General features: G+C 40.0%; 2 protein-coding genes across 3 annotated transcripts; both read right to left on the bottom strand.

Moving 5' to 3' along the window:
* Positions 1 to 20,098: 20,098 nt before the first annotated feature.
* On the bottom strand, positions 20,099 to 40,634 carry C3H6orf163 (chromosome 3 C6orf163 homolog). Its single transcript, XM_003258314.2, has 5 exons — positions 40,044 to 40,634; positions 36,337 to 36,431; positions 34,739 to 34,846; positions 28,562 to 28,764; positions 20,099 to 20,601 (listed from the first exon to the last, which is right to left on the bottom strand). The coding sequence occupies exons 1-5, from the start codon at positions 40,189 to 40,191 to the stop codon at positions 20,166 to 20,168; spliced, it is 990 nt and encodes a 329-aa protein (XP_003258362.1). The 5' UTR covers positions 40,192 to 40,634; the 3' UTR covers positions 20,099 to 20,165.
* A 2,510-nt stretch (positions 40,635 to 43,144) lies between these two features.
* Positions 43,145 to 57,122, bottom strand: SMIM8 (small integral membrane protein 8). 2 transcript variants are annotated; one of them, XM_003258313.3, is made up of 4 exons: positions 57,065 to 57,122; positions 54,976 to 54,996; positions 48,505 to 48,662; positions 43,145 to 45,364 (listed from the first exon to the last, which is right to left on the bottom strand). In XM_003258313.3, exons 3-4 carry the CDS (start codon positions 48,637 to 48,639, stop codon positions 45,206 to 45,208), a joined length of 294 nt encoding a protein of 97 aa, XP_003258361.2. In that variant the 5' UTR covers positions 48,640 to 48,662; positions 54,976 to 54,996; positions 57,065 to 57,122; the 3' UTR covers positions 43,145 to 45,205. The 2 variants fall into 2 exon arrangements, with proteins under 2 accessions (XP_003258361.2, XP_003258360.2); XM_003258312.3 differs by lacking the exon at positions 54,976 to 54,996 and having other exon boundaries at positions 57,065 to 57,115.
* Positions 57,123 to 72,089: the final 14,967 nt, after the last annotated feature.

The raw sequence follows: 72,089 nt of genomic DNA, 5'->3' as shown, positions 1-72,089 counted from the left end.
CCAGTGATCCGCCCTTGTTGGCCTCCCAAAGTGCTGGGATTACCACTGTGAGCCACCGTGCCCAGCCTCGTATAGATTTCTTATTCCTATTACAGAAATTCTTAAACTTTCTTGGTTCCCAGCATCTTTAGTGTTTCAGTAGTTTTTTTCATGGAAACTCTAGGTCAAAAGAAGTATCTAATTGTTCTGGACCCAGGCCAAAGCAAGTGCCTAGTGGGTCTAAACAACTTAATAACGGCAGTTTGCATGGTAGCTGGCAAATGTCACTGTGTTTCCCTTGAAATTTAAAAATGTCCAGCTGCCTCCCTGTGAGTTCACTACAGTGCCCTGGGGCAACTGGTGTAGAGTTCGGGAGCACCATCTTTACGTTTTAGGGCAGTTAGCAAACATTCCTATTCTAATTCATATATGATGTCCTTATGAAAAATAAAAATTGCTATGATTTCATGTCTCTCTAGAAAATAAAACGGTGACATATGTCAACATGGATAGATCAAAATGCAATGTTAGGTAAAAAAAAGGGAAGTTGCAGAACAACGTGTAGAAAAGAATAGCTTTTATTTAAAATTTATATCTTATTTATGCTGGAAGGTTGCACACTCTCTCTAGGAGAGTGGTTATCTCTGTGGAGGAGAAAGAATGGGACTGGAAGGAGAATAAAGAAGACCTACATTTTATCTGCACCATTTTAGATGTGTTATTAAAATATGCAAGGCAAACATGAACAAATGTTGATATTTGTTAATTCTGGGTGGTGAGCCATAGGTGCTTCTCATACTAGTCTTTGGACTTTCCTATATTAAAAAAATTTTTTAATCCAGAAAGTATTGAGCAAGAACTAAAAGGGTAGATCAAGTATTAGTTTTCTTTTCTACATGTGGTCAACCCTTATAGATATTTAATTTAGTTTGGGGTCATAAAATAATTCTGAATTTTTTTCTGGGGTCAGAAATAGCCAGATGATGAACTACATACTATGTATTCAAAAACTCCAGCTGCTGTGTTTTACAAAACCAGCTGCTTGCTAATCCTAATAAGGTGTAACTTTTGCAACTAATTAGTTCCAAAAGGCCGATTTAGATTTACATTCAGATTCAACACATTATCATGTTGAAGAAGAGACCACATCGTGCAGGTTTTTTACAAATTTCAGTACAGGCAGGTGCAGTGGCTCACGCCTGTAATACCAACACATTGGGAGGCTGAGATAGGCAGATCACCTGAGGTCAGGAGTTCGAGACCACCCTGGCCAACATGGTGAAACCCCGTCTCTACTAAAAATACAAAAATTAGCTGGGTGTGGTGGCACGCACCTGTAATCCCAGCTACTTGGGAGTCTGAGGCAGGAGAATTGCTTGAACCCAGGGGGTTGAGGTTGCAGTGAGCTGAGATCGTGCCATTGTACTCCAGCCTGGGTGATAGAGCGAGACTCCATTAAAAAAAAAAAAATTCAGTATCTTATATATGGTAGGTATTCAATGAATGCCTTTGGAATTAGTAAAATTAATTTATCTTTACTTAGCATTTTTAAAAAAATTAACAATAAAAAACCATTAAGCCACAGCTTTGTGGCAGCTTTATAATGTGGCTTGTAATTTTTATTATTTTTTAAATGTTATTTTAATTTTAAACTATAATATGTTCATATGGTTCAAAATTAAAAGGTTTAAATTGATATGCCATGAAAAATAAGACTCCATTTAACCCTCAATCGCCAGCCACTCGGTTCTCTGAGAGGTAACCAAAGTGACCAGTTTTTGTGCCTATGTTTAGAAAAGAGGCATTATATATATACTTATATATGTATTTTATATATATTATATATATGCACATTAATATATATACATAAACAAATATAAAAATTTGTTTTTAAGATAGTAAATACATGTCATATTCACGGCTCTAAATACCATCTACAGATGACGTTGATTAGACAATCATTTGGATGTCTAATAAATATTTCAAATAAGCTCCACCTGTAGCTTGCGCATTCAGTTGATAGCAACCCCGGCCTTCGGGTTGTTCAGGTGCACTTGACTCCTGTCTTTCTTTCACGCTAACATCTAGTCTGTCAGGAAAGTCTGTTGATGACTTTGAAACATTTCCAGAATCTGACCACTGCTCACCACCTCCTCTCCTGTCACCTAGTCCTGGCCACCAGCATCCCTCACAGGGACCACTGCCTCACCACACTCTCTACTTCCACCTTGTCTCTCACAGTCCGTTCTCCACCAAGCAGAGAGAGAGATCCTTTTAAATTGTAAGTCATAAATGCCACTCCTCTCAAAACCCTACAATAGGCCCAGTACAGTGGCTCACACCTGTAATCCTAGCACTTTGGGAGGCCGAGGCAGGTGGAATGCTTGAGCCCAGGAGTTAGAGACCAGCCTGGGCAACATGGCGAAACCGTCTCTACAAAAAATACAAAAATTAGCCGGTCATGATGGCGCCTGCCTATAGTCCTGCTGAGGTGGGAGGATGCCTTGAGCCTGGGAGGTGGAAGTTGCAGTGAGCCGAGATCGCACCACTGCACACCAGCCTGGGCGACAGGGCAAGACCCTGTTTCAAAAACAAAAAGTAGGCCGGGCACAGTGGCTCACGCCTGTAATCCCAGCACTTTGGGAGGCCGAGGTTGGTGGATCGCTTGAGCCTGCGAGTTTAAGACAAGCCCAGCCAACATGGCAAAACCCTGTCTCTACTAAAAATACAAAAAATTAGCCGGGTGTGGTGGTGTGTGCCTGTAGTCCCAGCTACTCGGGAGGCTGAGGCACGAGAATCGCTTGAGCCCGAGAGGCAGAGGCTGCAGTAAGCCAAGATTACACCACTGCACTCTAGCCTGGTGAGGTGACAGAGCGAAACTCTGTCTCAAAAACAAACAAACAAATAAGAACAAAAACAAAAAAAAAAGCAAAACCCTGTAATTGTTTGCTTTTACTCAGAATACACTTCAAAGTCCTGCACTGATGAAGTCCTGCATGTAGGCCCTGCATTGATCTGCCTGCTTTATCTTCCTTACCTTCATGCTCTCTTTCTGGCTCACTCTGCTCAGCTTTGCTGGCCTCTTCTGTTCCCTGCATTCACCAGACACACTCTTGCCTTAGGACCTTTTCTAGCTCTCTCTGCCTGCAACTCTCTTCTCCCAGATCCTCTTTTGGCTAACTCTCTCATCTCCTTCAAGTCTTTGTTCAAATCTTGCCTTCTGAGGCCCAAACTGACCACATTTTTTTTTTTTTTTTAAACGGAGTCTTGCCCTGTCACCAGGTTGGAGTGCAGTGGGGCAATCTCAGCTCATTGCAACATCTGCCTCCCGGGTTCAAGTGATTCACCTGCCTCAGCCTCCCGAGTAGCTGGGACTACAGGCGCATGCCACCATGCCCAGCTAATTTCTGTATTTTTAGTAGAGACAGGGTTTCACCATGTTGGCCAGGATAATCTCGATCTCTTGACCTCATGATCTGCCTGCCTCGGCCTCCCAAAGTGCTGGAATTACAGGAGTGAGCCACTGCACCCGGCTAACCACAATATTTAATGGTGTCTCTTCCCCACAGGCAGCCCCTGGATCTCCCATGGCCTGCTCTACTTCTTCTTTTAATCATAGAACTTACCAGTTTCCAATATACTATATATTGTTCATGTTTGTTATTTATTGACTGTCTCCCTTAACAAAGTGTAAGCTCCACTATAGTCGAGACCTTTGACTACTTTACTTATAGATTTATCCCAAGTGTCTAGTGTGATGCTTGACACACAGCAGATGCTCAAAGGTATTTGTTGGATATGTGAATGAATACATAAATTATACTCTGCATATTGTTTTGTGCCTTGTTTTCACTTAATGATATATTTATTCACACGAGGTATCTTGAAAATCTTGGAAATTTCTTATTAGCACATTGTCTTCGTCTATTTAATGCTGCTATAACAGAATACCTGAGGCTGGGTAATTTATTTTAAAAAAGAGATTCCTTTGGCTTGCAATTATGGTAGTTGGAAAGTTCAAGATTGGGCAGCTGCGTCTGGTGAGGGCCTCGTCTGCTTCAACTTGTGGCAGAAAGTGGAAGAAGAGTGGGCATGGGCAAAGAGATCACATGGTGAGAGAGGAAGCAGAAGACAGAAACCAAACTGAGGAAGCCAGACTTTTAACAACCTGCTCTCTCTGGTGCTAATCAATTCCCGGGAGAGGAAGAGCTCACTCATTCCCATGGGAGGGTGTTAATCTATTTTTGGGAGTCCTTCCCCATGACCCAAATACCTCCTACTAGTCCCCGCTCCTCAACACCCTCACATTGGGGATCAAATTCTGTCTCTTTCTCTCTCTTTCTTTCTTCTTTCTTGCTTTCTTTCTTTCTCTCTCTCTCTTTCTTTCTTTCTTTCTTTCTCTCTCTCTCTCTTTCTTCTTTCTTTCTTTCCTTCCTTCCTTCCTTCCTTCCTTCCTTCCTTCCTTCCTTCCTTCCTTCCTTCTTTCTCTCTTTCTTTCTTTCTTTCTTTCTCTCTCTTTCTCTCTCTCTCTTTCTCTATCTCTCTCTCTTTTCAAGGTCTGGCTCTGCTGGAAGTGCACTGGCATGATCTTGGCTCACTGCAACCTCCGTCTTCCAGGCTTAAGCCATCCTCCCACATCAGCCTCCCAAGTAGATGGGACTACAGGCACGTGCCACCACCCCAGCTAATTTTTGTATTTTTTTGTAGAGATGGGGTTTCACCATGTTGCCCAGGCTGTTCTCAAACACCTGAGCTCAAGTGATCTGCCTGCCTCAGCCTCCCAAAATGTTAGGACTATGGGTCTGAGCCACCGTGCCCGGCCTGGGGATCAAATTTCAATATGAATGTTGAAGGGGACAAACCACATCCAAACCATAGTACATACTTTTTTTCTCCTTTTTTTTTTTTTGTAGAGACAGGATATCCCTATGTTAGTCAGGCTAGTCTTCTCAAACTCCTGGGCTCAAGCAATCCTCCCACTTCAGCCTTCCAAAGTGCTGGGATCATAGGCATGAGCCATTGTACCCAGCCCATTCTCTTTTTTTAATAGAAGCTTATTATTCCACTGGAAAGCTGTATCATAATTTATGTAACCAGTTATATTTAGATTGTTTAGTCCTTTTTTTAAACAAATAATACCATAATGACAATCTAGTCCATATGTTATTCCACATGTGTAAGAATATCTGTAGGATAAATTCCTGGAAGTGGAATTTCTGGGGCAAAAGATATATATGCCAAAGATATTGCCAAATTGAATTCCATACTTTCACCAACACAGTTTTATAATTTTATTATTTTTGCCAATCTCATAGATTTTAAAAAGTCTTCTCAGTGCAGTTTTAATTTGCATTTATTTTGAGTGATTGAAAAATCTTTCCTATATTTCAATGATGTTTAATTATTTTTATATTTTCTATGTAAAATTTTAATCTACTTTCCTATAGGGTTGTTAATCTATTTCTTATTGATGCTTAAGAGTTCCTTATATAGTCAAGAAATAAGCCCTTTGTCTGTGATAGGAGATGCAAATATTTTTCTCAGGTTTGTGGTTGATCTTTTGACCTTGCCGGTAGTTTTTCTTTCTTTTTTCTGTTTTTTTAAAAATGTCTTTTACAGCAACATTCCACTGAAGCCTATGATTTTTGACCTAGAAGCTTTAAACAAATTTTTATGAAGTTGAAGTCATCAATTTTTTATTAATACTGTTTCACCCCTGGGTTTTGTGTTAAAAATAGAAGGTCTTCCTCAATCTGATTTATGTAAAAATTCTTACATGGCTTCTTTTCATACTTTTGCAGTTTTATTTTTACTTGTAAACTTTGATCTACTTGGAATATATTTTCATGTGAGAGAGGATTCAATAATATTTCACCTCAATAACTCTCCAGTTGCCTTCAAACCATTAACTGAATGTCATGTTTTTTTCCACTACTTTGAAATGCCATTGTATTAGTTTGTTTTCTGTTGCTTATAACAGAATACCTGAAACTGGGTAATTTATAAAGGAAAGGAATTTATGTCTTACAGTTTGGGAGGCTGAGAAGTCCAAGGTTGAGGGGCCACAGCAGGTGAGAGCCTTCTTGCTGGTGGGGAGGGGGGGTTCTCTACACATCCCGGGTGGTACAGGGCTTCACAATAGCAAGTGGGTTGAATGTGCTGAGTATGCTAGCTCAGATCGTTCTTCCTGTCCTTTTTTTTTTTTTTTTTTTTGAGATGGAGTGTCATTCTGTCACCCAGACTGGAGTGCAGTGAGGCGATCTCAGCTCACTGCAACCTCCACCTCCTCAGTTCAAGCGATTCTCCTGCCTCAGCCTCGCCAGTAGATGGGATTACAGGTATGGATCACCATGCCTAGCTAATTTTTCTATTTTTAGTAGAGACGGGGTTTCTCTATGTTGGCCAGGCTGATATCAAACTCCTGACCTCAAGTGATCCACCCGCCTCAGCCTCTCAAAGTTCTGGTATTACAAATGTGAGCCACCGTGCCCAGCCCCAATCTCCTCTTAAAGGCCTCACCCTTCAATGCTATCACATTGGGGATTAAGTTGCCAACACGTGAAATCTGAGGGACACATACAAACCACAGCAGCGATCTTTGTCATACACTAAATTAATAAATGCATAAGTGCATTGGTATCTGTTTCTGGAAATTCTATTCTGTGCCATTGATTCTTGTGTCTGTGTATTCATGCCCCACAACTACTGCTTCCGTTTCTATTGGTCTATAGTGAAAAGGCTAGTGCTCTATCATTGCATTTATTGTCAGAATGTCTCCAGATATTCTTGCTGCTTATTTTTTAACCTGAAATTTATAATCAGCTAGTTTAGTACCTTGCAAACAATAATATCTATACCAAAAACAAGATAGAGACAAAGACTAAGACCAACAACAGCAACAACCACAGTGCTGTGGTATTTTGTGGGCTCCTATTATATTCACACTCTTCAGCTGCAATCTTAGCTATTGCTTTTAGCATATTTTAATCACGAGAAACAAAGTCTATTTCTGTTTTGTCTCTGAATCCCTTCTTTCCTTCCTTCCTTCCTTCCTTCCTTCCTTCCTTCCTTCCTTCCCTCCTTCCTTCTTCCTTCCTGCCTCCCTCCCTTTCTTTCTTTTTTTCTTTCTCCCGGGCTGGAGTGCAGTGACGGTCTCGGCTCACTGCAACCTCCACATCCTGGGTTCAAGTGATTCTCCTGTCCCAGCCTCCCAAGTAGCTGGGATTACAGGCCTGGGTCACCATGCCCAGATAATTTTTGTATTTTTAGTAGAGATGGGGTTTCGCCATGTTGGCCAGGCTGGTCTTGAACTCCTGACCTCAGGCAATCCACCTGCATTGGCCTCCCAAAGTGCTGGGATTACAGGCGTGAGCCACCATGCCCAGCCAATTCTTTCTTTCTTTCTTTTTTTGAGACAGTGTCTCGCTCTGTCCCCCAAACTGGAGTTCAGTGGCAGGATTTCGGCTCACTGCAACCTCCCCTGCCTGAACTCAAGCCATCCTCCCACCTCAGCCTCCCCAGTAGCTGGGATTACAGGCGCTTGCCACCACAGGCTAGCTTTTTTTTATTTTTTCTAGAATCAGGGTTTTGTCATGTTGCTCAGGCTGGTCTCAAACTCCTAGGCTCAGGCAATCCAGCTGCCTTAGTCTCCCAAAGTGCTGGGATTACAGGTATAAATGACCGCCCCCAGCCCGAATTAATTCTTTCCGAATCAACTTCTGGTTGTGGCTGCTATCTTAGTTTCACCTCCATCATTGGTTTGGACTGTTGTTCTGGGTTCTGTGCTTCAGCAATCCTGATATCCTTCTATTCACTTTTTTCCTTCTCAGTTCATGCTATAGCATAATTTAAAGCAGTTCGTTCAAAATCATAATTATAAAGGACTTACCAGAATATACCTTTCATTCACTTCTTTTAGATAGAATTCTTATATTCTTGAAACAATCTTTCAGTCATTTCAATTCAAACTGTAGTTTGTGATTCTAACCTTTACATTTTTAAGTATGCTTTCCACTTGAGTTCTTTAAGATTTAGACAAACGACTGGTTTCTACGCAACCACGCAGGTGAAGGGCATGTTCTATCTTGCAGCTTTCCATTCCTTAGCAATGTGCTTCCATCTGTAGTCAATAAATATACTCCAGAGGGAAAAAGAGAAAAAACATGAATTGAGTAAAAGAATTCTTACATTAAATGTCAGCAGGCATTTTATAAGATTAATTTTTTAAGCTAAAATAAAATTTCTACCCACCATTGACTAAATATATTTTAAAGCCTACAAGCATAGATAGACTATAATTCACAGACATCTACATGAATACATAAAAGACTGAAGAAACCAAATATGATAAAATTGTCACATTAAAAAAATTAGAATAAAAGCCTGTAGAATCTGCATGAGAAATGCAGAACTATATCTGTCTTGTGGGGATGAAAAATAATAACCAACAGTTGGTGTACAGACGCTCCTTGACTTATGGTGGGATCAAGTTCTGATAAATTCATTACAAGTTGAAATTATTGTAAGTTAAAAATGCATTTAATACCTAATCCACTGAACATCACGGCTCAGCCTAGCCTACCTTGAATGTGTTCAGAACACTTCCGTTAGTCTGCAGTTGGGCAAAATCCTCTAATACAAAGCCTATTTTGTAACAAAGTGTTGAATATCTCAGGTAATTTATTGAATATTTTACTGGAAGTGAAGAACAAAATGGTTGTGTGAGTTCTACGGAATGCATATTGCCTTTTCACCATTGTAAAGTTTAAAAATTTTAGTGTGAACCATTGTAAGTCAGGTACACTGCTGAGCTTTCTGTTGAATCCATGTTATGACCCTGTGGACCAGGTGCAATTATTATCCTCACTTCGTAAGTGAAGAAACCTGGGCTTAATAAGCAATTTATGAAAGCCAGCCACTTACCAACTGGTAGACCAAGATTCACACTTAAGCAGCCCACTCCCAGGCCACTATACTGCTACTATGCAGAAATGAAGAGCTAAAATGGGAGTGTATGAAGGATTTCTTCCTGTACGGTGCAATTATGAATGATTTTTTTTTCTTTTGAGATGGAGTTTCACTCTTGTCACCCAGGTTGGAGTGCAATGGCATGATCTGGGCTCACTGTAACCTCCACCTCCCAGGTTCAAGCTATTCTCCCACCCCAGCCTCCCGAGTAGCTGATATTGCAAGCATGCACCACCACGCCCGGCTAACTTTTGTATTTTTAGTAAAGACAAGGTTTCATCTCGTTGGCCAGGCTGGTCTTGAACTTCTGACCTCAGGTGATCCACCCACCTCAGCCTCCCAAAGTGCTGGGATTACAGGTGTGAGCCAGCACTCCCAGCCTATGAATGATTTTTTGAAATCAGCTTTATTAGGTTTAATAGACATAAAATTCACCAATATTGAGCACACAATTAGATGCATCTCAAAAGTATACAGTAGTGTAATCATCGCTGAAGTCATAATATAGAACATTTCCGTCATCCCAGAAATTCCCATGCCCCTTCACAGTCGGCTTCTCTCCCATACTCTCTGACTCTTGGCAACCACTCATTGGTCTCTTTTCTGTCATGAGAGTTTTGCATCTTCTAAAATTTTATATAAATTGAGTTATATGGTAGTAGCTTTTTGAGGATGAATTTTTTTTTTTTTTTTTATTATACTTTACGGTTTTAGGGTACATGTGCACAATGTGCAGGTTTGTTACATATGTATCCATGTGCCATGTTGATTTCCTGCACCCATTAACTCGTCATTTAGCATTAGGTGTATCTCATAATGCTGTTCCTCCCCCCTCCCCCCACCCCACAACAGTCCCCGGAGTGTGATGTTCACCTTCCTGTGTCCATGAGTTCTCATTGTTCAATTCCCACCTATGAGTGAGAACATGCGGTGTTTGGTTTTTTGTCCTTGCGATAGTTTACTGAGAATGATGTTTTCCAGTTTCATCCATGTCCCTACAAAGGACACGAACTCATCATTTTTTATGGCTGCATAGTATTCCATGGTGTGTATGTGCCACATTTTCTTAATCCAGTCTATCGTTGTTGGACATTTGGGTTGGTTCCAACTCTTTGCTATTGTGAATAGTGCCGCAATAAACATACGTGTGCATGTGTCTTTATAGCAGCATGATTTATAGTCCTTTGGGTATATACCCAGTAATGGGATGGCTGGGTCAAATGGTATTTCTAGTTCGAGATCCCTGAGGAATCGCCACACTGACTTCCACAATGGTTGAACTAGTTTACAGTCCCACCAACAGTGTAAAAGTGTTCCTATTTCTCCACATCCTCTCCAGCACCTGTTGTTTCCTGATTTTTTAATGATAGCCATTCTAACTGGTGTGAGATGGTATCTCACTGTGGTTTTGATTTGCATTTCTCTGATGGCCAGTGATGATGAGCATTTCTTCATGTGTTTTCTGGCTGCATAAATGTCTTCTTTTGAGAAGTGTCTGTTCATGTCCTCTGCCCACTTTTTGATGGGGTTGTTTGTTTTTTTCTTGTAAATTTGTTTGAGTTCATTATAGATTCTGGATATTAGCCCTTTGTCAGATGAGTAGGTTGCAAAAATTTTCTCCCATTCTGTAGGTTGCCTGTTAATTCTGATGATAGTTTCTTTTGCTGTGCAGAAGCTCTTTAGTTTAATGAGATCCCATTTGTCCATTTTGGCTTTTGTTGCCATTGCTTTTGGTGTTTTAGACAGGAAGTCCTTGCCCACGCCTATGTCCTGAATGGTATTGCCTAGGTTTTCTTGTAGGATTTTAATGGTTTTAGGTCTAACATATAAGTCTTTAATCCATCTTGAATTAATTTTTGTATAAGGTGTAAGGAAGGGATCCAGTTGCAGCTTTCTACATATGGCTAGCCAGTTTTCCCAGCACCATTTATTAAATAGGGAATCCTTTCCCCATTTCTTGTTTTTGTCAGGTTTGTCAAAGATCAGATAGTTGTAGCTATGCGGCATCATTTCTGAGGGCTCTGTTCTGTTCCATTGATCTATGTCTCTGTTGTGGTACCAGTACCATGCTGTTTTGGTTACTGTAGCCTTGTAGTATAGTTTAAAGTCAGGTAGCGTGATGCCTCCAGCTTTGTTCTTTTGGCTTAGGATTGACTTGGCGATGCGGGCTCTTTTTTGGTTCCATATGAACTTTAAAGTAGTTTTTTCCAATTCTGTGAAGAAAGTCATTGGTAGCTTGATGGGGATGGCATTGAATCTATAAATTACCTTGGGCAGTATGGCCATTTTCACGATATTGATTCTTCCAACCCATGAGCATGGAATGTTCTTCCATTTGTTTGTATCCTCTTTGATTTCATTGAGCAGTGGTTTGTAGTTCTCCTTGAAGAGGTCCTTCACATCCCTTGTAAGTTGGATTCCTAGGTATTTTATTCTCTTTGAAGCAATTGTGAATGGGAGTTCACTCATGATTTGGCTCTCTGTTTGTCTGTTATTGGTGTACAAGAATGCTTGTGATTTTTGTACATTAATTTTGTATCCTGAGACTTCGCTGAAGTTGCTAATCAGCTTAAGGAGATTTTGGGCTGAGACAGTGGGGTTTTCTAGATATACAATCATGTCATCTGCAAACAGGGACAATTTGACTTTTGAGGATGAATTTTTTAATTGACATAATGCTTTTGAGGTTTATGATGTTGTCACATGTATGTTATTGACTTTTAAAAAAGATACAGGGTCTTGCTCTGTTGCCCAGGTTGCAGTGCAGTGGCACAATCATAGCTCTTACTGCAGCCTCAAACTCCTGGGCTCAAGCAATTCTCCTGCCTCAGCCTCCCAAGTAGCTAGGACTACAGGCATGCACCATCACATCTGGCTAATTTGTATAAATTATTTTTTTTTTTTAGTAGAGATAGGGTCTCACTCTATTGCCAAGGCTGGTCATAACTCCTGGCCACAAGCAATCCTCCAGACTTGGCCTGTTATTCTTTTTTATTGTTGAGTAATATTCCATTGCATGGGCATGCCACAATTTATTTATTCACCAATTGATGAGCATTTGGGCTGTTTCCAATTTGGGACAATTATAAATAAGGCTGCTACGAGCATTTGTATACAAGTCCTTGTGGACATATGTTTTAACTTCTCTTGAGTAAAATCATACTAGAAATATGACTTCTAGATTATATGACAAGCAATACAAAATGACTTCGTAGGTGAAAATGAGGATAGTATGCAAATAATTGCCTTTTGTTAACTAATCCCATGAGCCTACAAAACCATATTAATATAAAAGGACATCTTTTATTTCAGTTAATTATTTAATGATCACCTCTTTTCTTTCATTTATTTGTAATTAAAGGATACTAAATTACTTTTTAATTATCCAGAAATCAAGGGATAAAATGCAAAACAAAATGTCAAATTTCTTTTTTTTTGAGACGGAGACCCACTGTCACCCAGGCTGGAGTGCAGTGGCACGATCTTGGCTCACTGCAAGCTCCGCCTCCTGGGTTCACACCATTCTCCTGCCTCAGCCTCCCGAGTAGCTGGGACTATAGGCGCCCGCCACCATGCCTGGCTAATTTTTTGTGTTTTTAGTAGAGATGGGTTTTTACTGTGTTAGCCAGGATGGTCTCAATCTCCTGGCCTTGTGATCTGCCCACCTTGGCCTCCCAAAGTGCTGGGATTACAGGCATGAGCCACCGCGCCTGGCCAAAATGTCAAATTTCTGGGTAGACCTTGACCCTCTTGAGATCCCTGGAACTGGTGACCACAACTTTAGGATTTTTTTTCTTTATATCTCCCAAGGCCCTTCCCAAAGAGTCTGGAATTGTCTTTGCACTCCAAAGAACCCAGAGACAGTATTTTGTCAGGTACAAACCTATTGTCCTGAACCAATAGAGGAAACAACCATTATCCTGACCATCCGAAATCTTGAGAAGAACAAACATGTGAGAACTAGGAAAATTTGTCTTTGACACTGTAGAATCCACTTTGTACGCTGAAATCAAATTTTCAATCAAGCCATTCCTTCACTAATGTGGAGAGTACTTAGCACTAAGCAAGAATATCAGTTAGGCTAGAAGGCTACTGATTCTAAGTGTTGGCACCCAGCAGTATAGTATAATATCAACTATTAAGTGGTGCTACATGCCCATTATTGTTTTTTCTCCAGCCCTCAAACATAATGATATGGTTTGGCTCTGTGTTCCCACCCAAATATCACCTTGAATTGTAAAAATCCCCACATGGTCGTAGGAGGGACCCAGTGGGAGGTAATTGAATCATGGGGGCAGATTTTTCCCATGCTGTTCTTATGATAGTGAATAAGTCTCATAAGATCTGATAGTTTTATGAAGGGGAGTTCCCCTGCACATGCCCTTTTTTCTGCCATCATGTAAAGACGTGCCTTTGCTTCTCCTTTGCCTTCCACCATGATTGTGAGGCCTCCTCAGCCATGTAGAACTGTGAGTCCAGTAAACCTCTTTCCTTTGTAAATTACCCAGTCTCAGGTATGTCTTTATTAGCAGTGTGAGAACAGACTAATACTCATAACAAGTGTGTTCACTGTCTTTCTATCCACTTCACTGAGTTCTCTAATTGTAAGGGCTACTCCTTATTTTATGTACCATGAACACAAGCATCTTCACCTGACATATGGTAGTTTGCTTCTTGATGCATGTTGAATAAACAAAATCAATAATTAATATCTCATACATCTAATTAAAAGCTGCAACATAAAAATAAAAACTGTAATTTAATTAAGAATGACATCTATAGAATTACCTAATTCTATTATTTAACTAAATAATAGTCTTTAAAATAGACAAATGATACAAATAGCACCACTTGGGGACACTGAGTTGGGGTGAGGGGATGAGGTATACCTGTGCAGCATACAGTGGTATATCAAGAATAATGCCTGGCCTTGGGGGTCAGTTTGGGTCCTCAGCAGAGGAAGTCCTTTATGGTCTTAAAGCCGTAAAGTAGGTAAGATGGAAAGTTCCTAAGGTAAATAAAAAATATCACGTATGGTTAAGAGTAAGGCAGACAGATGGGCTTGAATTCTGACTTTGCTACTTCCCAGCTTACTGAGCTTAGGGAAAAACATTTAGCCTCTTTGTTCCTTAGTTTCTTTATCTGTAGAACGGGAGTTACAATTGTTCTCATGTCATACAGTTGTTGCAAGGATTAAATGAGTTAATATAGTATATGATAAATACCTAGAGTGCTTTGTCCATGTAAGTACAGAATACATGTTAGCTTTTACAATATATACAGAATAATATAGAGCTAGAAGTACAGTAGGATATTTGGGGATGGTATCCATCATTTTCCAGCTGTGTGACCCGAGGTAAGTTAATCTTGATAAACTTTAATTTCCTCCTGTATAAAGTGAGAATAATTAATTCTTACCTCTGAGGATTGTTGACAGAGTTGCAGACAATGTGTATAAAGCCAGTGCCTGATGTGAAGATTCAACAAATAGGAGCTATACTGTCCCCTTTTTTATCCCTAAGAATGTAAAATTTAAGACCCAACATGCAGTTGCTCTATATTAAGGGATACTTTTAACTTTATTCAACTCAATATAAAAGTGTTTCTATTTAGAACTAACTAGAGAAACAAGAATAATTTTCAATCCCACAATTTAAACTCAGTTGGAAATAGTTGGTTCTGCAATTTTCAAACAGAGTGGCAGAAAATGGAACCAGGCAGAATACTACCCTCAAGTGCCTGAATGCCTTTATCTGGTGGCTGTGATGCAGCGGTTGAATAATGCAGGTGGAGCATTCACATGCTGTCTGGCTTACTATTAGCAGATAACAAATGGCAGTGCTTTTTTTCCTTCCTTTTCTAAGTGATCCCAGCCAAGCACAAATAAAACTTTATTAGAAGTAGCAGAGTGTCTAAATCCTCAATCTGTAAATGAATCTAATTTTTGACAAATAGTGTCTACATGATGTCAGTGGAAATAAGGCCCCTAAAGCTAAAATATGCATGCTTTATTTTTATTTTTTTGAGACAGGGTCTCATTCTGTTGCTGGTGTAGTTTGGCTGTGTCCCCACCCAAATCTCATCTTGAATTGTAGTTCCCATAATTCCCACGTGTTGTGGGAGGGACCTGGTGGGGGATAATTTAATCATGGGGGCCGTTTCCCACATACTGTTCTCATGGTAGTGAATAAGTCTCACAAGATCTGAGGGTTTTATAAGGGAAATCCCTTTTACTTGGTTCTCAATTCTCTCTTGTCTGCTGCCACGTAAGATGTGCTTTTTGCCTTTCACCTTCCACCATGATTGTGAGGTCTCCCAGCTAGGTGGAACTGTGAGTCAATTAAACCTCTTTTTCTTTATAAATTATCATCTCAGGTAAGCCTTTATCAACAGTATGAAAATGGACTAATACAGTATATTGGTACTAGGTAGTGGGGTACTGCTCTAAAGATACCCAAAAATATGGAAGCAACTTTGGAACTGGGGAACAGGCAGAGATTGGAACAGTTTGGAGGGCTCAGAAGAAGATAGGAAAATGTGGGAATGTTTGGAACTTCCTAGACACTTGTTGAATGGCTTTAATCAAAATGCTGATAATGATATGGACAATGAAATCCAGGGTGAGATGGTCTCAAATAAAGAAAAGGAACTTGTTGGGAACTGGAGTAAAACTATGTTTTAGCAGAGACTGGTGGCATTGTGCCCCTGCCCTGGAGATCTGTGGAACTTTGAACTTGAGGGAGATGATTTAGGGTATCTGGTGGAATTTCTAAGCAGCAAAGCATTCAAGAGGTGACTTGGGTGCTGTTAAAAGCATTCAGTTTTAAAAGGGAAACAGAGCATAAAAGTTTGGAAAATGTGCAGCCTGACAATGAGATAGAAAAGAAAACCCATTTTCTGAGAAGAAATTCAAGCCTGCTGCAGAAACTTTGCATAAATAACAAGGAACCAAATGTTAATCTCCAAGACAATGGGGAAAATGTCTGCAGGGCATGTCTCTGGAGATCTTTGTGGAGCCCCTCCCATCACAGGCTTGGAGTTCTAGGAGGAATAAATGGTTTTGTGGTCTGGGCCCAGGGATCCCCCTGCTCTGTGCAGCCTAGGGCCTTGGTGCCCTGCTTCCCAGCCACTCCAGCCATGGCTAAAAGGGGCCAAGGTATACCTCAGGGCATGGCTTCAGAGGATGCAAGCCCCAAGCCCTGGCAGCTTTCACATGGTGTTGAGTCTGCGGGTGCACAGAAATCAAGAATTGAGGTTTGGGAACCTTCACCTAGATTTCAGAGGATGTATGGAAATGCCTGGATGTCCAGGCAGAAGTTTGCTGCAGGGGCAGGGCCCTCATGGAAAACCTCTGCTCGGGCAGTGCAGAAGGGAAATGTGGAGTTGAAGCCCCCACACAGAGAGTCCTCACTGGGGCACTGCCCGGTGGAGCTGTGAGAAGAGGGCCACCATCCTCCAGACCCCAGAATTGTAAATCCACCCACAGCTTGCATTGTGTACCTGGAAAAGCTGCAGATGCTCAACATCAGCCTGTGAAAGCAGCCAGGAGGGGGGCTATACCCTGCAAAGACACAGGGGCTGAACTGCCAAAGGCCATGGGAGCCCACCTCTTATATCAGCGTGACCTGGATGTGAGACATGCAGTCAAAGATGATTTTGGAGCTTTAAGATTTGACTGCCCCACTGGATTTTGGAATTGCATGGAGCCTATAGCCCCTTTGTTTTGGCCAATTTCTCCCATTTGGAATGGCTGTATTTACCCAATGGCTGTACCCCCATTGTATCTAGGAATTAACTAACTTGCTTCTGATTTTATGGGCTCATAGGCGGAATGGACTTGCCTTGTCTCAGATGAGACTTTGGACTGTGGACTTTTGAGTTAATGCTGAAATAAGACTTTGGGAGACTGTTGGGAAGGCATGATTGGTTTTGAAATGTGAGGACACAAGATTTGGGAGGGGCCAGGGGCAGAACGATATGGTTTGGCTGTGTTCCCACCCAAGTCTCATCTTGAATTGTAGCTCCCATAATTCCCACATATTGTGGGAGGAACCTGGTGGGAGATAATTGAACCACGGGGGCGGTTTCCTCTATACTGTTCTCATGGTAGTGAGTAAGTCTCATGAGATCTGACAGTTTTATAAGGGAAACCCCTTTTACTTGGTTCCCAATTCTCTCTCATCTGCTGCCATATAAGATGTGCCTTTTGCCTTCCGCTATGATTGTAAGGCCTCCCCAGCCACGTGGAACTGTGAGTACATGAAACCTCTTTTTCTTTATAAATTACCCACTCTTGGGTATGTCTTTATCAGCAGTGTGAAAACAGACAAATACAGTTGTCCAAGCTGGAGTGCAGTGGCAGGATCATGGCTCACTGCAGCCTCAACCTCCCAGGCTCAATCAATCCTCCCACCTCAGCCTCTTGAGTAGCTGGGACTACAGGTGCACACCACCACACTCAGTTAGTTTTTTGTACTTTTTGTAAAGACGGGGTTTCACCATGTTGCCTAGGCTAGCCTTGAACTCCTGGGCTCAAGCAATCTGCCCACCTCAGCCTCCTAAAGCACTAGGATTACAGGCGTGAGCCACCATGCCTGGCCTAAAACACACAAGCTTTAAATAAGTCAGATGAAATCAGAGTTGGAGAAAAAAACCATCAGAGTGACTTCTTGGTAACATAAAAGTCCAGTGATTACTAAACTGCCCAACTCCTTGTGCTTTGTGACTAGGATGGAGGCTTCTCCATCTGTCCGAGTGATGCTATGTATCTGTTTCGTAGTGCACAAGTTCCTTTACTCCAAAAAGAAAGTTCATGTCTTAATAGCATAAATTCCAGAAAATTAAACTGCAGTAATTTCTTAGAATCCTCAGTCTTAGAGGCCTTCCCAGATGGCCTCCAGGAGTTAACACAGCTTCCTAATTACCAGAAACCATGTGAACTGCATGCACCCTTACTGTACAGGTAGCATCTAAGACAACTAAGAAAAATGGACTTCTTTTAAGTTCTCTTTAAAGTAACTCTCCAAAATGTTTACAACTTTAATAATTTATATGGGGCATAGTATCTAAGATCTATAAAGGCCTCTCTAGGTATTGTACTCAAAGGAAACAGTATCCAGAGAGTTATTGTTCTCTTGTCAAATTATGCTAAAAATTGGTTCACTCAGGGAATCTTTTAAAAAATAGTCTGACTTAATCTCTATCTCAGTCAAGTTTCACTAGAAAACCAGGCGTGAGGGTCCCAATGAGATTTCAAAAACATAACTCACTTCCAATTTTCACTTGACTTTGCTATTCTCATCTTGCTACAGGCAATTAGTCTCTCTCCAGAACCCTGAGGGCAAATCTGTCTTTCCTGACATTAGGATGGTGGGAGGGAGCTACAGAGTGTACCCCTCCACACATTCACCCGTGGGGCTTGGCATCAGGAGAGTACATCCAGTATGTTCAGAGAAGGGCGTCCAGTTCTGCTCCCCATCATTCTTGGCTCCCTGCCATGTTTGCTGGAAGGGTTAAGGTTCTGAAACCACTCTTGCAAAACTTATGACAGTGAGAGAAATCTAGCATAGCAGACTCCATCTTGCTTCTAACCTCAAAAGCTTATTGCCCTTGCTCATTCCTGAGTGTAGGCCAAGCTAACCATGGGAGGAATTTATTGTTTAACATTAAAGCAAAGAAGATAATAGCCCCTTCCCAAAACTACCCTCCTCCTAGTTCAGAGACTAAAACCACCTTTGTAAAATGAATGAAAGGCCAAAAGGTTAGAATTATGGGAGGAGCCTGAATTCTGCTAAGACCTATGCATAGTTCAGTGGTAACCAGCCATGTTCCCTAGCTTGCATACTACTCAGGAGTCATGTAGCCAGAGGTCACAAGAGTTGTAACTTTCCCAATTGTTCCTACAGATAACATCACTATTGTAAAACCTAAGATTGTTCTTTGAGGTATTTTTCAGATGTTTGCATCCTGATGAACTGACACCACTTGGACCCATGACTCATACCAAGGAAATAAATCAACTGGTCCTGTAACTCCCACCCAGAAGCTGACTGGGTGTGCAAAGATAGTTCCAACACTCCTGTGATTTCATCTCCAACCAATCAGTAGCACCCATTCCCCAGCCCCCTGCCTACCAAATTATCCTTTAAAAACCCTAGCCTCTGAGTTCTCAGAGAGGTGGATTTGAGAAGTATCTCCCATCTTTTTTTCTTTTACAACTGGCAAATATAGGTGAGTCTGTAGCCATACCAGACCAAGCTGGCCCAACTTTTACGTAACAAAGTAGTACATTGTTTTTCAGTTGCCATGGACCCTCAGGTCATGTAATCTGAGCATGCCCAGATGGACCAAGTGTTCAACCACAGAGGGAACCTGATTGCTCTGACTCAGGAGTGGGAACTGAATTAAAGAAGTGGACACTGCATGGCAGGATCCAGAATCCAACTGGATTGAGCTTTGGCATCACCCCATGGCAGGCTCCAGTTAGATCATGCCTCCTGACATCCCCTCATTGCAAGATCCAATCAGATCATGCCTCATTACCCTATGCTTATAAAACCTGACCCAGCCCCCAGCTCAGGCAGACACTGCTTTGGGGACTATCCCTGGTGTTCTCTTTACTCCTTATAAGTAATAAAATCCCCTTGCTAAATCTTCTTTGGTTGTGGTCATTGAGTTGACACCCACTAAGTGACTGAACCTGCCTGTTGTGTGGGTAGCAGGTCTTTCCTGAATTACTTTATATGGGAGTCCCAGAATTTAAATTTTATCCTACTGAATTTGAGAGAAATTGCTTTTTTAAATTCATAATGCTACTGCATTCACCAAATGATAATCTCTCTACTGGAACTTAGCACACCTGCTCAAAACAGGAACAACCTAAGAACACTTTCCTTTACTTGTTTTCTATGGCAATAAATGCTGAAATAATTAATTATATGTCTGATGTAGAAACGAATAAAGACAGATACCGAAGTGTGTTTAGGCTTCATCCAAGAAATCTTTCCCCCCTTAATCAGTTTGCTCCCTCTCACTGTTTTTTCTTCTCAGACTTGGCTCACTATAATCTGGAATGTGCTTTTTAATATTTTGGTTTTCCATGAAAATTCTTATAACCCAATAGTACTCTGCACAAGGCTGGGGAATCAATACATGGTTTTTGAGTAAATTTATTTAGTCTGGAATGATGTCTTTTGTAGTGAAATTTCAACTGAAGACTTCTAATCAAGAGTTGTTTTGTTCTCCTTAATAACAAGATTAGAAGGTGTTTTCTTTCTTTCTGGCAGAATAAAATCTGCATGTCCTGGTGAAAGCTTAGGAAAGGTATAATTGATGTATTTTTGAAATGCCATCCTGGTTTCCTGTAATTCCTCCTCTAGGAAATCTTTCCAATTTGTCATGATTCCCAGTTGTTTTGCTATAGACAGCAGCTCCCCCTGGGTGTTAGCCAGTTTATCCATCATATTGCCAAGAGTGGCCTGATGTGTTTTCTCTGCTTCTTGAAGCACTTCCTGTACCTCTTCTTGCCTCTGCCTCTGAGCTATGCCATAGAGGATGTTCATTTCATGTTCTTTTTCCCTCATCAGTCGGGCCACACTGGTCTTCTCATCCTTAATAACTGTGACACCAGTATTCACAATTTCCTCCACGGCTTTGCTACAAAAGATAATATGGATTTATAATTTAGATGGATTGGCCACTAAAAACAAAATAATTTCATCTTTAAACACAGATGAATGAAAATTGTTGAGATGAGCCACCAGCCTGAGACAGGCTGATATGGATGAGCTTTTGGATTGCATTAGCTGTTACCAAACAAAACACATTTTCAGAGCAGGGAGGCTTCCTATGTACTTCCCTGCTGTGGGCTAGGGTGAGGCCACTAGTCTAACATCTAATGGCAGCTTTAGGAACCTGAGACCACCTTTTTCAGGAAAATATACGTGCATTCTGCTTAAAAATGAGGAGATAGGGTCAGAGTTCCAAACTCTGTAGAGAAAATATTTCTTTATATTAATCCAGCTGCTGACCTTCAGCCGGAGATGAAAAAACTTTATACTCACAGGATAGATTTAGCTTTAATCTTGATTTTATCTGAGCAATACTCTATGACAGTCACCTCAAGCTTTTTGGTCTCGGGAGCTCTTTACAGTCTCAAAATTATTAAGGAAGCCAAAGAGCTTTTGTTTATATGAGTTATAGGCATTGACATTAACAGTTATATAAACTAAAACGGAGACATTTTAAAAATATTAAAAATCTCTTATGAAAAACGTTTTCCAAAACAATGAAATATTTCATGAGAAGAATGGTATAATTTAACTTTTTTTTTGAGACAGTGTCTTGCCGTCACCCAGGCTAGAGTGCAATGGCCTGACCCTGGCTTACTGCAACCTCCAGCTCCCAGGTTCAAGTGGTTCACATGCCTCAGCCTCCAGAGTAGCTGGGATTACAGGTGTGCACCACTACACCCAGCTAATTTTTGTATTTTTTAGTAGAGATGGGATTTTACCATGTTGGCCAGGCTGATCTCAAACTCCTGACCTCAAGTGATCCACCCGCCTTGGCCTCCCAAAGTGCTGGGATTACAGGTATAAGCCACTGCACCCAGCCTAACTTTTTTTTGCACAACTCTTTAATCTCTGGCTTAGTAGTAAAAAGCTGAATTTTCATACTGTTTCAATTTATTGTGATGTCACACATCACAAAACCCCTGGAGAACACCATTTTATATTCATAGGAGACTAAGAGTGAAAAAGGCAAATAAAGTCTTAGTGTTATTAAGAACATAGTTTTAATCTCATGGACTGCCTCTGCCTCTTTAAAGAGTCTCAGGGACCTTGAAGGGTCTCTGGACCACATATTCAGAAGCACTGCTAAATGATTAATATACTTCTGGCTATAATGTAGGGAATTATATAAAATTCATAGCAGCCAACCATGTTGACCTCTTATCATGTCCAAGCAAGTTAATGAGCATTCTATGCATACATTAATTCAATGAATCCTCAAAACAATTCTGTAGTGTGGTTCCATTACTATGCCCTTTTTATGAAGAAGACATTGAGCTCAGGGAGGTTAAGTAATTGGACTAAGTTTGCTTAATAAGTAAAAGAGGCAAAATCTGCAACACAACTCAGGCAGTCTGAGACCAGGGCAAAAGCTCTTAGCCACTGTGATACATTGCCAGTGGATTTCTGCAGTTAACATAGTTTGAGCAGAACCTCAAAGATTTGAGGTTTTAAGATCTCAAATGTATGGTTGTTAATAAAAATCCTCTTCCTCTGCCTCCCAGTCTAATACAGCCTTTCCAAGATTTACCACTGGCCCTATCTCCTAAATTCCATCTTCCAAGATGCAATTCTCTCATCTTCTCTAAGTCTTTCCACTTGACTTTCAAACCTGACAGACTTCCCTAGTCTTGAAGTAAATCACATCTTTCTTTAGCCTCCGTAGCCACTATACTATTTCTCTTCTTCCTTTTCCCACCAACTAAGCTATTTCCAATATTAATAACAGGGGTAATGATTATTGAGTACTTACTGTATTGCAGGAACTGTGGTAAGCATTTTACATGCACGATATCTCATTTAATTTTCACAATAACCCATTGAAGCTGACACTTTATTTACTTATTTACAGATGAATCTTGCTCTGTTGTCCAGGCTGGAGTGCAGTGGCACCATCTTGGCTCACTGCAAGCTCCACCTCCCAGGTTCAAGTGATCCTTCTACCTCAGCCTTCCAAGTATCTGGGATCACAAGTGTGCACTACCACACATGGCTAATTTTTGTATTTTTAGTAGAGGCAGGGTTTCACTATGTTGGCCAGGCTGGTCTTGAACTTCTAACCTTAAGTGATACACCTGCCTCGATCTCCCAAAGTGCTGGGATTACAGGTGTGAGCCACTGTGCCTAACCTATTTTTATTTATAACCTGTGACTATTCCCTTGTAACAGGTGAGAAATGGAGGCTTAGAGAAGAGTGAGTTGTTGTTCAATGTCACACAACTGAGCACGCTGGGGAGTTCCTGCCCTTAATCATTACCTGTTTCAAGCTCATGAGTGGGTGCTATAAATTTTTTGTCAGGAGGGTAGCACAGTGAAAATAACATTTTAGACTTGTTATTCAGGTAACAGTGAGTGAACTGAATCTTAGTGGGGTGAGCTAGAGAGACCAATTGTATCATTTCATAACATTCTCGAGGTGCAATGATGAGGGTCTGAACTAATGACAAAAGAGAGGGTTGGGAAGAGGAGAGAATGGGTTAAGCCTAGGAAATATTAAAAAGTCATAGCTGCCAGAATCTGTGACTGCAAGGATATAGGGGACGTGGGAAAAAGAGGAATCAAAACCAACTTGCTGATTTTCAACCTATGGAGCTTCCATTAATAGAAGTGATGCTGTGTATAGAGTGGGCAGTGTGCATCGACACACATTCTTAGGATTTAGTCTGATGTCTGACAACATCCCCAGACTGTTGATGAGATTGTCAGGGTGATGACCAGGGACCAATCTCCAAGGAGGAAGCTGTGCTCCCTGTGTCCTCTGACACAAGCAGGCATGAGTTTCCTGCCAGGTGGGGCTGACTTTCCTCTCACCCAAATGGGAGGTTTCATTTATGGGCTAACTGGAAGGCTCTACCAGAATTGAGCTCAGGTAAAAGTGATCCAATAATGTATATCTTGGATGACTCCAGCTCCCACCCTCAATGACAGTCCCTTTCAGACTCCCTGATATCAAAATCTCTTACTGCTGACGGAATCTGGTACTTTAAAAAATCTTTCCAACTTTTCTTTCTTCTTTCCTCTTTTTTTTTTTTTTTTTTTTTTTTGGTTTTAAACAGGGTCCCACCCTGTTGCCCAGGCTGGAGTGCAGTGGCACCATCTTGGCTCATGCAAACTCTGCCTCCTGGGCTCAAGTAATCCTCCCACCTCAGCCTCCGGAATAGCTGAGACTACAGGCATGTGCGACCATGCCCAGCTAATTTTTGTATTTTTTATAGAGACAGGGTTTTGCCATGTTGGCCAGGCTGGACTCAAGTGATCCTCCTACCTCGGCCTCCCAAAGTGCTGGGATTACAAGCATGAGCTACCGCGCCTAGGCCCACTTTTCCCAGCCTGCCTTAGTGCTTGAATATTTGATCCTTTCCTTCTGATGAGTTCCCTGAAGTTGTGGTAATTGAAGCCAGGAGTGGGGTGGGGTGCAGTGCGTCAAGGGTGTGACCTGGAATGCCCATTTATCTTTGTATCTCCCCTGCCTAGTGTGGTGTGTGTTGTGGATACAACAGGCAATCAATAAATGTATGAATGAATAAGTGGGTAATACAGACGAAGTTCTCTCTAATACATGTTGTGCTGAATAACACTAAATTTTAAAGCAGCTATATTGGAACATTACAAAAGCTTAAAAGAAATAATGAGGCCAGGCGCAGTGGCTCACGCCTGTAATCCCAGCACTTTGGGAGGCAGAAGCAAGTGGATCACTTGAAGTCAGGAGTTCAAGACCAGCTTGGCCAACATGGAGAAGCCCCATCTCTACTAAAAATACAAAAATTAGCTGGGCATGGGGGTGAGTACCTGCAATCCCAGCTACTTGGGAGGCTGAGGCAGGGAAATTGCTTGAACCTGGAAGGCGGAGGTTGCAGTGACCAGAAATCGCATCACTGCACTCCAGCCTAGGCAACAAAGCAAGACTCTCTCAAAAAAAAAAATAAAAAAAAATTCATGCTTAAAAAGGATTCTTAACAAAAGTGAAATATTTGCCATAGGAAAATAGCCAATTCTTGGGATATGTGTAAAATGTTTTTCAATGTACATAAATTAGTCTACCTGTATTTTTTTTTTACCGAAAGAGGGCCTAGAAAGCTTATCATATGAGAAAGAACTGTGAAAGAACTAGGTATTAGTACTTTTTGGTTTTTCCTTCCCTTCTTCAAATTAAATCTTGGACATAATCTCTCTCCTCAAACATTTGAAGGATCGCCACGCATAGAGGAGGAGCAGGGCCAGAAGCCAAAGGTAAAGGTGAGGCCCAGAGTTTTTGGATCCATATTAGGAAGAACATGACAAGTAGAGGTGTTCAGCATTTGGACCAAACACCTCAACCAGCGACATCAAGGAGGCTCACCAATGACTGGCTGGCATCTAGCAGAAGGAATGGCACGTCCAGCTCCATAACCCCTAATGCCCATTCTGATGTGAAGTGAATGTCTATGCTTTCTGTTAGCAGTGAGGTTCTTCTGGCATCTCTATCTTTATGAGGCTGTACACTTGTAATTTTGAAATACACACCGTATTTCAGGGTGGCACTGGCCAGAAAAGTAACTATTTTCAAAATAGTTGTAGTGTGTGTCCAAATTTATAGGATTCAGTCTGATATTTTATAAAACAGACTCCTGGAGAATGAAAACAAGTTACTAAAAAAAAGCATAATCTGATATCTAACAACTCAATCTTAACTGATAGGGAAAAAATAAACCACGGAAAATCCATACTAGCAATTGATCCTTTGCCTGGTTAGTCTGTAAATAAGCTATTAATCTACTTTTCATTAGAACTATAGGACTGTTAGCACTATTTCAATCAGGTACAACCACTGTGTTTACCAGTAACCTATGTTCTGATTTTCCACCTGGGATATGGGGAACCCCTGGCTCTCTGGTCTGGCAGGAGACTGCAGGCATTTCAGAAGTTAGGCAGGTGAGGAACATCTCCAGATGCCAGCATTCAGCAGTGCATTTCTATCCCCGGGTTATTAACACTCTTGAACTTCCCCTTGGCTCTGCCTCATTATACATCACACTTTCTCCTTCTATGGCTTTGCTCATTCGGTTCTCATTCTTTTGCCTCTCTAACAAGTGGGACCTCCTACTTTCTCTCTAAGGCCCAACCCACGACTAACTTCCTCCAAAAAACCTACCTCACTACATACTCCACCCATACTGCTTGATCTTTCCAGGACTTTGAACTCTTCCAGCACCTATGTGCTATTTGTACCAGTCCATCCAGCCTTGCTTGTTGGGCGCAGCCATGCTCTAGTGATTTTACACAATGTTGAGGAAGGGCCCTTAATTTGTGCCACATCCACAGAAGGTACTTGATGAGCTCTGGTGAAGTGAACAAACCCTCTAGAAAACTCACATAGCTTCTCTACCTGTAAAGCAGGTAGCATAATGGAAGGTCATAAGCTTTGGCATCATAAAGGCCAGGGTTCAAATCAGGCCCTGTTACCTCTTTCCTCTGTGACATCTGGCAGTTTGCTTAGTTTCCCTTTAAGGCCTTAACCTTCCAGGGTCTTTGCCTGAAGATATGTAGGATGATACAATCTCCTAGGAAGGGATATGCAGATGCAAGAAGGAGTATACAAAAAGCCTTGCATGTGTTGAGAATTGAATAAGGGAAGCTGTCAGTAGGAATTACAGCCATGACCACAAAAAATCCTGAGTGGTCACTTCATTCATGCCTCGCCTTGGGCTAGAAAACAACTAGAACTTTTACAAACAGAGATTTTTTTTTTTTTTTTTGAGACGAAGTCTCGCTCTGTCGCCCAGGCTGGAGTGCAGTGGCGCAATCTCGGCTCACTGCAAGCTCCGCCTCCCGGGTTCACGCCATTCTTCTGCCTCAGTCTCCCGAGTAGCTGGGACTGCAGGCGCCCGCCACCACGCCCGGCTAATTTTTTGTATTTTTAGTAGAGACGGGGTTTCACCTTGTTAGCCAGGATGGTCTAGATCTCCTGACCTCGTGATCTGCCTGCCTTGGCCTCCCAAAATGCTGGAATTACAGGCGTGAGCCACTGCCCCCAGCCTTTTTTTTTTTTTTTAACTTTAAGAGAGAGTACAGTGTCTCCTGGGCAATCTGTTTAGAATCTAATCACCTCAATCCACAAAAAGGTTTTCTGCACAGTTAACAAATTTCTCATGATATATAAGTGTTCTGAATCCTTAAGTCTTGATGAAGGTTTATAGTAAAAGATCTGCATAGAATTCTCAACAGTGGTCTCTCTCCATATATTAGTTTCTGCAAATTCTCTAAAGAACAGAGGAATCTAGTATTTTCTAGAAATAAGATCTGGTGTGCTGAAGAGTGGCTTTGACTAATTGGAAGAAATTTAAACCATTTGTTCAACAAATATTTCAAGAATGTCTACCATGTGCCAGACTTTCTTCCAGGCACTTGGGAAACATCAATAAACAAAATGGGCATTCTAGCGGGATATATTTTAACAGTACACATGGCAGTTCCTTAATCCTAGTCTACAGATTCAATAAAAGGCAGACATTGAAAACCTTCCATCAAACCTCACAGAGGAAAGAGCTGGAGGGGGCTCAAAAACAATCTAGCAAGAGAGGGAGGAGTCTGCAAGTGTGTGTGAGGAGGGGACCCAGAGGCTCCCACAGGTGAGACAGAGCTCCTGCAGATGGCTGGCAGGAGAGAAAAGAAAAGAGGATCCACCTTCCAGTGCATTGGGCCACGACTCATTCCCTAACCCCCTCCTGATATCCCCTCTCATCTTCCTCTTCTACCTCCACAATGACCTGCAGTCTATGCAGGAAGAGAGGTACCAGTTAAACTGTCACAGCTGCAGCTCTCATTCTCATTTATCTGTACCTCCTCCAGGATCTTACCTGTGTGCCTGTTCTAAAGAGTTCTAATAAAAAAGATTTTACCCATTAATTATATAGAAATGGATCTGTTAACTCAAGCAGCAAAGCAAAAGGGACCAGTCACAGACTAGGAGGCCAAATAGGGAGGTCTCAGTCTCAGCTCTGCTGCTATAAATCAGTGATTGTGGTCAGGTAAATGACCTGGTAAAAAAATCTGGAAATTATGGTTTTTCTCTTGCACCTGACAATCCCTGAGCTCCTAACTGCTGTCCTGTTCCAGCAAAGAATCATTACGTATATAGAAATATACCTTGGTTTTCTTAAAATATATATATGTATGATCTGATCTGTGATTATGCACATACATATGGCTGTAAACACATCAAAAGGGCATGGAAGGATATAGACTCTATTGTTTAAAATAACTGTCTCTGGGAGGCAGGGAGAGTGTAGGGGAAGCAATGCATCAGGACTTGCAATTTTTGCTCTATATATTTCCATAATGTCAACTTCTTTTGCAGCATATATTACTTGCATAATAAGAAAAAGACCAAAAAGTAACACAAACACAATAATGTATGATCTAGGCCAGAGAATGTGAAGATTGATTTCAATGATGTGTTTATGGGAAACTGTTTCTTGATTCCTGTCCTTGGCTTCTTAAAACTGGTGACACAGAATGAAAAATACCATATTTACAGAGTAGCTATCTTTCAAGCAGGGACAGGAAGAAGATATGATTGAGGAAGAACACACGAGAGCTTTAAAAAACAGCAATTTTCAATCCCTTAAGCTGGGTGGTAGGTTTTTGAGTATTTATGTTATTATGTTTCTTTAAGCCACATACATACTCTACAATATAAATTGTTCCCTATGTTTGGTATTTTCCATAATAAAAATGTAAAAACACAAAAACTGGGCAATATCTACCTATGTACTATAACCTTATCTGTTTCTCCAGGTTGATTTTGATAAAGGAAGATACTAATTTGCAAATGAGTTCTGGAATACCTTTTCTGGGCCTGGATTGCTTCCTGGGCGATGCGTCTTTCTTCAGCCCTGGCTTTCTCCACAGCTTCGACCTTCTCTCTGTGGCATTCCATCATAATCCTTTGGATTCTGTGGACCATGCGCTGTTCTGCAGCCAAGTGCTCTCTCTCCATTTCGTCATCCATGTTTTGATGCATCTCTGTCTTAGTTTTAGCTGTCACTTCCTGAAGCAATGGCAAAACTAGGTTTAGCTATTACAGATTTGGTGTTTAAAACTGCACATTAAGAGACTATTTAAACCATAGTTTTATCTATCTGCTGGCAACTGTGCCTGTTAACACTGATGATTTAAAAGAAGAGTGTGTATGATACGGAAAACTTTTATTTATATGATGTTAGGTGAACCAAAAATGTACAAACAACGTAGCATAAATATCTATGTAGATAATATTGAAAGGGAATATGGAAAAAAGAAAATAGTTGGGTTAGAGGGGTAGGGTTGAAGGTCTTTTTTCTTGATTAAATATTCTAGTATCATATTATCATTATATATAATTACATAATGCAACTCTGCTTTAGTAAGCCAGTCCTGGAAAATGGCAGAAATAATTATTATGCCTCCTGAGTGTCTCCTGGGTAGGAGGGAACCTGAGGTTCAGGCAGAAAACAATGGCATGATACGACAGTCACAGGAATCTGCCCACCTGTCCCCACCATTTTTCAATATTCCAGCTTATTAGTGTTGTGGGGCCCTTTCTCCTTCAGGGAAGGGACAGGAATAAGTGCTCCATTGTTCCAAGAAGGAGGACCTGAGGAGGGCCTTCAACCAAATAAGGAGAAGAAGCACTAGTCAAACCAAGACCTGTGGAAAACAGAGCCACAAATTTGCTCAAGGAAAACCCTGTCACCATTTTGGAAATGCCTACTAACTCCACAGTGTGCCTGGCACTCTGAGGCCCAGAAGCTACATACACAAGAAGTTGGGGATCTTGGTCCTCAGGGGGGATTCACTGTCTAGTGAAGAAGGCCAACAACCTAATTGTGCAATACATGTTACAGAAATATAACAATATGTAGAAATATAACATTATAAAGAGGAGGAGCAATTCATTCTGTCCAGGTATTTTAAAACTTTCATTTAAAGGTAATTTTTTTTTTTTTGAGACAGGTTCTCATTCTGTTGCCCAGGCTTGGGTGCAATGGCACACTCATGGCTCACTTCAGCCTCGACCTCCCAGGCTCAGGCAATTCTCCCACCTCAGCCTCCCATGTAGCTGAGATGATAGACACTTGCCACCATGCCTGGCTAATTTTTGTATTTTTTGTCGAAATAGGGTTTCACCATGTTGCCCAGGCTTGTCTTGAATTTCTGGGCTCAAGTGATCTGCCCACCTTGACCTCCCAAAGTGCTGGAATTACAGGCATGAGCCACTGTGCCTGGCCAAAAGGTAAATGTTTATCTCTATTTGGGAAGACATCAAAAGAACATAGAGAAGTTACTTCACATAACACATCAATGGAAGAACTAGGGATAGAAGCCAGGATTGCTGACTGCCAGTTTCTCACTTCATTCCTGGCTGTGATGCTGGAGTCTTTCAAGAGATTCATCAATTGTACAGTCTTTTAAGATATAGTACAGTGGGTTTTCTTTCTTTTTCAATAGCTGCAGAATCCCTTCTTTAAATGAAATCTTACCCAGAATAGAAAGGAATAAAACCAGTAAGAGTTCTCCTGGCTGAAGATTGCTCAACTCCCTTTAGCACCATTTCTATGGGAGCCCCTGAGAGAGCCAGCTCTGTTTACAGTATCCAGAGAGAATCCTCAGCTGAAGCTGAAAGTCAAGAGAACTCCAAATTATAAGGGAAACTGAAATTGCTTCAGCTTCTTAGAAGATTATTTCAACAATTAAAATATTTGTTAAGACAAACCTTTCAGCTTTTTCAAGAGAAAAAGTTCTCAACTTCTCACTTTGGCTACTTCAAGGGTGAAAAGTTAAAAAATGAAACAGACACCAGAAATCAACTTTAAGAATCTCTCCAAAGTGGCCTCAGTTCATGTATTTAGAAAATCTTTTTAGGAAAACATTGGCCATTTAGAAATGCTAGCTGGGTTTCCTACACTGCAGAAGGCTTTGTCTCTTAAATCACTAAAATTTTTTTGACAAAAAATATTTTGAATGGAAATGTTTCTAAATGTCTTTAACACCATAAAAAGAACATTATGAAACAATCTAACACTTTCTTAATGATCCAGGCTTGGTAGACAAAAGATGAATGATTGTACTGGGCCAAAAACTTCATGTGTCATTTAGTAATTGTTGAAGTTCATAGAGCCACTTGTATCTGTCATAAATGACCCCAGATTACATTGCTTTTTGAAATTTAATCTTTGCTCTTTGTAGGTATCAAATCAAATTTTTTCTTTTCTTCAAAGAACAAGAAAATTACTTGCCATCAGGCTGAGGATGCTGCTGTAGCTGCTATCAGTGAGCCTCTTTTTGTTATTTTTACTTTCCAGTATTTAATCTATTTCCAATTTGAAAAATCAAGCAACCTGCTGGGTATGGTGGCTCATGCCTATAATCCCAGCACTTTGGGAGGTTGAGGAGGGCAGATCATTTGAGGCCAGGAGTTCAAGACCAGCCTGGCTGCCAGGCCAACATGGCAAAACCCTGTCTCTATTAAAAATACAAAATTAGCTGGGTGTGGTGGTTCACACTTGTAATCCCAGCTACTCGGGAGGCTGAGGCAGGAGAATCACTTGAACTCAGGAGGCAGAGGTTGCAATGAGCCAAGATCACACCACTGCACTCCTGCCTGGGCTACAGAGAGACTCCATTTCAAAAGAAAAGAAAAAAAAAAAAATCAAGCATCTAAGTCTGTTGGGTTTAGGTTGCCAAATAAGCATAATGACATCTGAGTGGGGGTGAAGAGGTTCTGCTGTGTGTAATAAGCCTGAGTTACTCTCTTGTAGTCAGAGGCCTTTATTTAACTCCTTAGGGGGATATTTTAACTTACTTCTGGGTTTTCAAATACATTCTCAGTAATTCAGACTGCTGGGTGGTGGTTGAGTTTAAGACAGGTGAAGTACTACCATAATATATTCCTATATGAATCAATATTTTTTTTCAGAATGAAATGTATTTAATGGAACTCTTGCAAACATCTGTTGAAGAAGGAAAAAAGCCAGTGTCAATAGGGTGGTGTAAGACTGTTGTATGCCTGATTTCTTTTGGTGCAAAGTGATTGTGGTTTTTTTTAAAAAATTTTCCATTTTTGTGGTGCATAAGGTATTTTGATATAGGCATACAATGTGTAATAATCACACAAGGGTAAATGCAATATCCCTCACCTCAAGCATTTATCCTTTCTTTGCGTTACAAACAATCCAATTATACTCTTTCAGTCATTTTTAAACATACAATAAATTATTGAATCATAGAATTTAAAAATGACATTCCAGCCTTTTATTTTGGCTGGGTTCTGAAGTAGGTATTCAGATAATTAGAAATTATCTGATTCCTAATTACTAACTAGGAATTCAGATAATTGGACTCAGTCCCTCTTTTATGTAATGATTTAATAAAACAAAAATTCATTTACTGCCTCACATAGCATGTGGAATACATATTTAAAGCAACAAAAATAATTAAGTAACCTGCTGTTTGTCAGTGTTCTTATTCAATGTAAGGAGACCTCACATGGAATTAAATTGCTTTTACTGAAATGCATCTTGAGTGAGTCACCCCACATTTTGAGATATTGTAAGAAACAGATTCATGGACTCCATCATGTTAACTGTACAGATGTTTGACAGGCATTTTTACATAATGTCCCCCTCAGGAGACATTGCTCTGAGGTTTCATAACTAGGAATATTTGAGCCTCTCAAGTGCCTAATTTGTCTGTACCTTATGGGCATGGTGAGTCACAACATTTCCCTCTTTGCATTGGCTGCCAGAAAGCTCAAGGCCCAATCAGTGATAATTGCACAAGACATCATGGCATATATACATTTTTAAGTTTTAAATTTACCTATGACTTTATTATATTTTCTACTCTAGTTTCTCATTTATTTATCCTTTAGCTTTCATCTTCTCATTTACTTTTTGATATTATTGTCTTTCAATAATATAAACACCTTTTCAAAAGATTGCCTATCCATCAAATAAGATCTAGAAATTTTATCTAACAGCACACATTTGAGACACACCAAACTCTTAACATCATGTAAGAGCAATACCTGGTGGTCTCGACACATCAGAATTTAATATTTGGTTCTAGAGGAACTTGGTTTTCTGCTATATATTGGTAATCTCAAACTTTAATGTGTGAGAATCACTTGGGATGCTGATGGAGTCTGTAGGTCAGAATGAGGCCCAGGAATCTGTATGTCAGGCCCCCAAGTGAACAGATTCTGATGCAAGTGGTTCAAAGACAAGCCCTGAGAAGTAGTACTGATGTCTGTGTCTTGGTATCCTACAAATATAACAGGTTGAAATAACCCCACACACTACTCTTAGACAAATCATTCCTTCATACATAAAAAAATATCTGAAATGGTGGTATAAATGTAAATTCCCAACCCCCAGACAAATATTTCAGGAAGGTCAATCCCCCTTTAACTATTTACCTTTAAATAGGGCTTCTTTCTACTGAAGCACTAAGTGCATCAACTCCACTCAAAGGCTGCGTGGGGTACAATAACATTATTTAAAGAAAGACTAGCATGTGAACCTTGAAACAGGCATCACGTCTTCCTTATGTCTTTACAACCTAATGCCAGGAAGGACATTCAAAATGTGTATCATCCAGCACAGTAGGGCCCACCTATCTGAATAGCCTCTGGCTGCAGCATTATAGCAGGGAACTAGAGCCCCTTGCCAAGCCATGAGTTGTCCTTTTAAATTGCTGGATTGGGAGAAGTGCAGGAGTCTGCTGGGGAAGCAACCAGGGTGACCAAGGTGATAGAGGGCTTAGCGGGTGACTATTTATCAACTGATAGAGAAGTATTTTAATACTTTAATTGCCATACTTGTACATAGCAGCTGAACAGCAGGCCTGCCTAAGACATGCTATAAATGCTCTTCACATTTTGAATTGAAATGGGGAATGGGCAGTGGACCACCACAGCCAACCCCTCAGACACCATACCAACCCCGGCTGAGGTAGGCCACTGGAGCGAAGCAGGGAGCATGCCGCTAGCCTTCAGGACCCATGGAGAGGAGCTCCCCTTCCTGCCAGCAAGTCCTCTCTGGGTAGACAGTTGATTTTATCTCACGTGGTACAGATCTAATATATGGTAGGTGCTCATTGTTGCAACAATGAATAAATTGGCCTGCGGTCCCTCAACTGCTCATTAGTGTTCCTAAGTTAGGCCAAACCTGGGGCTGGACCTCTGTCACTTTCCTCCAGCTTCTGCCCATGTATTGTCATACCTGTACCTTACCCTGTCCTGTCCCTCCCTTGACCAAAATGTGAAAATAGTTCTGTAACATTTTCCTTTGAGCAGATTTTGTAATCGAGGTACTGAACTAACAATGAATCCTAGGGTCTCCACCTGAAAGTTTGTAAGTTACCTAGAGTCATGTACTTGAACAGGCTACAGGTTAGTAACCTTCATCTGTGACATCTGGCCCTGCATTAAATTCTTGAGGGACAGCTCAGATGTCCCCCTTGGCAGTACAGTAAATGCAAAATTTAGAAAAAATGATGCAATCAGAGAAGGAGGAGAACAGCCTGCTTCACTTGTTCAACTATTTAAGCACGTACTAAGTCAGGGGATTGTGCTGGGCACCAGGGCTAGTCCAGTGATGAGACAGACACCCCTGCTGAAAGCTGCAGTCATGTGGGGGAGTCAGACATTCAACAACTAACCACACAATCATTTATTTAATTACAATGGTGAAGACTGCTATGAAAAAGATCAGGGTGTCATGGACAGTGTGTGGGTGGCAAGGCAAGGTTGGTCAGGCAAAGCTTCCCTTGGGAAGTAAGCTATGGGGTTCTTCTTCACCTATTCATCACTGCTCTAGAGAGCTCAGCATCTCTTCTGAGAACCTCCCAGGGGTCCCAGCTAATGGCCATGAAACACCAATCTAGATTTTCTTATTATTTTTTTCTCATTCCCTTGCCAACTTTTTTTTCTTTTTACTAATGTAATTACTTTTAAAAGACAACAGATAAGCCACTATAAAAACCTGTAAATCTTTTTGATGTTCCTCTTTCAAAATCTGAATTTCAATTTTGTGTCTGTCATTTGCTTCTTCAAGTGCTTTCTCCACTGCTTGTTTTTGACGTTCATTAGCCTTTGAAAGAAAGAGTCCATTTATCTATTAATGTATCAGAATAAGCACAGGGAAACTTGGCTTATTTAGGATGTTGGTAAATCAGGTTTTCAAGTTTACTGAAAATTAGCAACAACCATGGAGTCCCTAATTTCCTGCCCCATTGCCATCTCAAACCTCCCATAGCAAACTGTCTGCCTTCGCCACAGATGCTCTAACGCATCCCAATCCAGGGCTAGGCTTGCTGTTTCTGGAATTGCTAAAGGCAAGGCAGCTTTACTGTATGTAGGCTGCTGGGTTGCCTTTTCTCTTTGGCACTTTATTTCTTGCTTGATTGACTCTCAAAGTAACATATGTGCATTGTGGAAAATCTGGAAAACAAAGTGAAGTGAAAAGACGCACAAAGCTAGAAGGAGCTGAGTAAAGAGGCAGAGTACCATCCAGGTCCCCCACATTTGGTCTTCAGAAAGAACTTTAACTCTATTGGAAAAGAATACACAGAACACTAGACTAACTTACATGCAAATTGTAGACTATTTACAAAAGCATCACCTTGTATTAGGATGTATAATTGATGGTTCACAATCAGTTTGAATTTTACCACTAATAAAAATAGATGACTACAAAGATTTTGAGATAAATCAAAATCTGGGGTATACAGAACTGGAGTATTCATAAAGAACTGGAGTATTATGTATGTTCAAAATATTTTCATAGCAAGCTTTTGCTGGCATTAATACTGAACAATGCTAATACTATTTGCTATAATGTCTATTTTATAAAGAAACTGAGAAACATTGTTCTAAGCACTGTGGTTTGTTCTGCTCTCAAGGAGCTGTAATTCTCTTTAGGAAGTTACTGATGTCATTCTATGATTGGAAGAAGTGGGGCTACAGGACTGAGGCTTTGCTTCAGTTTGATGCCTTGGATCCCACTGTGAACCCCGATATTCAAATTGCCCTTATAGTGCTCAGCAGTCATATGGACAAGGTATCAAGGATTTGGAAGAGAGGGGAGGAAAAGCGGAGTAGGCCATAATGAAGCATTTGAAGAAACAGGAGTGTTACATGCTCCACAAATGGATGGTCTATATATTAAATGTTAGGCCATAAGAAACAACTATCAACAAGGAGTCTTCTTAGACATTTTTTTTTCTTTTTAGTTTTGGTTTCAGTCAAATGAAAATAAAGGGAGCAGGAGTCCTCCATACAGAGAGGACAGCTGAGAAGGAAGGAAGCTCCTGATGATGCCGGCTTCCTACTAAGCACCTACTGTGTGCCAGGCATATTATTTCACTGAACCCTCCCAACTATCCCACAGAATGGGTACTATTATTACTCTTTTACAATGAAGAAACCAAGACTACAGAGGTTGTAGAACTTGCCCAAGGTCCCACAGCTAACCAGGATTCAGTCAGTTCTGACTACTACACTATACAATTGTTTCAGACAAATCCAAAATGTGAAAGAACTGTAAAGATGGACTTTAGGTTGACATGTAACTTCTTTTACCTGAGCCCATACTTCAGCTTCTGCTTTCGCAATGTGTTCTCTGAGTATATCTTCTTGAAACTGCTCTTCTTTTTTCAGAATATTTGCCCCAATATCTGTGTATTTGAAGAGCAATGGTCACAAACCTCCACCGACTGCTTCCTGGCTTTCCTTTCCACCATTATCTAGTTATTTATGAGGGCTATTTAGGAGATATGTCCTTTTAGGAGATGCCAGTATATATATTTCAAAGATACCCATTGAAAGAGTAAGATTTTCTCTGATTAGGAGGGAATTCACAGCAGTGTCAGGCCTGGATAGAGTTGGTCATTCCCCTCATCACACCCAGTCCACACAGCAAGACAACTGGGGAGGTGAAATAAATGCCCTGAAGAAAGGGACACATTTTGTACACCCAAAGGAGAATGAGTGCATATTCAAGAGGTCTTAGCACATTATACAGCTCTCTCTCTCCCTGTTCCTATTTGGGTGCTAGTGCTAGCATCAGGAGAGGGGAAGCGGAATGCCTTCAACATGTTACATGCCTTTCTTTAGCGTGTGGTTCTTTGTGGGTTTAACTGCTTCAGTATGGAGTGAGCTAAGGGGTAGAAGTTTACTATTTTTCTGCCAATTATCTAATTTGATTTCCAAATAATAACATTCCCATAATAAATAATATCCTCTCTACCCAGACAAGGTAATAAAAGTCTAGAGAGGTTAGAGGACCGCGCAATATCAGATAGCCAGGTCTTTTTCCACTGGGATTTATTTCTTTTTTTCTTTTTTTTTTTTTTTTTTTTTTTTTTTTTGAGAGGGAGTCTTGCTTTGTAGCCCAGGCTGCAGTGCAGTGTTGCCATTTCGGCTCACTGCAACCTCCGCCTCCTGATTCAAGTGATTCTCCTGCCTCAGCCTCCTGAGTAGCTGGGATTACAGGCACCCACCACCATGCCTGACTAATTTTTGTATTTTTAGTAGAAACGGGCTTTCACCATGTTGGTCAGGCTGGTCTCGAACTCCTGACCTCAAGTGATCTGCCCACCTTGGCGTCCCAAAGTGTTAGGATTACAGGCGTGAGCCACCGTGCCTGGCCTTCCTCTGGGATTTCTAAGCTTAAGGTAATAGATTCTTAGAGCTATCTGGATCCACATTCCTCCTTTCCCAGCTGCTGGAGTAAGTCTAGCTGCAGCAGTAAACCATTAAGCCAACTCACTAAAAGGGTAAGCATGGACAGATTGAAAGCCTTGATGCTAGATTTCCCTTGGGTTTCTCTGTTAAAAGAGTCAAGAAATTCCATTTTATGCAGTCTATTCTGAGTTATGTTTCTGTCACTAGCAATTAAATGTATACGTTTGGTGGCATAGAGTCTCCTACTAGTTCATCAGTGAATCTTAAAAACACAGGGCAGCATATATTACGGTAGAGATGGACACATACTGCAAAAGCCCAACACTGTGTAGAAATAATTAGAAAAGATTTTCTAGGACAAAACGTGACTAAGCATGGACCATCAATGTACTGAACTTCATAAAAATGTGATACAAGTGTAGGCTACCACTATCCTCTTTTATGTTTAAATCCCATTGGTTTTATTAGTTGTTCTCAACCCTGATTGTACAACAGGATCTCTGCAAAGCTTTTTTAAAAAATGCATGTACTGTAAAGGGAACAAACTATTAATAAACAACTTGGATGAATCTCAAGGGCATTATGCTGAGTGAAGAGAGCCAATCTCAATGGGTTACATAATCTATGATTCTTTAGATAGCATTCTCAGTGATAAAATTATAGTGATAGAGAACAGATTAGTGGTTGTCAGGGGTTCAAGTTTGGGGAGAAGAGAGTGACAGCTAAGGGGTAACACGAGGGAGTTCCTTTGTGGTGATGGAACAGCTCCATGTTGTGAATGTGGTGATGGTTACATTAATATACACACATGATAAATTTCATAAAACTATATGCCAGGGGAAAAAAAGTGTACATAAGGTCTGTACCTGACTTAATAGTATTGTTTCAATGCCAGTGTTCTGGCTTTGACAAAGTGCCAGGATTACGTAAGATACCAGTGGAAGCTGGATGAAGGGTACAGGGGAACTCTGATCTATTTTGCAACTTGTGAGTCTTAAACTATCTTGAAATAAAAAAGGTTATTTAAACGTGAAGGAAAAAATACACGTTTAGTCCTGACCGTAGAGGTCCTAATTTAGTGACTCTGTGTTAGATTAGTATTAAATCCAGCAGGTCTGTGTTTGGATATCTGTATTAATATTTTTTTTCAAAGTTCTATATAGTGCACTGCCAGGATTGAGAACTATCGTCCTATGAAATACTCACTAGCTCTTCTATGGACATTTCAACATGCTTTTGAACTTACTTATAAAGAACAGAGAATTTTGACTTTCTTTTTTTTTTCTAACTTACAACAGTTCAACAACAAATAAAGGTCACTGAATAGAAAAGATTAATTTCTAACAATAGATTTAACTTAGCCACTTAAGGTTTGGGTTAGATATTCCATAAGGCATGAGGAATCAATCATTAAGGTATATCTAAGAATGGAGATACACTGTCTGGGTATGAAAACTCACTTTAGAGATTATAATGAATCATTCATACTAAGCATTTACTAAATGCTAAAAAACAATTTTGGAATTGATGTTTTTAGAAGATGATTCCAATTTGATCTCCCCCTACATTTTAGTTTTTTTTTCCAAACACCTCTGCTCTCCAGCTTCTTATATTTTCAAATATCAGGAGTGAAACGGAATCACCCTTAGTTTACCATTTTAAAGGAAGACAGGATCAGAGAAGTATTTTGAGAGTTCTTAGGAAAATATCTACAAGGCTCAAGGTCAGATTGAAAACTCTTATGGGGATAAAAGAGAGATGGAAACCTATAGTACAATTTGATTTGCTTATGTATTATATATACATATGTATGTACAGTAAATGTCCTCATGTTATCTATATGTATCTACTTTTATGCCACCAGCTACTATTTAAAGGTTATAGTTTCTTTTACCCATTTATTAGGGTACTTTAACATTTTTTTCTTTTTTTTTTTGAGGCAGAGTCTTGCTCTGTCACCCAGGCTAGAGTGCAGTAGCGCAATCTCAGCTCACTGCAACCTCCACCTCCTGGGTTCAAGCGATTGTCTTACCTCAGCCTCCCGAGTAGCTGGGATTACAGGTGCATGCCACCATGCCTGCCTAAATTTTTTTAGTAGAGACGGGGTTTTGCCATGTTGGCCAGGCTGGTCTTGAACTCTTAGCCTCAAGAGATCTGCCCACCTCGGCCACCCAAAGTGCTGGGATTACAGGTGTGAGCCACTGTGCCCATCCAATTAGGGTATTATTTAGAGAGAATATTTCCTCTCCTACACATACTGAAAGGTGCTCAAGTATGGCCAAGGGCAAAATGAACTCACATTTACTATTAGGTGCCAGGATTTATAATAGATAAACACTTCATTAAAGTCTCATAACAACCTGTAAGATAGGTAATAGTATATTTATTTCCACATAAGGAAACAGATTGAGAGGCTAAATACCCTGCCCAATACACACAACTGTAAGTGGAGAAGCTGTATTCCAACCCATATTCTCCTCAAACATCCCTGAAGGGACAAGCAACTCTGAAGAGAAAAAAGCTGATCAAAGTCTATGTAACAGAAAGAATGACACATAAGGCTATGAAGCGTTAGAACAAAGGAAAACAGTAAAGTCACTTACCTAGTATGTCTTTGTGAGTGTAAAAGCGTGTCTTAAGTGGCTTGTATTCATGGATCCGTTTGAAGGTTTTTCCAAAAGGGGCTGGTGGAATTATTTTATTACAAACAGCACAGCAAACAAAGTTTTTGTAATCTGAATTTCTGATCATAGTTAAATTTCAGATGTCTTCTCCTATTTACAGTTAAAATAATCTTAGAATCAGAAAAAGTCGTTTCAAGAAAAGCTGAACGTTTAAGAAAGCTGGAAGAGGTTCAGGGTTTTAGGATAATGCTAGAGGCTGGTAAGGATTAAATGGTTCACATGATTAGGTAGTGGTTATGTGTTTAACATTAAAGAATGGTACTAAAAGCCCCTGCCATAGAAGGTATGGGCACCAGATTTGAGAAGATTTAAGCAGTTGCTCCTTCCCAGACTCTAGCATTAAGTTGTTAACTTACTTAGCAACTGTTGCTAGGTAAGACAAGCTTTGCTCATAAAAGCAACTTCAAATGACAAAAGGGAGCATGATACAGCCATTCATTTTCCTGATACTTTCTATATTAGTTTCCTGTTGCTGCTGCCTTACTCTGTTTTCTGTTGCTTGTAACAGAATACCTGAAACTGGATAGCTTATAAAGAAAAGGAAATTATTTCTTACAGTTTATGGAGGCTGAGAAGTCCAAGGTGGAGGAGCTGCATCAGGTAAGAATGTTCTTGATGGTGGGAACTCGCTAAAGAGTCCTGAGGTGGTATAGGGTATGACATGGCCAGGAGCTGAGCTCACATGCTAGCTCAGGCCTCTCTTCCTCTTCTTATAAAGCCATCAGTTCTCCTCCCGTGATAATCCATCAATCCCTTAACCCATGAATGAATTCACTCACCCCTTAAAGGCCCCACTTCTCAATACTACCACATTGGGGATTAAAGTTCAACATGAGTTTTGCAGGGGACAAATATTCAAACCATAGCACCACTGTCACAAACTACACAAACTTCATAGCTTAAATGTAACACAAATTTATCCTCTTGCATTTCTGGAGATCAGAAGTCTAAAATGAGTCTTAGGGGCTAAAATCAAGTTGTTAGAAGGGCTGGTTTCTTCTGGAGGCTTCGGAGGAGAATGTGTTCCCTTGCCTTTTCCAGCTTCTAAAGGCCATCCATATTCCTTGGGGTCATGGCCTCGCATCATACAGCCTTTTCCCCCAGTGCTTCCATAGTGACACTGTCTCTTCCTCTGATCTGCTGTGCTTTAAGGACCTTGGTGATTATACCAGCCCCATCTAGATAATCCAGGATAATCTTCCCATCTCAAAATCCTAAACTTACCCATATCTGTAAAGTCCCTTTTGCCATATAAAGTAACATATTTACAGGTTCCAGAGATTAGGATCTGGACATTTTTGCAGGAAAGGAGAGCATTAGTCAGCCTACCACACTTTGCTTTAAATTGGTTTTTAAAGAATTAATTTCTTTTAAGGCCAGCAATGGAGGTAGCTTAATTTCTTTTAGGTTTTTAATAAATGTGATGTTTTGGTGCCATGGTAATAAAACTGGGAAATATCACGGTATCTTGAAGAAGAAATTACTTTCATTAAGTCAGCATTCACAATTACTAAGCCTGGTTTTAAAAATCACATGGCTAACTAATTTGTTCCTATAATTTTAGATAAACAGCCATACAAATTCTGCCTATCACAAAAATCTGTGCAACTGATTACACCGAGTAACTGAATTTTTAAAAACTGCTTGACAATGTCATATGCTGCATCTACTTGGCAGGACTATTTTATAATAAGTGAATGCCATCAGTGAAATAAATTTCAACAATAGGACTCCCATAGGGCCCTGAGCTAAGTGTACCACAAGTTACTCTATAATTTATATTAACACATACGGCCTGATAACTGGCTGATGACCTTAAGTAACTATCAAACTGCCAGATTTGACTTCAAGAAAAGGGTTAACTGGGACTTGAAGAGGAATTAAAAACAAAGAGATGAATTCGTACTAAGAATGGGGATTACTGCATCCACACAGTTAATTATCTGGATTGAGAAGTGGGGCTACTTGTGCCAATGACTTTCCTATCTGTTACTAGAAATTCTTGCCCAGATGGAAGGATAACTGGCCTTGATTTGCCTGGGACTGTCCCTGTTTTAAAACTGAAAGTCCTGAACTTCCTTAGTGTCTGGCAAATTGGAAGAGTTGGGCCTCCTATGGAAGATAAGGCTGTAAAACCAATAAATACTTTCAGTGTTTGCCTTAGGAAATCCTTAAAAACCAACTCATTAATTGGACAGCTTGCTGATCTAGGCAAACAGCTCTTCCATCAGAAGATTAGATAGAATCTAATCTGGGCAAAATCTAGTTTAGTACCATTCTTTAATGTTAGACACATAACCACTACCTAATCATGTGAACCATGTAATCCTTACCAGCCTCTAGCATTATCCTAAAACCCTGAACCTCTTCCAGCTTTCTTAAACTTTCAGCTTTTCTTGAAACGACTTTTTAAGTGAACTCTGGGCAAAGAGTTCACTTAACATTTATTGAACAATAGTTTACTAATCAAGACTTTCTTCAGGATCTAATCTGTTATGTCAGGTATCTTGCCCATTCTCAACCAGATTCCTGCATTGAAAGACCCTTCTTTAATCACTTGAACTCAGACTTCAAAACACTTTAACATCTTCCCCTGATCATCCCATTCTTAAATACAGCTAACTTTGTAAAAGTGGTATTTCCCCTTAGTGCAGTAGACTTAATAAGCTTAGTTTTGTTTGATCATCAGATTGTTCTGACGGTCTTTTGAGGGAGGTGGCAGTTAACAGTCCTTCACATAATTCTGTTTAAAGTACAGGAGTGTTTCTCTACTTAAAATCTAAACTTCTTATTTTTAAGGGCTAATGTGGCTGCTTTATTATTATGTGCACATTACACATAGAAGGTGGTATAGTATGGCGAAAAGATCCCTAGACTTTAGAGCAAGAAGATACAGGTTCTAGTCCTGACTGAGAATCTCCATGATCTTTGATAAATCCCTTAGCCATTCTCAGCCTATTGTCTTAACCATAAACTGACAGGATTGGATCAGGTGAAGTTCAATGTTGAGAATCTTTGGACTATTTGAAAGGTATTTTATTTTTGATGGTTATACCCTCATTCAACAGAGAAAGGATGAAAACATCAACACATAGCCAGGCAGCTGTCGACGCTCAGCACACACAAGGACTGTCCTACAACTTGTAGCCACTCTGTAAAAAGTATCACAGTCAGGTACTTGTTCCTAAAATTCAGTATGATTCTTTCCTCACACCACTTTTCACAGCTTTGTGCTTGACTGACTCTAGTTACTTTGGTTCATTCACATAGATCTTACATGACTAAAGTCTGTACCTTGTACAGTTTCTGTTGCCCTCCTGCACTGCAATCTCTTGACAGTTCACGCAACTAATATCTCCTCTGCCACCAAACATCGACTTATTCTGTTGAATAGTAAAAAATTCTAAAAGATGGCAATGTGTCATTAAATGCGTAAATTAAAAACAGAAGAACCCTAGTTTTGTGATAGCCAAAATACACAGGGAAACCAAAAAACAAAAGACAGTCTTTAAAAGGGATTTTGTATCACTGAAGTGCATTTTAAACTATATGAAGTACATTACACAGAGAGGCATAGCAAATAAATATTTGGGGCTCAGTAGTAAAGATTTTATTTAGTTCCATGTAAATTCAATTAGCTAAGTTCTATAATACCTACAAATCACACATAATTACATTGTCATGTACCTTACAAAACCACAATGAAGTATGACAAATTAAAAATAACATTATGATAAACTCTGCCTGTGCTGTTATTATTACTTGGTAATATTAATAGTGACTGAAGCAAGACTTCAGAGGTGAGATTTACTACTGAGGCCCAATTACAATGATTTGGAGAATTAGGTGTATATCTAGAAATGAAGCAGGTCCAGAATCCTTGTGAGAAAGATTTGAATTCTATAAGGCAGAATCTGGCCAGACACAGGGGCCTAGCCTTGACCTCTGTCCTAGGCCCCTGGGCCAGGTGCCAGGACAACCAAGGCCATTCTGCTGCTCGCCTGCAGTGGGTGCTGACCGTGGGGCTGGGCTTCGTTTACACTCATTTTTACCCCCATTTCTGTCCCCACTTCCATAAAAGACCCCTCAAAATGCTGATGCTTCAGAGAATAAGAAACATTCTGAAAAGAAAAAAAACAAAAAGGCCTGCTGGCATATAAACTTCAAAAGAAAAAAAAGTATGTAAGGTAAACCTGGTACAATAAGGAGACCTTATCTCTTCCTTATCTATTGAGTAGTTGTAGTTTTTAAATAACTATAAGAACACTTGGTCTTATGTTTATAACATTACTGTAACATAAATTAACATAAACAAAATTAATTAACATTAATTAATATAAACAAAAACTAAAATAGATAACATTTAGTTGTCAAAATCATCATACCTCAGTAAAACATACTTTTTTTTTTTTTTTTAAAGAAAAACTCCAATTACTCTGGGATATTCTTAATCCTTATTTTAGTAGCTGAGTGGAAGGATCTTTTCCATTAAAATAAAATTCTGCCCCAAATATAGCTAAAATAGAAACTGAAATATATGAACCATTTGTGACACTAGAAAAACTACTTGTCAGAGCCAACTCAGTTTCTCATATCTCATATTTTTAATATTGACTTCAGGCTTTAAAATTTTTATTTATCTTTCTTTAAAAATATAGGTTCTATGCCAGGGAAAACATGAACATTTCCTTTGCAAGTAGCAAAACACAAGTAAACTTTCATGACAGCTGCACCGGCATAATTCACCTTAAAATATTTAAAACATCATGCAAATTTAACAGCATGGGTACTTTTATTATACAGAATTTAATAATTAACAAAAACAACTTCCATTCTCATGGCACTTTTATAAGAGGTAAGGAAAGAAAAATATTATGACGCTCGCTCTGTGGAAAAAGAACGAGATAATGGCTGCAGCTGTGAAAGGACAAAATTTACGACAGTTGTCTGGTTGCAACTGCTATCTTCTCTGTCCATTAGCATGTTCTAGAACAAGAAACATGATACTCTACACTCACAAGGTCTTTCATTTGAAGATTTCAGAACCCTTAATAAAGGTCCATCTGCAGTAACCAGCACTACTAATCCCATTTGGATGTTTTCCACCTCATATAACTGTGCCCCTCACTATCAATAGCTTCACAGAGGTCCTTTTTATTCTCTTGTGTTGCATGTAGGTAACCAATATATGCCACGCAAAGTGAAAGAGTTACCAATCCGAAAGCCATTACAGGTTTGTTCTGTCAAAGAAAAAAAAATGATAAAGCTTTAGTAAGACTAACAATTTGAGGAGACCCAAATATCGGTTGCACTTTCCTCCTGACATGCCACATCTTTATTACAACACTAGCATTACCATGGCAATATTTCAATTAAAATCATTTATTCAGTTCTTTATTCAATTAGCTAAACTACTGATTATCTAGAGATTACAGAAGACTCTTGCTTCTCCTCTCTAGTCTTTCTCCCATCTACACCCTGGACATCTCAGACCTCTACTCTCAGGAAGGTGACAGCTGGGAAAGGAGTGGGGCAGGAAAATTGGTCTGGCACCCGGAGTTTTCAATGTTATCTGTGTGAAGTGGAGGAGTTGCTTAACTTCCTGGGTTCTGGGCCCAACTCTCTCCATTTGCAAACCTCAAATTAGTTCATTTCATTAGAAAGTGAGGAATGAAGTACACATGCTATTCTTCTTGCCCAAGTCATGAATAACTGGCAAAAAACCTCATATATTAGGCACAGAAATGATGATGATGTATACACTCTTCGCTGGGAACCTACTCCATTACCTCAAGAAATTTAGTGATTGGAACAGCTATTATGCTGTTAACCTTGATTTACTCTTGGACAATCCAAGACCCTAAGAGGCAAAGTGATGCTTTCAGGTTAACACACACACACACACACACACACACACACACACACACACACACACACGCTGTGTTAAGAGACAGGACCTCACTCTGTTGCCTAGGCTGGAGTGCAGTGGTGCAATCATAGCTTACTGCAGTCTCAAACTCCTGGGCTCAAGTGATTTTCCTGCCTCAGCCTCCCAAGCTGGGACTACAGGTGTGCACCACCATGCCTGGCTACTTTTCTTGTATTTTTAATAAATACGGGGTTTCACCACGTTGGCCAGCTGGTTTCAAACTCCTGACTTCAAGTGATCCTCCCACCTTGGCGTGAGCCACTGTGGTCAGACTAATTTTAAATTTTTTGTAGAGATAGAGTCTTGGTATGTTGAACTCCTGGCCTCAAGAGATCCCTCTACCTCAGCCTCCCAAAGTACTGGGATTGCAGACATAAGTCATGATGCCCAGCCAAAAAAAAAAAAAAAAGCTTTTACATACAGGAAAGATGTTCACAACTCCAGAAAACTATTTTGTCTATTAACTTTGTTACTCCTCAAACTGTACCTTAGACTCTTTTCTTTGCATGTTTACACTCAACGAATTGGCCTTTCTTAGGTCAATGTAAATGCACAGTAGTGACACAAATAATAGTTTCTGCTTCTGTCACCATACCTGCTGTACCACTACTGAGAAATAAAAGAAACTCTTTAACTGAGGAATGTGAGCCCCCTTTAAATTATCAGGCCCAGAGAGGCACTGGAATGAGATAATAGTCATGTTTTGAGCTAAGTAATAATTTTGAAACCCTTGCTATGTGGGCTCTGGACTGACACCACCAATAGCTATATATTAACCTTACAATGCCATCCACTAGACATTATAACTCATACTCTGTAGTTCAACAATGTAGAGTCAATTACTCATCAATGTCATTTCTGCAAACCAATGAAAATTACTGAAAAGCAACTTTTGTACTTGCCTCCTCTCCTGATTCATCTTTTTTCTTAAAAACTCCAGCCTCATGTTCTCACTCACAGGTGGGAATTGAACAATGAGAACACATGGACACAGGAAGGGGAACATCACACTCCGGGGACTGTTGTGGGGTAGGGGGAGGGGGGAGGGATAGCATTAGGAGATATACCTAATGCTAAATGAGGAGTTAATGGGTGCAGCACACCAACATGGCACATGGATACATATGTAACAAACCTGCACGTTGTGCACATGTACCCTAAAACTTAAAGTATAATAATAAAATTAAAAAATGAAATAAACTAAAAACTAAAAAAAAAAAAAAAAAAAACCAAAAAACTCCAGCCACTCCTTTGCTCTCCAGAGTGTTTCCCAAGGTTACTCTGAAGTGTTTCCCAGGTTGCAGTCCTCAACCTTGGCCCAAATAAACTCCCTACCTATATTAATTTGCCTCAGTTTCTTCCTTTAGGTGACATTTCTATTTCAAAATAAGGGTCAAACTTTTTCACTTAGATGAACACCTAAGAAAGGACACAGACTCAGAGCAGTTTAAATTTACAATTCTTGAAATGCTTTTAGCAATTACAAGAAGACATTAGTTCAAAGCTTTTAAAATATTTTACCTTGATTTAATGATCTGATTAAGTTGATCTATTTAACTTTAAAACAGTTTACACTGGTAACTATGTTACTAAAATTCTAATCAGATTCAACACACTTAAATATTTATCATATTTTAATTTGATTTTATATTTATTTTAAAATAGAATCTACATTTATTTAAAAATAAACTCAGCCAGGCGTGGTGGCTCATGCCTGTAATCCCAACAATTTGGGAGGCTGAGGTGGAAGAATCACTTAAGGCCAGGAGTTCAAAACCAGCTTGGGCAATATACTGAGACACCATCTCTACAAAAAATTTTAAAAATGAGTCAGGCATGAAGGTGTGCACCTGTAGTCCCAGCCACTCAGGAGGCTGAGGTGTGAGGATCCCTTGAGCCCAGGGGTTTGAAGCTGCAGTGAGCTATGATTGTACCAGTGCACTACAGCCTGGGTGACAGAACTTCTAATAAATAAATGAATTTCATCAAATCAAATGTTTTGGAATTTTTCACAAAGTAACTGTAATATTGCTTAGATAAAAATATTACCTAGGGGCTAGAATTGCAGTATGTTAAGAATGGTCAGATTTTCATTTTAGTTTCCTTGCTTAAATGGAAGGTCTTATTTACCTAACAGTACCTGATCAAACAACAAAAGTTGTCTTCAAATTAATGCAACTATTAAAATGGTACTTTAGATAGTTTGAGAAGCCAATCCATTAAAGGGCAACGATTTTTCATTATAACTCTCAAATGCCCTTAAAATATTTATGTTTATATGTGTATTTATATGTGAAACAGCATTTAAAATCGTCCTTCCACCTGCTTTTATTCACAGAGAGGTCTTGTCAACATAAAATTTCCACGATAAAATCAATTACAAGAAAATTAGAACTTTCTGAGAGTCTGGTTGGATTAAACATCAAGTCTCATCCTGGATGTATTTCTTACAGGTTTAATGAAGAGCTCTGGATTCACAGCACGAAATAAGGTTGTTGTGCGCACCCCTCTGAGCCCTGGGCTTTGAAAGTCTTTCTCTTTGGGTGGTTCCTTTTTGAATGTTGGAGGCTCAGGTGCTGAAGACATCTTGATCAATGATGATTTATTATCTAAAAACAAAGTAATATATTTTTTCCCTTCATAATTGTGCTTCTCTGATAAATTTCTTTAAAAAGTAATTCTTAAATTCTTTCTTTGAATTCCAATCCAGATACATACCAAATGTGATCGTCAGTTATCTTATTACTTTGTATAATGCACTTTGTAAATGGTGCTTTAATTTGGTAATTTTGTTCATTATTTTAATTTTCATCTCAAAATAAAAGTGGTGGGCAAAGGTTGTTTTCCTACTTTTATAGAAGACTGGAGAATTGTTAGTCTGAGTCACGTTGTATCATATGAAACCAGGACTAAGAGTAGGTGAGGCCAGTAGGTTATCCGTTCCTTTCTTTACTTCCTTGTTTTCACTCCTCCTCACCTTTCAACAGCCCCTCCAGAACACCACCCTGAGGGAAGGACCAGCATTCCTTTGCTCATTATCTTCTACAGATTCACTCCTGGCCAGTTTCCCCCACTGCTCCTCTGTCTTCCTCCACTAGCCCACACATGAACTCATTTTCTCAAGCAGTAAGGATAAGGAGTTGTTTGTACTTACTCCTCCTTTGCCAATCAGCAACTTTCTGGGTAGGACATGCCCTGCTATCTCCTTAATCTGAATATCCTTTTTTATCTTAGCTACCCTAAATCTATCCTATTGAATCCAAGTGTGTCTTTTGTTTTCTTGTTTTCCTAGCTGAAATGTCAGCACTTTGGGAGTATTTTTCTCTTCTAGGTATTACTAGGCAAAAGCTTATTTTATCATCTCTGCCATCTAATGCTGGGATGGGAGGTGAGGGTTGAAAGAGGGGAGGTAGAGAAAGAAAGCTTCCAAAGATGGACATAAATGACAATATAGTAAAATTACTTGCGGGAAATGCTGCAATCACTGTACAGTAAATGTTATAAAATAAAAGTTAAGAGCCAAACATTCATATTTAAACACACATTGGGGCTTTGTTTGCACAAGTTTTTTTTTTTTTTTTTTTTGAGACAGAGTCTTACTCGATTGCCTAGACTGAAATGCACGTGCAGTGGTATGATCATAGCTCACTGCAGTCTGCAGCCTCAAACACCTGGGCTCAAGTGATCCTCCCACCTCAACCTCCCAGGTAGCCAGGACTACAGGCATGCACCACACCTGGCTTTTTTTTTTTTTTTTTTTTGGTAGGGACAGGGTCTCGCCATGTTGCCCAGGCTGGTCTCAAACTCCTGGCAACAAAGCAAACCTGCTTCTGCCTCCCAAAGTGCTGGGATTACAGGCATGAGCTACTACACCTGGCCAGTATAAGTATTCATTAAGCTTACTATTTTATAGACTTTATAAAATCAATATTTTCACAACTTCGTAGTTAAGGAAAAAACTAGGAGCTTTGCTTTTCAAAACACTTTGTGTTGCAGTAATCACTGAATGTTCATCTATATCACTTAATTGGGTATGCACCTCAAGAGGAACATCTGCTTGAAGAAAAAGGAATGTTCTAAGCACTTTCTACACTTGCAAAGGCTTCAGAAATGTTCACTGTTGCTGGTTCCATCACTTATTCCTCATGCATATCATGATCATCATTGTTGCCTTCTTCATCGTTATCACCATGGCCTTCTGGTTCAATTTTTACATCAGTTAGCACTCCTGTAGCAACTTCAGGATTTGGTAACTTGGGAAATAGTTAAAATGCTGTCTGTAGCCACACAGTCTTTGAAATCAAACTGGTTTGAGACATCAGTGACAGTAGCAGTTGAGTGCTAGATTGGTTCAAACACCACATTTGGTTGCAGTCTTCTTACAGGAGGACCTCAGGGGATTCCACAGGAATCATGCCTGTGTTTTGCTAACATTTCATGATTACAGATAACTTTATAGATCACCAAGTCTCTGCAATCATGTCAATGGCTTATTCATGTTGTTTTTCTCCATTTTTCTCTTCATCCTCTACATTTAGAAAGAGTTGTTCCAACAACTGCTTTCAGAGGTGAGCTTTCACTCTGCCAACTGTACCCTGATCCAATGGCTGCAGAATGGCTGTGTAGTTCAATGGGAAAAACTCAACCCCTACATGATCCAAGTGTGGGAGTATGTTGTGGGCAGAGCAATTGTCTATTGGCAAGAGCATACTGTGTATTGCTCCTTGCATTCCCTTGTCAATCTTTATCAGCCATTCAGTAACACATTTCTCATTATTCAGGCATGTGTATTGGCTTGGTAATCACGGGGGAACATTTCTGAAGCACTGAGAGCTGACCTGCCAAAGACAATTGTTCCAGAATGCATTACAGTAGAATACACCAATCATCGATCTGTTTATTTCCTTTGCAAAGTCTACCTTTGGCATGAAGCATATGATAAGGTAACAAGAACACCTGTTTCATTTAAAACACCATTCAGGCTGGGCAGGGTGGCTCACACCTGTAATCCCACTATTTTGGGAGGAAGAGGTAGAAGGACTGCTTGAACCCAGGAGTCTAAGACCAGCCTGGGCAACAGAGCTAGACCCTGTATCCAAAAGCAAACAAACAAACAAACAAACAAGCCATTGAAGCTGTAACCAGCAATTTTTGTTTTTGTTTTTAAATTTCTCCTGCATGTAAGTTAGTAATTTTCTCTACTGAAACTGTTTTCTTCACTACAGGCAACTTGTGAAGCAATTCCAGAATATGCCTGAAGTTTGTTCAGGCAGCCCGCACTTGCTTGAAACTCACCATGCCTGATAAGCTCTGGATGTTTGTCCCCTCTAAATCTCAAGCTGAATTGTAATCCCCAGTGTTGAAGGTGGAGCCTGGTGGGAGGCATTTGGATCATGGGAGCAGATCCCTCACGAATGGCTTGGTGCCATCCTTGTGGTAATGAGCGAGTTCTTACTCTATGAGTTCATGTGAGATCTGGTTGTTTAAGTGTGACACTTCTTCCCCCTCCCTCTTGCTTCCTGTCTCACCATGTGACATGCCTGCTCCCACTTAATCTTCCACCACAACTGAAAGCTTCCTGAAGCTCTCACCAGGGGCAGATGCTGGCACCATGCTTCCTGTACAGCCTGCTGAACGGTGAGCCAATTAAACCTCTTTGCTTTATAAATTACCCAGCATCAGGTATTTATAGTGACGCAAGAAGAGACTAACGCAATTCCTAAGGTTGGCAAAAATCCAATGCTTTCTACAGCACAGTTACATGCCCCTTTGTTGCACGAACCTGACATCATGCAAAAACAGTGATAAAAGGGACCTCGCATTCACTTTTGCTTTAGTCCCAGAATCCCTTTTTAAACTTTCTCTTCAATCTTGGCTCAATCTTTCAAAAATGTGAACAATGTTGGGGTAGTGGTGTTAAATTCCTTTGCTATTTCTCCTTTGTTGTGGCAGCAATCTACTGCTTCCACTACCATCTTTTTTTTCTTCTAATGAGAAGTGCTGGTGTTTCATTTTTCTTCTCTTAGCCATGATGGTGTTTATAAAGGTATTTAGAATTTAAGTAACAAATGTTGGCCACCAGGTGCCTATACCAGGTGTCAGTGATGTTTCTCCCTGTGCTAAAAACTTGTTTGACTATAAATGTGGGTGCTATGGTTTGGATATTTGTCTCCCAAACCTCACGTTGAAATCTGACATCCAATGTTGGAGGTGAGGCCTAGTGGGAGGTGTTTGGGTCATGGGGGTGGATCCCTCATGAATAGATTAATACCCTCCCTGGGGGAGGGTGGGGAGCAAGTGAGTTCTCACTCTATTAGTCCCCTGGAGAACTGGTTGTTAAAAAGAGCCTAGCACCTCCCCTCTCTTTCTTGCTTCCTCTCTCTTACCATGTGATCTCTGCACATGCCAGATCACCATCACCTTCTACCATGAGTGGAGGCAACCTGAGCCCCTCACCAGAAACAGATGCTGACACCATGCTTCCTGTACAGCCTGCAGAACCATGAACCAAATAAACTTCTTTTCTTCATAAACTGCCCAGTCTCAGTATTCCTTTATAGCAACAGAAATGGGCTAAGATAGGAAAAGAAAATGCAAAATGAAGCAGTCATTAAAGTGGAAGTAGTATTATAGTCTGTCAACAGCCAAACCTATAAGGAACATTAGGAAGAAAATAGTTAGCCCATGGCCATGTTGTTAGGGCTGAATCTCGGCCTCAGAGTGTGCCACTACATGAAACTGAGGCATTAGATAAAAATACTAAAAAGGCCTGAAAAAGCAAATATACAAAGGTGAAAGTCATTGTAACCAGAAACTGACATAAACAGCATTTTTCCATTTATTATTGGAAAACAGCTGTGTGTATTTAAAACAAAGATAGCCTATAGAAAACAGATTAAAGTTGTTCATTGGGAAGAAAAACAAGGTAATGGAAAAGATGGGTATAGAAGTTCATATTGCAGAGCACAGAAGGGTCCTCAGAGCATAGTTTATTACATATACTTTGTGTGGATGATCATGTGCCAGGAATTGAGGATGATGAACTCACTCCACACCTGATGTCCAAAATTATATAAACTTATGTTACATATAATTATATATTAATTATAATATATGTAACTTATTAACATATTATATATTAATAATGTATTGTAATATACAATTTACATTATATATTATTATTACTCTACTCCTGGGGTACATAAAATTATATACTGTATATAATTTTGGACTTCAGGTGCGGAGTGAGTTAATCATCCCCTCAGGGAGGGCATTAATCTATTCACAAGGGATCTGCTGTCATTTTTATATATATATATGGGGGGGAGGAGACGGGGAGAAAGAGAGACTAGTTACAGCTACCAAAAATGTCACTATTTTAAAATTAAACGGATGCAGTGATGCTGAGTGTTATGAAATTCAACCTATATGAAATATGTCTGTAAAAAACTATATAGTTACATAGCATTCTAACACTAATTGTGATGACTTAATTTTAGATGTAAGATTGCTTGATCTCCTTTTTTTCCTTAGCAGAACCTATATTTCCTTTATAATGAATCAATAAAATAATCAGGGTAGTATTTGTTATATTGCAACTCCCAGACACGCACATTTACCTTAATAATTCACTGTTATGTTAAACTCTTTGCTAGAAATGACAAAGAATATTTTGACTGGAAACTCACATGTATATTTTAAAAGATTTAATATACCACAATTTCCACTGTTATTGACACTTTCTGGAAAGTATGAGAGTAACATTTTCTATTATTTATCATTCTTTTATTAGAAGTGGGATAAAACAGCTCAGTTTTATTGCTGCTTCTCCTTTATGAGCCACAGTCACTGATGATACAACAGTTCTCCCAAAATTGCATGAACTTATTTACACCATCTATCAAACTGAGACTTTTTAACAACCATCTATACTTTGTTAAAAAAAAATTCAGATTACTGAGACCAGAAAGGGTCTTAGCAGCCAAGAATTTGTTATATGTAACTATTTTAAAAACAATAAGAACAACAAAAAAAATCCTTTTCTACATACGAGAAAATTCTTCTGTATTTGTTCACGTGCCAGCCCACAGAGCTGTACAAGTCTGGCTGAAGAATAAATTCAAGATGTGCCAGTCGAATAAATAAAACAGGTAGAATGCAAAACCTTCGTCATTTCTTCACAGATGTGTAAATTGTTTTGGGGAAAACAAATCTGTATTTTAGCAAGTAAACTTTTAATCCTGAAGTTTAAGTTGACTAGCTATTTTCAAGTACAAAACTAATACAAGTTCCAATTTTAAAAGCTGCAGAACTAATCATAAGGTCAAGGCATGGCAATAACTTACTCTGACGTTACTACTCACCTAAGACAAAACCAGTTAATGTCTAGCACACTTCCATCAGAACTTTCTTAGTCTTCCCACTAGTTTCTCCACCTTCTTCTCTTTTTGTTTCCACTGTAGCTGTCACTCATTTACTTACATATGCTATTGACCAATCTCTAGTTATTATCACTTTGAAGATCTATTTATTTTTAAGCTGGATTTAAAAACCTCATTTACTGTGTTAAAACAGTAATGACATAAAACATACATACACACAGATTAGCAGGGATGCTGGGAACCTGGCATTACACTGCTCTTGGCTAAGTAATTTTGTGATTAATTTGTGTGCGGGCCTACCTGCAAAATAATTAATCAGGCACCCCTGGCTGTGCAATCTGCCCCACTCTTATTTCTTCTTCATTTTTCCATCACCCACTTCTTGTTCCCTTTTCTATGCATGATTAAGAAACTGTTATTTATCTTTTCTTAAAAAGAAAAAAAATAGAAGAGAGTAGAACATTTCACAGCTGCCTGTAAAAAAGGTCTAAACTAAGGGGTATTTACTTCATTTGTTTCTCCCTGGTAAAATGTTCTTTACCTTTTTCTTCTGTCCATCCTCCTGTGAGGGAAGCGTGCAATGGAAAAAGGAAGAAGCAAAGATAAAGGACTGCCCATTTACCCAACTCCATGAGAGTCATTTACATCTCAAAACGTAAGAATAGTAAGCCCCTGAAATTAATAACACACAATGTGAGAGGCTGTACAGATGGTCCTACACCGAGAGTCAGGACTAGTCATTTTTTAATGATTTTCCCTCCTTTAGTAAAATTCTTGCTCAGGGAGTTATTCCAGAATACATGACTACCTATTAATATATTGTACATGCAAATTAGACTAAGATATAAAGAATAGAAGAATTACTTTAAGAGAAACACTTAATCTTCAAATATACATTTTAGAAATAAGCACCTCAATAGAAGACAAAACAAAATGACCAGAATCATAAAACGTTAACGAGCAGGAACCTTATTAATAATGAAAGCCTTTCCTTTAAAAGACAGAGAATTATAAAATGGGCAAAATATTTTAATGAAAGTATAATATACTTTTTTATAGTTTCACATGCCACATTATCTTAATACTTAAGAAACTAACTTGAAGTTTGGGGCAGAAAAACCTTAAAAATAATTTAAATTAGTTTAAACTAGTTTGGGATAGAATCAGAGGACTTCATGGCTTGAGGGGAAACACAGCATAACCTCAAATTCTCACCTTGCTACTTATAAGCTGTGTCTTTAAGTGACAACTCTGATTCTCATTTTCCCCTTTATAAAGGGGAATCATTTTCTCTGATTCTCCCTTATAAAAGGGGCAATACTATCTATTGCATAGATAGGTACTAAATGTGTGCATTAATTAAGATGACATATTTTAAAGGATGCAGATGTTCAATCAATGGTAGCTACTTTCATACTCACCATTTAGTCTAACTCCCCCTTCTAAACTCCTTTCTGAGAAACCCAGACCCAAGGAGATGTCTTTACCAGGAGGGTGCGATCACCTAGGTCTCCCAATTTCCAGCCCACCAATATTTCACCACCTCACCCCATCTTACTCTTGATAAAAGGCCTTTGCATGTATATTACAATATTTAAGAAAAAAATTATAATCACTTAAGTTTTAAAAATTGATTATATATATGTTGTTTTTAAGGTAAAATATACTTTCTAAAAAAGTATCTTTCCTGCCGGGCTGGGTGGCTCACGCCTGTAATCCCAGCACTCTGGGAGGCCGAAGCAGGTGGGTCGCTTGAGGTCAGGAGTTTGAAACCAGCGTGGCCAATATGGTGAAACCCCATCTCTACTAAAAATACAAAAATTAGCCGGATGTGGTGGCGCGGGCCTGTAATTCCAGCTCCTCGGGAGGCTGAGGCAAGAGAATCACCTGAACCCGGGAGGTGAAGGTTGCGGTGAGCCGAGATCGCGCCACTGCACTCCAGCCTGGGCGACAGAGCGAAACTCTCAACACAACACAACACAACCCAAAACAAAACAAAACAAAACAAAAGTATCCTTCCACCTCTTGGATGTAGTACTGTCCTGAAAAAAGGGGAAAGGCTTTGCTGGCGACAGCCTGAGGACTGACAATCTGAGTCTTATCTGGCTTCCCCCACTGTCATGGACTACTGTTTGCTGCCGAAGGCTTACTCAAAGACAGACGCACTGGACGCCTCCAAAAGAAACTGCATTCAGTTAAGTTCTACACACTGTGTTGCAGGGCTGAAAAAGCACTAGTGTCCGCACTACGACAAAAGAAAAGCGGCGTCTCCTGAAAACACCATGTTCCCCTATGAGTCTCGTGAGCCAGGGCACTAAGAAACTGCAAGAAACGAGAGTTCTCGGGGTGAGGGTGTCCATGGATGAAGCACCGAACAGACTGTCTGGGGCCCGCAAGGTGAGTACGGGAAATGGGCTCTGTGGGGCCAGAGAGCTCCACCGACTTGGGGTGCGGGTAGAGGGAGTCCACGGAGAGGCAAAGATTTGGGCTGCCCGAGAGGACGCTGACTCCCTGGGAGGGAGGCCGGCAGGGCAGCCGGGAAGGGCAGAGACGGGAGCTTGATGGTGCTGCCGCCCCGTCCCCTCCAGGCCGGCGCCCAGCCACTCAGCACCAGCGAAGCCGCCGCTTACCTTTCGCGGGGTCACCTCCTCTCCGCGCCCGAGACGCCCCGCCCCGCTTCACCGCCCCGCCTCACCGACCCGCCTGCTAGAGAGAGCGGCGGAGCGCGCCCGGCCCGGCGCCACAGCGTCCCCTGTCTTCCGGAGGCTGCGGCGCAGCGGCGCGGGGCTGCAGGGACCCAGCCAGCGCTAGCCCTTCCGGTTCTGAGGACCTCGCGCCCGTCCTTGGGGTCTGTGGGCTGGTGTGTGCAAGGGACGTTTTTGCTTTCTTCCCTTTTTGACCTTTAGTTTTCCATCTCCCAACTTCAAATTACCTTCCAGTTCGGTGTGTATGTTTGTATAAATAAAAGGAGACATCTCCTAGAAGTATGTTTATTTCATGAAAGTGCAAAGCATTCTGATTTGGGAAAGAAAGCTAGATCTGATCTCCTCCTACCCCTACTTTAGGGGAACAGTCATTTAAGTGTAGAGTTAATACTCTGCCATTACGTTAGGGCCTTGAGAGTCCAAGATGCAGGATGTATGCAGGTTCAGCTGAGACAAGAATAGATATAGGGATGCTGGTTTGCACATACTTTGCTGATGTTTATGTTTGTTGGGATACACGTGAAAACTGATATGGTTTGGCTCTGTGTCCCCACCCAAATCTCATATGGAATAATAGCCCCTTTGTGTTGAAGGAGGGGCCTGGTGAGAGGTCACTGAATCATGGGGCAGACTTCCCCCTTGCCATTCCCATGATGGAGTTCTCAGAAGATCTGTTTGTTTATGAGTGTGTAGCACTTTCCCCTTCACACTCTCTCTCTTTCTCTCTCTCTCCTGTGCCATGGTAAGACGTGCTTGTTTCCTCTTCCACCATGATTGTAAGTTTCCTGAGGCCTCTGGAGCCATACCTCCTGTACAGCCTGTAGAACTGTGAGCTAATGAAACCTCTTTTCTTTATAAGTTACCCAGCCTCAGATGGTTCTTTCTAGCAGTGTGAGAAGAGACTAATACAAAAACCAAAAATAAAATTCTAAGCACCACCATCACCCACCCACCCCCGAAAGGAATGGACCTCTGTCTTGGCCAAGGTAATCTCAAAAAAATCCTGAAAAATGAGTTCAGGCCCTGATGGGAAGGGGTGGGCGGTTGGATATGCCTCATTATACCTTCCTCCCGTTGGAGTTCAGACACAACTGACCAGCATTAACATTAAAACGGAGATCTTAAGACTGGTAAAATATACTGTAGCAATAAGAAAATTCCAACCTGACTCTGGAATAACATCACATGACACATAGTGGGACCTGAAAGAAATAAAAATGTTACCCCAAAATATATTTATTTGACATATTTTGAAATGGCCTTGCAAAGCTGTCTCTTGTTGGGGAAAATTTACATTCTATAGAGAATCTCTTTCCCTTACTAGATCTTTTTTTTTTTTTTTTTTGAGATGGAGTGTTGGAGTGTCACTCTGTCACCCAGGCTGGAGTGCAGTGGCGTGATCTCGGCTCACTGCAACCTCCACCTCCTGGGTTCAAGCAATTCTCATCCTCCCGAGTAGCTGGGACTATAGGTGTATGCCACCATGCCTAGCTAATTTTTGTATTTTTAGTAGAGACAGAGTTTCACCATATTGGTCAGGCTGGTCTCGAACTCCTGACCTCAGGCAATCCACCCACCTCAGCCTCCCAAAGTGCTGGGATTACAGGCATGAGCCACTATGCCTGGCCCCTTACTAGGTCTTTTTCAGAGAGTCTGACATCTTTTAAGGTCTGATAAGAGACGTTCACATCTATTCTTTGAAGCCAGCTACCTGGAGGCTTTATCTACATAACGAGAACCTTGGCTGCCACAACACCCCTGCTTACCTTAACTCAAGCTGGCTTCACATCTTCAGGCAGAGCTTAACTCTTTCAACTAATTGAAAACGTGAAAAATCTTTGAATTCACCTTTGACCTGGAAGCCCACCCCCACGCTGCTTTGAGATGGGCCAAACCAATGTATACCTTACATGTATTTATATATGTCTTTACCTGTAACTTCCATTTCTCTAAAATACATAAAATCAAGCTGTAGCCCGACCACCTTGGGCACATGTTCTCAGGACTGCCTGAGGCCGTGTTACAGGCCATGGTCCTTAACATTGGTGAAATAAACCTCTAAATTGATTGAGACCTATCTCATAGACTTTCTGGTTTACCCAAGGTATATTAAAATGAACAGAATAGTTGGAATAGAAGGTACCCATATTTTGGCATGGGTTTATGTAAAACTTTGGTAAATATGTTTCGAATTTAAAACTTGTTCTCCCAAGCCAAATTAACTTCACATTTGATTTGAGGTTTAATTTTTTTAAATTTTTAATATTTATGGGGCACATGAGATATTTTGGTACAAGCATACAATGAATAATAATCACATCAGGGTAAATGGGGTATCCACCACATCTAGCATTTATCATTTATGTTACGAACATTCCAATTATACTCTTAGTTATTTTTAAATGTACAATCAACTATTGCTGACTGTAGTCACCCTGTTGTGCTATCAAATACTAGATCTTATTCATTTTATCTAACTATACTTTTGTACCCACTAAAAATCCCCATTTCCCACTCCCCCCACCCCCACTACCCTTCCTAGCCTCTGGTAACCATCACTCTACTCTATCTTCATGAGTTCTTTTGTTTTAATTTTTATCTCCCACAAATAAGCGAGAACATGCAAAATTTGTCTTTCTGTGCCTGGCTTATTTCACTGAAAATAATGTCCTCCAGTTCCATCTATGTTGTTGCAAATTGTTTTTTATGGCTGAATAGTACTCTGTTGTGTATATGTACCACATTTTCTTTATCCATTTATCTGTCGATGGACACTTAGATTGCATCTAAATTTGGTTATTGTGAATAGTGCTGCAGTAAACATGGGAGAGCAGATATCTTTTTGATGTGTTGATTTCCTTTCTTTTAGGTATATACCTGGCTTGAGGTTTAATTTTTAAAAGTTCATTGACATCTGGTATTACAAGGCAATCTTCTGACAAAGTAAGTTAAATTTCAATTAAAAAGCTGTTACTGCAGTAGCTAAAAACAACTGGAAGGCTACAGAATATTATTATGTTGCATCCTAAGCAGACCCAAACTTTTTTCTTATCCCTTAGGGTTCTCAGTAATCTGTAACATGTCAAATATCACTATGGAAACAAAGTACTTTTACTGTCATGATCAATAGAAAGTGATCAGATGAAAGAATACAAGAAACATAAGCATGTGTAAGAAAAGGGCACAAGCTGTAGGTAAAGATAACAGAGAAAAGCCTGAAGGCCTTGCCCATTTCATGGATATGAATACAACGTGAATGATATGACATGTTTAGTCATTTTTGTTTATAATTCATTCCATTGTATGATGCTTTTAAGAAATTACTTTGAAGAGTGATGCCAATCTGATTCAGCTTTTGTAATCTTCATTTTGAGCAGGGCCATCAATATTTAATAATTTTCCAGGAGATTTTGTATTTGATGGGATTGCATAAAGCAAAGATTAATCTGTATGAAAACACATTCAAAGGGACCAACGATGTCTATTTTAATCTGGGGTTCCCAAAGTGTGCTCTGGGAACAACACTGGTGGTCTGGGAGCCTTCTCAAGGGACCACTGATGCCACTAGTGCTTTTTAAAATTCAGGCAAGAATAGTTGACTGACAATATTTAATAAAAATCATACATTACTGGTATTTTGTCAAAAGCAGGTCTTTTTTAAAAAAATAATAACATAAATGCTGGCGCTTATTTTTTTCCTAGCAGAAAGCCAAGCCAAAGTAGTTGATATGATCAATGTGAGCCAAGGATATCTGACTCCCTTGAATGAATTATTAGCTGACAAATGAAAAAATTAAACATATTGTGGTAATTTGAAAAAATCTTCCTAATTCTTCACCCCTCCCTGTGTCCCCACCTTTATCCATGCTCTCCCACTCTGACTCTGGGGGGTCACCGTTGTGATTTATTTTTGCTAATATGATATTAGCAAATGTGACACAAAATAAGCTGGACAAACACCTGAACTGGTAAACATACTCCAGCTAGCCTGCTGGAGATGAAAAACATACAGAGCAAAGCCAAGTCATCCTAGTCATTCCAACTGAAGCCACTCTAGATTGACCAGACAGGTGTGCAAGCCTTGAGTGAGGTCAGTCAAGCCTGCCCAGATCAGCTGAACTCTGCAGATTCATGAACTTAAATATGTGTATTTTTGTTTGCCACACTGAGGTTCAGTTCGTTGTTGTGCAGAATTATGGTGCCAATAGAAACTGATAATATGCCCTCCATTGTAAATTCCTTGGAATCAAAGAGTATTTGCCTGGTAGCTTAAGGAGTGGTCTGTTTTCTAGTGGTGCTTGTAAGAAGGACAAACATCTTGCTATTTTTGAAAACTATATAGCTGTCTGGCATCACAGGAATGTCTGACCTGGGAAGAAAATGAAATCTATCAAATGGTATGATCTATAAATTAGTAAAAAAAAAAAAAAAAAGAATGAGGAACTGATATTATTAGAGGATCACAATTCATTACTCTTTTGCTTCCATATAATTTTAGCAGAACTGTTTTTAATACTTTTCATGTCAGGTCATTTTGTATGTACTTCTCTCACATTTTGAAATACTAGAAATAATAATAATTTATTCTATATTATTTAAAGTCTTAAAGTACCTTAAAAGTGATATGAGGTGAAAACATTTTAATTCTAACTGTTCTTCTTTTGAAAAAAGCATAAGTTTATTATCAGTGTAGTTAGGCTCAGGTTAGCAGGAAAATTTTTGGTGCATTCAGTGTGCCACATGGTTTCCTGGGCACCAGGAATTCAAAGATGATTAAGACATAATCTTTGCCCTTAAAACTCTTAAAGATTAGTGAAGGAAGCCGGCCACTGTGGCTCATGCCTGTAATCCCAGCACTTTGGGAGGCTGAGGCGGACAGATCACCTGAGGTCAGGAGTTCAAGACCAGCCTGGCTAAAATGATGAAACTTCATTTCTACTAAAAATATAAAAAATTAGCTGGGCATGTGGCACATGCCTGTCATCCCAGCTACTCGGGAGGCTGAGGCAGGAGAATTGCTTGAACCCGGGAGGCAGAGGTTGCAGTGAGCTGAGATCACGCCATTGCACTCTAGCTTGGGCAACAAGAGTGAAACTCTGTCTCAAAAAAAAGAGGAAAAGATTAGTGAGGGAGACAAATATAAAACGGATAATTTCTTCTTGTTTTGTTTGTTTGTTGTTTGTTTGTTTGAGACAGGGTCTCGCTTTGTTGCCCAGGCTAGAGTACAGTGCTGCAATCTCAACTCCCTGCAATCTCTGCCTCCCAGGCTCAAGCAATTCTTGTACCTCAGCCTCCTGAGTATCTGGAATTATAGGTGTGTGCCATCATGCCCAGCTAATTTTTTTTTTTTTTTATTTTTAGTAAAGACAGGGTCTCACCATGTTGGCCAGGCTGGTCTTGAACTCCTGATCTAAACTGATTCGCCCACCTCAGCCTCCCAAAGTGCTGAGATTACAGGCGTGAGCCACCACGCCCAGCCAGATACTTTCAATATGAAGTGATTTGCATAAGGTTCTATGGAAGCACAGAGAATTATATGCTGTTTGGCCTGGATATACCACAGAGGATGGTATGTGGCTGATGACTGAGCCCAGAATCACAATCAAAGTGATAGGCAAGGCAAGGAAGTTAGAAAGGATGTTTCAGGTCAGAGGAGACAGAATGAACACAAACCTCAAAGCATGACGCCATATAGTGTGGTGTGGTGTGTTTCTTATTGCTAAAGAATGGATAATAAAATGGAACATGAGAGAAAATGTCACTGGAGAAACAGATGGGGCCAGTCCAGGAAGGCTCAGATGCATCCACGTTTAGGGAATGAGTAGAGCAGAAGGAGACCATGAAAGGGTTTGAGAAGAAATGGTCAGAATGGAGTGAGGAAGATCAAAAAAGGAGTGTCTTGAAAGCCAAAGGAGTCAAGATGATTAAGAAGATTAATGCCCCAGGGGCTTTGCCACCAGCGAAGCTCCCCTACAAGCTGTTGTCCTCCTTTCTAAAATACACATCTAATCATGTCACTCTTCGGCTTCACACTTCCTGATGGAACGCTCTTTCCTACACCTGCCCTTTGCCTCACTCCTGCTTAACCTTCACAAGAATAATCAGGGGAGGCATCACTCCCATAGCTCAGCCCTGTTTGGTGTGTAGGAACTATATTCTCTGGGAGCTGACTTTTGGAGAAGAACTGGAGCTATGCAAGAAAAAGAAAAGGCTAAGAAACTGAAATAATTTTATGAGGAGGGGACTAGAGCAGGACAATCCTGAGCTCTTGCAGAGATTGCGCACATGGATCCAGCAACTTCTACTCCTTCCCAAGTCAAAATATCTAGTGAGTATCATAGGAGTTGATAGGAAAGGAGATCATTTCTTTCTTGGTTAAGTGGGAGGGAAGAAATTTGCGCATCAGCCCATGTATACAGAAGAAATAAAGAACAGCAAGTTTTCTTGTTCCTTGGCCAGCTGAAAACAAATCTGATCCCTTAAAGGGATGGTGAGCAGGAAGAAGCTGAAGAGAGAATTTGTTGAATATAGGGTCTTGAAGACTCAGCCCATGCCTGTTATTTCAGTTGCAAATGACAGAAACTTGACTGAAACTAACTCAAGTTCAAAAGGAGTTATATTACCGTATGTAATGGGAAGTCTATGGAGGGAACAGATTTCAGCAGTGAGATATGGGACATCCAAACATGTCAACAGGAATGTCTTGTCTCATGTCTCCATTCTGTTTCTTTCTTTCTTTTTTTTTTTTTTTGAGATAAGAGTCTTACTCTGTTGCCCAGGCTGGAGTGCATTGGTGCGATCTTGGCTCACTGCAACCTCCACCTCCCAGGTTCAAGCGATTCTCATGCCTCAGCCTCCCAAGCAATAGTAACTACAGGCATGCCCCACCACGCCCTGCTAATTTTTTTGGTATGTTTAGTAGAGATGGGGTTTCGCCATGTTGGCCAGGCTGGTCTTGAACTCCTGACCTGAGGTGATCCACCCGCCTTGGCCACCCAATGTTCTGAGATTACAGGTGTGAGCCACCGTACCAGGTGTCTATTCTGTTTCTTAAATACACTCATTTCGTATATTGGGCACATCCCTGCTGGCAGCTCCAGCTTTCTATCCTGCTAAAATACATCCAAGTGGAAAGGAAGCCTTCCCTATCATCCATATATCAAATCTCATAGAACAACTCTTTTGGCCTTGTTTGGGTTATGTGCCCTTTTTCAGGACAAATTGCTTTGGACAGGAGGAAAGATATCATTGCTGGACAGGCCAGGGTTAAGGTCATATTATCGTAATTGTGGAGGTGCAGTTCCCCACCAGGTGGGTTGGGAAACAAATGCTAGGAAGATGAAATCAGCAGACGCCCACTTCACACAAGGGGTTGGAGGGGAATATGCTCCTGAAAAGCAGCATCCACAAAACAACTCTTTTCCACTGAGTGGTGCTTTTGCCACGTTTTTGTGGAAAAGAGATGCCTTCTTCCAATGGTGGCTAATTAAATGAGGGGTCCAGAGTGGAAAGACAGCTGGGCCTATCTTTGCTCTGAGTACACATGAGAGAGCTATCATCTCTGAGTGCACAAGAGAGATTCCTGAGTTACTTTAAAAAAGTTTATCATTTACTGACATCATATGATTTATTTCTTTACTGTTTCTCTTCTCCATTAGAATGTCAGTTCTGTGAAGGCGTGGATGCCCCAGGAAAGCGCCACGGAGCTCCATGCAAGCTCCATTCCTAAATGCGTTAAGTTTCGGTTACAGCTGGATTCCCAGATATATTAAAGAGTTCCGGAAATATTAATTGAAGGAATGTTGAGTAGACTAGGGAGATGTTAAGTAAGGAGGTGGGGTGCCATGGTGAAGTGAAGTTAACCAATCCATTGCTTCGAATCCATAGACCCTGAGGGGTCACTTGCCCAGAATGAAGGTGGGAGTGAGATAAGGTCAAAGAGGGCCAAGTGGAAGAAAGTGGAACTGGTCAGGATGGGCCTACAGCCTCTATCCATGTCCTAAAAAATTCCGTAGCTTCTTCCCACAGCACCCAGGGTTACAGAAACAACTTGTCTCAAGGTGCTGAGGCACAGGTCTCCTATTTCTTCATAAACTTCATCCCATAACTGAAATAAAAACACAAACCCCTAAACTCACCCTTCTTCTTACTTTTCTACCCTTGCCCAAACCTACTTCCCAGAAAGGAGGGAAAATAGGGGAACCCTCTGAGATAGAGAGGGGCCCGTGTGAGGCTTTGTTGCAGATCTTTTGTAACTAGCCACACCCTTGGGTAGGGAGGGCTAAGGTCCTAAAGTTTGCAGGGAGAAGCAAATAAGTCAGTGAAATGCCAGTATCAATGTTCTAATGGCCTTATATTTACCCAGATACTAGAAAAGCATGGAAACATTTAGGTTGTACTAGAAATTGCTGCTTACCATACAGTGCCTGTGAAATAAAACAACTTTAATGTAGATATAAAAAGCAGTACATTATGAAATGTATAGCTATTTAGGGGAGATATCTCGGAGCTTAACAGATGAACTCACAAGATTTCTTACTGCTTCTGAAGACTTGTCAATTGGTCCAAAACATCCACATCCCCTCAGCATTATCCTGCATGAGGAGTTCTCAAACTTGAGCATGCATTAGAATCACCTGGAGGATCTTGTTAAAAACACAGATTACAAGATCCCATTCTCAGAGCCTCTGATTCTGTAGTCTGGAGTGGGCCTGGGAATTTCCATTTTTAAAAAGTTCTGAGGTGCTGCTGCTGCTCCTCAAACCCCACTTTCAGAAACACTGACCTACATGATAAGGTGATTTCTTTCCTTTTCCATTTGCCAAATAAGACATAATTGCTTTTTATTACATAGTTTTTACTTTGGGGAGAGAGATGTGTGATATTTTAACTTAAGAAAATTCTCTGAAGATTTAAATTTCTGACCTAGCGAAGCCTCTAGCACAACAGACATAACAACCATTTCAGATGGTTGAGATTTGAATATGATTGGAGTTAATAATAAATCTTTATGGATTAGGAATGGGGCAATTTTATTTGAATACAGTGACATTTATCCTGAGAAGGTACTTCACAAGACTTACAAGAAATACAGAGATTTGGGGGAGATTAAAACTCTATTTTTAACTCCATCCTTTTAGGGCATAAAGCAAATAATTGAGTTACTTAGATGCATTAGCTATAATAAAGTCCTTTACTGTAATAGTCCTAAAAGAGTGTCCCATAATGCCTCAAATGAAACTGAAAAGTCTTAAGTTCAATAAGTAGTAGGAAGAATTCCTTCTCTTTTATTTTTGTCTATCTTTTTATCCCCTTTCTTCTCCTGTTCCTTGATACATTTGAAAACTTGTGAGGTTTTCCTCAAATTATTTAGAAGTTGTTATACAATAGATGACACACAGGCAGGGTTATTTGTAGATTACAGTCATTGTTTTATTCACAGCAGAGCTGTGAATGTGCCAAATTAAGATAACCCAGTGACAAGCTAAGTGCTTTTCTTGATTAATGATAGAAGTTGTTAAAAATGCACAGTGAAAAGACTGAAATCTCCAGGAGAGGACAGTCTTACATGGTAACAGGACTCTTGGGTTTTTCTAATCTGAACAAGATGCTCACCTTATTTCTGTTTCAGATCACTATACCTCTACCACTCACTTCAAGCAACTAGGAATGCCCTGTCTCTTTCAGCCATGGCTCATAAACAACATATATTACACATTTTCTTCCTGAAGAAAGTAGAGCTTTGATCAATACAATTTGAATAGGGAGGCAGGTAAAGAGTGCTCTGCCATTTGGCCATGAATGTCTGATAAAATAAGGCAAAGTGGCAGCAGGTATGTAATAATGGAAACTGGGTGAATCAAGGCAAAAGGGATAATTGGTTTGTATACTTGTGAGAGATTCTCTTCTTTTGTTAAAATGTTCTTTATTACCGTTTTTGCATTTATTTTCAATAACATACTTAAGGCATGAACTGGTGCTAAACTTAGATCTTTGCCTTGACCACCTCCAGTTTTTTTTTTGTTTGTTTATTTTTTTGTAGACAGAGTCTCGCTCTGTTGCCCAGGCTGGAGTGCAGTGGTGTGATCTTGGCTCACTGCAATCTCCACCTCCTGAGTTCAAGCAATTCTCTGCCTCAGCCTCCTGAGTAGCTGGGATTACAGGTGCCTGCCAACATGCCTGAATAATTTTTGTATTTTTAGTAGAGATGGGGTTTCACCATCTTGGCCAGGCTGGTCTTGAACTCCTGACCTCGTGATCCATCCACCTCGGCCTCCCAAAGTGTTGGGATTACAGGCGTGAGCCACTGCACCTGGCCCGACCACCTCCAGTTTTTAAGTAAACTTTTTGTTTAATTGAAGTATAACATATGAATAGAAAAGCATACAAATTCTAAGTCTACTGCTTGATGGATTTTCACAAGTGAACATACTCAGGTAACCAACATCCAAAATAAGAACTGGAATATCACCAGCATCCTAGAATCCCTTATGTCTCCTCCCACTCACTATCCATTCTCTCCCCTGGGAACTGACTTTTTTACTTCTATCACCACATACTAGTTCTTTTTTAATTTTAGGTTTTACAATTCTTCATATTGATGCATTTATTAGTTCATTATTCATTCCCATTGATGTCTAGTATTCCATAGTATTAAGAGTCGAGGGTACCTGCATCAGCCTGAACTTAACTATGGGACTGAGAGCTGAGACCACCTGTGTGAATATTGCTGCTTTTATTCCCCAAGAAATTCTTGCCAGGAAAAATGGGATTGCAGAACAATAAAGTACTATACTGTTTGTATCAGGAAATTCTGCAAACCAATTTATACAATCAGTTTGCTTACTTAGGTAAACAGCTCACTTACTCAGGACAATAGTTTGCTCTTCATAAAACTCATCTCCAGACTGTCACCTTACTGTGTCCACCAGTCCTAAAATACTGTGTCATGAACTTCACACATTCCTATCAGTTCCCCACCTTGAAACACCTGCCTTAACCTCATGAATCCAGAATCCCAAACCCTATATATATTCCTCTCCGATTTCTCTTTTTAGAGACACTAAGACTCTGTAAGCTTTGCTTGGTCAACAGGCTTTTCTGGTGGTCTTTGTGAGGAGGTTGACAACATGAATATTTCCCAATGTATCTACCCATTCTAATGTTGATGGGCATTTGGGTATTTCCAGTTTGAAGCTATTATGAATAGTGCTGTTGTGAACATTATTGTATTTTGATGCATATATGTATATATTTGGGATTGGAATTGCTAAGTCATTGGTAACCATATGTTCAATTTTAATAGATTCAATAGTTTTCCAAAGTGATTGCACCAATTTATACTCCCAGAAGTGAATGCAAGTTTGTTTCTATATCTTCTCACCAATACTTAATAGTGTCAGTCTTTTTGGTATTAGCTATTCTAGTGGCTGTGCAGTGGTAGCACATTGTGGTTTAATTTGTATTTCCTTGATGGTTATAATTATTCTCTTTTCATATGCTTATTTTTAAACTTTTTATTTGGAAATAAAGATAGACTTACAAGAAGTTTATTCCTTGTTTTCTCTTTTGGCTCCTGCTTTTGGAATCCTCTCTGAGAACTCTGCCTATCCCCAGTTTGTGAAGATTTGTTTCTGTGTTTTCTTCTGAAAGTTTTATAGTACTATAATATGTTTTACACCTAGATAGATGATTCATTTTGAGTTAATTCTTATACAAAGTGTGTTTAAGTTAAGATGTTTAGGTTAAGTTTCAATATTTTGGTGATTAGTATCCATTTATATGCTTATTTTCCATTGGGGTATGCTTTTTTACCAAGTACCTGTTTTTTGGCTTTGATTGAGTTTCTCAATTTTTCTTGTTGATTTGTATGAATATTTTGTTTATGATTTTTATTTCAATATGTTTTGGGGGAACAGGTGGCTTTTCATTACATGGCTAAGTTCTGCAGCGGTGATTTCTGAGATTTTGGTGCACCCATCACCCAAGCAGTGTACATGGTACCCAATGTTTAGTCTTTTATCTGTCACCCCCCTCCCACACTTGTTTATGTTTTCTTATTAATTTGTATGAATTCTGTATAGGTGCTGGATACAGTTTTTTTGTCAGATACATGTATTGCATATATCTTCTCCCATCCTCTGATTGCCTTTTTACTCTCTTGATGGTGTCTTCTGATTAACAAGTTCTTAATTTTAATGAAATTCAAGTTATCAATTCCTTGAAACACTGAAATTCAATTTATTCGGCCTTATGATTAGTGCTTTTCATATCACATCTAAGAAATCTTTTCCTACACCCTGGTAATGAAGATATTCTTCTTTGTTATCTTCTAAAATCTAGAAACTTTATTATTTTATCTTTCTTGATTACATCTACTGTCCTTCTAGAGTTGTATTTTGTGTATCGTGTGAGTTAGCAATCAAGATGAATTTTTTTTCCATATGGATTTCCAATTGGCCCAGCATTGTTTATTGAAAAGACCATTTTCTCCCCCATTACACTGCAGCATCACCATAAAAAATTAAGGACTATATAGGAAACCAGCCTGTTGCATGACAAGAGTGATCCATCTCGATGCAAAATTACCATGATGACCAATGTTTGACTCTTGCATACCAAGGTGTTCTGCAGCAAAGTCTTTAAACAATGCTCATAGCACAGACAACCCCTCATAAAGCTGCTTCTCTGACCTCTCCAGTAGTCACAAGTTTCAGCAAGAAAGTCTGAGGTATGACCAGCTGTATGTCTTACCATAAAAGCTTCCTATAGAAAGGATACTTTCTAGAGGGTAGATGCAGGGATTCACTGTCTTACAGCCACCAGAAACATGGTTTCTGTTTGTAAGTCCCTACTAAATATTTTCTTTTTTCTTCTCTGAGTAATACATCTCAAAACAGAAGAAAAAAAATCAATATTTTCTTTCTGAGAAACTGGTTTTGTTAGCCTCTTCCTTCAGCCTTTCAGCTCCCTTGGCCTTTGGGGTAGGTTTGCATATACCTGCTCACCACGGAAGAGACTGTGTATGTGTGGGTCTGTTTCTGAGCTTTCAGAGCATTGGACTGTGCAATTGTGGGAGCTGGTTGAACAGTGTCTGTGAGGCTGTTGTCTCCATGTGTGGTGCTGGAGTGGGAAGTCCACGATGCAAGCAGTCAGGCAGGGAAGACTCTGGAAGGCTGGAACCCAAAAGCACTAGCTGGAAATCCATAAGAAAGAACTGAAACATTTGTCTTGTTGACTCTGACCTTGGTGACAAGGGTATCCTGCAGAAGCCTGTGCCCTTCATTACAAAGCTGAACACGTACATGGCCCATGAGTCAGGGAAGATGAAGGAGGATCCAGGAGAAGGTAGAGCAATTGCAGGCCCAGCTGCTGCTTCACACCAACAAGGTGAATCAGCGTGACAGCCACAACATGTGTCAGCTGCCAAGGCTGTGGCTTCTCTTCCAAACCTCCCACATCTCTCCCTGACTGTCCACGCCAATCGGAAACATGCAAGAAAGGGAATTCAGCCCAGCCAGAGGGACACTTCCAGTATTCATTACAGATGATTCATAATATCTTTGTCTTTTTTTGTCAGGAAAAGGAGATGGAGATGTGTTCCCTATAAGATTATTTTAATTTGGGTAAATTTAGGTTGCGCTTCTTTTCTTTCAGCACGTCATATATGTCATTACATTGTTTTTCTGGAATCCTTTATTTTTATTATTTTGTTTCTTTAAAAGTCATGCATTTTTTTATCTGTTTGCCTTTAAGGTCTTCTCTGTCTCTGGTTTTCAGTAGTCTTATTATGATATCCCTCAGTAAGTTTTCCTTTGTGTTAATCCTCCTTGGGATTCATAAAGATTCTTGAATTTATGTTCTGATAACTTTTGCATGATTGAGAAAATTCTTGGCCAATAATCAAAATTATTTCTCCCTATTTTCTCTTTTCTCTCATTTTGGACTCTAAGTATTTATATTTTAAACTTTTCATTATGACCCAAATGTCTTTTTCTTTTTTGTTAAATACATCTTCATCTTATTTTCTCTCAATGCTTCCAGTGACATTTTCTACTGATTTGTTTTCCAGATTAATAAATCTTTTTTCAGTTAATCTGCTGTTAAAGCTATCTTTTGCAGTCTTAATTTTAGTTATGGGATATTAATTAGAATCTCTAATTGATTTTTTTTATTATACTTTAAGTTCTAGGGTACATGTGCACAACATGCAGGTTTGCTACATATGTATACATGTGCCATGTTGGTGTGCCGCACCCATTAACTTGTCATTTACATTAGGTATATCTCCTAATGCTATCTCTCCCCCCCTCCCCCCACCCCATGACAGGCCCTGGTGGGTGATGTTCCCCTTCCTGTGTCCAAGTGTTCTCATTGTTCAATTCCCACCTATGAGTGAGAACATGCGGTGTTTGGTTTTTTCACCCTGCGATAGTTTGCTGAGAATGATGGTTTCCAGCTTCATCCATATCCCTACAAAGGACATGAACTCATCCTTTTTATGGCTGCATAGTATTCCATAGTGTATATGTCACACATTTTCTTAATCCAGTCTATCATTGAAGGACATTTGGGTTGGTTCCAAGTCTTTGTTATTGTGAATAGTGCCGCAATAAACATATGTGTGCATGTGTCCTTACAGCAGCCTGATTTATAATCCTTTGGGTATATACCCAGTAATGGGATGGCTGGATCAAAAGGTATTTCTAGTTCTAGATCCTTGAGGAATTGCCACACTGTCTTCCACAGTGGTTGAAACAGTTTACAGACCCACCAACAGTGTAAAAGTGTTCCTATTTCTCCACATCCTCTCCAGCACCTGTTGTTTCCTTACCTTTTAATGATCGCCATTCTAACTGGTGTGACATGGTATCTCATTGTGGTTTTGATCGGCATTTCTCTGATGGCCAGTGATGATGAGCATTTTTTCATGTGTTTTTTGCCTGCATAA

This window comes from Nomascus leucogenys, chromosome 3 (genome assembly GCF_006542625.1).
Source record: "Nomascus leucogenys isolate Asia chromosome 3, Asia_NLE_v1, whole genome shotgun sequence".
Classification (NCBI taxonomy): Eukaryota; Metazoa; Chordata; class Mammalia; order Primates; family Hylobatidae; genus Nomascus; species Nomascus leucogenys.
This window is presented reverse-complemented; position numbering and strand designations above follow the sequence as displayed.

Excerpts from the sequence above, each read along its gene's own strand:
- C3H6orf163 (XM_003258314.2), bottom strand. The coding sequence starts at position 40,191 with ATGATCAGAAATTCAGATTACAAAAACTTTGTTTGCTGTGCTGTTTGT. Across the intron at positions 36,432-40,043 it reads CACTCACAAAGACATACTAG|ATATTGGGGCAAATATTCTG; the intron begins GTAAGTGACTTT and ends TCAAATACACAG. Across the intron at positions 20,602-28,561 it reads GCAATCCAGGCCCAGAAAAG|CAAAGCCGTGGAGGAAATTG; the intron begins GTATTCCAGAAC and ends TATCTTTTGTAG.
- SMIM8 (XM_003258313.3), bottom strand. The coding sequence starts at position 48,639 with ATGTCTTCAGCACCTGAGCCTCCAACATTCAAAAAGGAACCACCCAAA. Across the intron at positions 45,365-48,504 it reads CAGAGCTCTTCATTAAACCT|AACAAACCTGTAATGGCTTT; the intron begins GTAAGAAATACA and ends TTTCTTTGACAG.